Source organism: Spinacia oleracea, chromosome 2, assembly GCF_020520425.1.
Source record: "Spinacia oleracea cultivar Varoflay chromosome 2, BTI_SOV_V1, whole genome shotgun sequence".
Lineage (NCBI taxonomy): Eukaryota > Viridiplantae > Streptophyta > Magnoliopsida > Caryophyllales > Amaranthaceae > Spinacia > Spinacia oleracea.
Window position 1 is genome coordinate 54,747,078 of NC_079488.1, and position 72,089 is coordinate 54,819,166.

The 72,089-nt window shown below is 37.7% G+C and overlaps 3 protein-coding genes, 2 long non-coding RNA genes and 1 pseudogene across 6 annotated transcripts in view; 4 read left to right on the top strand and 2 right to left on the bottom strand.

The window, feature by feature from the left end:
* Window positions 1-17,104: 17,104 nt before the first annotated feature.
* LOC130466937 (uncharacterized) lies at window positions 17,105-19,261 on the top strand. Its single transcript, XR_008927100.1, has 2 exons — window positions 17,105-17,339; window positions 19,001-19,261. It is a non-coding gene; the product is annotated as an uncharacterized lncRNA (long non-coding RNA).
* Window positions 19,262-24,187: 4,926 nt separating this feature from the next.
* On the bottom strand, window positions 24,188-25,863 carry LOC110789008 (uncharacterized). Its single transcript, XR_002533488.2, has 3 exons — window positions 25,832-25,863; window positions 25,350-25,401; window positions 24,188-24,839 (listed from the first exon to the last, which is right to left on the bottom strand). It is a non-coding gene; the product is annotated as an uncharacterized lncRNA (long non-coding RNA).
* LOC130467426 (protochlorophyllide-dependent translocon component 52, chloroplastic-like) lies at window positions 25,863-51,670 on the bottom strand (annotated as a pseudogene).
* Window positions 51,671-52,202: 532 nt separating this feature from the next.
* LOC110789012 (protein FAR1-RELATED SEQUENCE 5-like) lies at window positions 52,203-54,961 on the top strand. Its single transcript, XM_056835931.1, has 4 exons — window positions 52,203-52,301; window positions 52,549-52,674; window positions 53,594-54,085; window positions 54,176-54,961. The coding sequence occupies exons 1-4, from the start codon at window positions 52,203-52,205 to the stop codon at window positions 54,959-54,961; spliced, it is 1,503 nt and encodes a 500-aa protein (XP_056691909.1).
* Window positions 54,962-55,190: 229 nt separating this feature from the next.
* Window positions 55,191-55,910, top strand: LOC110789013 (uncharacterized). Its single transcript, XM_021993658.1, has one exon. It carries the CDS (start codon window positions 55,191-55,193, stop codon window positions 55,908-55,910), a length of 720 nt encoding a protein of 239 aa, XP_021849350.1.
* Window positions 55,911-67,545: 11,635 nt separating this feature from the next.
* The window catches only part of LOC110779851 (uncharacterized), a 7,780-nt gene continuing 3,236 nt past the window's right edge, over window positions 67,546-72,089 (top strand). Inside the window, exons 1-2 of one of the 2 annotated variants that reach the window (XM_056836819.1) lie at window positions 67,546-68,233; window positions 71,955-72,089. The exon at window positions 71,955-72,089 is cut by the window's right edge and continues 553 nt beyond it. The gene's annotated coding sequence lies outside the window, so the exon portion shown is untranslated. Of the gene's footprint in view, window positions 68,234-70,831; window positions 71,766-71,954 lie in introns of those variants that run through there. The other variant, XM_056836820.1, reaches the window with a different exon arrangement.

Consider the following 72,089-nt stretch of genomic DNA (forward strand, 5'->3'; position numbering starts at 1 on the left):
AATCTTCGGCGCCCAGGCCTGGGCGCTGAAAATACCTGGGTACGTGTTTTTTCCTAATTCTTTGTGGATTAGAACTCTGTAATTCTATCTTTCCACGAACTCTTCCCTATAAATAGGCCCCTAAATTCGACGTGAAAGAACACACAACAACACACAATTATATTCAGAGTATTGACTCCAACCCTTAGCCTAAGCCTCTCGCTGCGAAACTGTTCACGCGTTCTGTCGCAATCGATCCATAAATCGAACAGAACGTATCCTGTCCCATAATTGAGATTCGTTAAATAAAAAGGAGAAATAGCAAAGTCAAAGTGGTTAATTTTCTGAGAACCGTGACGCACCTCTCAAGGGTGCGTCGTAATGTGTCCCTTTTCGATGATTTAACTGCTTTCCTCGCCCTTTTTATGAACTGTTAAACTAACCTAATCTGATTGTTCTATCACGCCTAACAAATATAATATTTTTGGGAAATCGGATTATCATGCTAGGTCCCTTAATGCTATTTAAATCAGATAATCACGATCGAATTAGTATTATATGTTGCATATTGCTAAAATCAACTCAGATTAGTTTAATAGTTAACGCATGTCCCTTCAATTATTTATGCTGAGCTAGTAAGGATATCCTGCCTCTGGAGTTATCGACGAGCGAAGTACTCCTCTCGGTAGTTACAGTCCCCCGGACCCTCAATCTCTACCTTGCGGGTGTATATTGAGAGATCCCCACACCAGGGATCACAAGGGAACCTACGGCCGTCGTGGTCAAACATAATTGCACTCCCTTTATGTCACGATAACCGGGTTTTATCAGTTTTTCTCATTGTCGTTAAAAACTGAATGGCGACTCCTATATTACTAGTCAATTGGGTGTATACTCACAGGAAATCCAATTACACTTGATTGAATAAAAAGAATCGTCACACCCACGAGGGACGAGGTCACGCATTAGCCTCTCGCTTTTTCGACCCCCTCACAGTAGGGTCATACAAATAGTACGTAAACGGATCAAGTATTTAATGGCATTAAATACTCCATCTATGGATATTCGGAATCGACGGATCTTGGTTTCAGTGGGAGCTGAGATCGTCAAAGGCAAGAAATGAATACTCCGGAAACGATGATATTGCCGGAAACGGAAATATGGATCGTATCGGAAATATAAATATTATCCAAGTCGTAGATGTTGCCGGAAACGGAAACATGGTACGTATCGGAAAATATTATTAGAAATGGAAATATTGCCGGAATCGGAAATATTGCCGGAAACGGAAATATTGTCAGAATCAGAAATATTATCGAATTCGGAAAATAATTCCGGAAACGGAAATATTAAATATTTGTTCGAAACGGAAATTAATTCCGGAATCAAAAATATTAAATATTGTTCGTATCGGAAATGAATTCCGGAATCGAGAATTTAATCGGAAGCGTATCGTACGAATTAGCATCGGACGAGACTTGCCAGACGAAGGCCCAGCACGAAGCAGGGCCATCGCCTAGCAAGCCGAAGCGCAACAAACACACGCCAGCCACGCCAGGCCCAGCGCAAGGCCAGGCCCAGCAAGGCATGGCGCGCGCGCGGGCTGATGCTCGTGGGCTGCGAGCAGCGCCAACTCGTGTGGGCCGCAAGGCCTGCGTGGGTTTGTGCGATGCTCGTGCTCGTGCAACGTTTGTGTTTCAATACAAATCCTAAAGCTAATGGAATTTGTTCTATGATTAAATCCTAATCCTAATAAAGATAGAATTTGTTTAATAGAGTTTTAATAAGATTCTAATTAAATAAATTAGTATCCTAATAGGATTCCAAGTCCTTTTCCATAACTCTATAAATAGGTGCCTAGGGTCACATATTTATATAGAGAATTGAAGTATTCAAAGGTAAGATTTTCAAGCAAAACTCAGCCACAAACACTTGCCCTATTAGCCGAAATTTATAGTACCTTAAGGGCGAATCTAGTTGGTCAATCTTAAGGCAGACCCGGACGTGCTGTGGACTATCTACGGAGGGACGACACTTGGAGTCCTAAAGACTTGTTCTTGTTCGGTTCGGGCGCAGCTAGGGAGGGCACGCTACAAAGTGTATGCATCTGAATTATGCTAAATGATTATGTGTTAATAATATGTTTCCTGACTTTATGGTTTTTCCGCATGATTTATGTTTATTCATATGTATCATAACCTAACAGGGGTATCAGAGCCTCTTATTATTTTCATAATCTAAATTGCATGAACATGGTTAAATTTTACAAATTTGCAAGGAATTAAAGGGGTGATTAGTTTTCGTAATTAATTGCAAATTGCGTTTATTTAATTATATGTACACAGTTTTTCGGCAGAATATTCGATACTCAACCAAATCGAGTGATTTTTGTGTCAATTTCGCATGTAAAAAGCATTCTAAAATTTTGACAAAAATACTAATTTTCGGCCGAACCCAGAATTCCCAAATTCGAAGCCTAACTATGACTTTTCGAAGGTCGAACGCAAAAGTTTGTAAATTTAAGATGTTAAATTAAGTATTTGCGATTCTTGTTGATAAATCTTGAGTTTTTGATTGACCTACAGTATATGTTTAACAATTATGAATGCCTAGACTTGTTAATTATACAACCTAATTTGTAATTATGATTAATTTGTTGAAATTCGAATAATTTAGAATTGATTTGTTTTTCATAATTAATTAATAATTTAATTAGGTATCCATGATTAAAATCCACCATAAAAATTGTTAATTTATGTTAAATTTTAAATTTTTATGACCTAGATTTGAATCCATTTTAATCGGAAATTAATTGATTAATAAATTTTCGATTTTTCGCCCTAAAATTATGAAATTAATATGATTTATTAATTTGTCATTAATTTTGAATTAAAAATTTTAAATTTTTATAAAGCACGCCCATAAATCTTGCATGCACAAAGCAATGGACGCTACGTGTTACCCTTAAGGGGTGTTGTATAGTGCGGGCACGCGACGACGAGCAAGGGAGCTCGTCGCCCGTGCGGTACAATGCAGCGAGCAAAGGCCATGGCGCACGAGCACAAGGCAGCACGCTGGCCTTGTGTCGAGTGCGGTGTGCAGTGTGGGCGAAGGGGCAAGGGCGAAGGCATTGGCGCAAAGCCAGGCGAGCAGTCGCGTGTGGGCAGCGAGCATGATGCGCCACAGCGCGCGCTGCAGCGCCCAGCGAAGCATCCAGACGCGTCGAAGTGAGCGGGCTGCGCGTAGCGTGGCCTGGGCTTGCTGCGTTGCGTGTGGCCTGCTCGTGTATGCCATACGATTAGTCGTGCGGGGCGATGCGGCCTCGTAGCTCGATGGGGCTTGGGCGCAAGCCCAAGTGCCTCGTCTTGAGACGATTGATACGTTTTGATATTAATTTAGGAATTTCAGTTCGGAAATAATTTTAATTAATTTTAAAATTAATAATTTAAATTGTTTTCTCGGATTTTAATTTTGAATATTATAATTATTATAAATTTTATTTATACTAATTATTTTACTAAAATTAAACCTTGAATTAATTTAAATTCATTTAATTCAACTGAAAAATAAAATAAATAAAATGGATTCAATTATAAATTTATATGAGCTTTAAATTTTAATTAAATTTGTATGTTTCCGGTTAGACTAGAAATACATTTTTGTGTTTAAAACTAGTAAAGCATATGAATTTATTGGTTTAAGTGGGAGAAATTTTAGTCATAAACTCTTGATTAGGTCTACAAATCCTTTAAGGTTAAACAACTTGATTAGAATTAATAAGGACTGAATAATTGGTAGATTATTGGTGCCCTTGATTAATTGCTGCAAATATTTATGTGATGCATACAATGTGTTTTTACTAACTAATTATGTGGGCCATTCATGATAATGAATGGGTGAATGGTATATATTATATATGTACTGTTTTGCAGGTTATGAAGTGACTAGTATGGCCCAAATAGGATAGAAAATATGGTCTGCGTACCATTAATTTGAATGTAATTGGTCTATTGCACCAAATTTGCTTTTCAATTCAAATATGGTATGCGTACCATCAAATAGTTGTAATTAGTTTAATTATCGCTGATCCTGTTTGAAGAAAATGGAGCCTCCCTGTGAGGGGGTCGAAAAAGCGCGAGGCTAATGCGTGACCTCGTCCCTCGTGGGTGTGACGATTCTTTTTATTCAATCAAGTGTAATTGGATTTCCTGTGAGTTTACACCCAATTAACTAGTAATATAGGAGTCGCCATTCAGTTTTTAACGACAATGAGAAAAACTGACAAAACCCGGTTATCGTGACATAAAGGGAGTGCAATTATGTTTGACCACGACGGCCGTAGGTTCCCTTGTGATCCCTGGTGTGGGGATCTCTCAATATACACCCGCAAGGTAGAGATTGAGGGTTCGGGGGACTGTAACTACCGAGAGGAGTACTTCGCTCGTCGATAACTCCAGAGGCAGGATATCCTTACTAGCTCAGCATAAATAATTGAAGGGACATGCGTTAACTATTAAACTAACCTGAGTTGATTTTAGCAATATGCAACATATAATACTAGATCTATCGCGATTATCTGATTTAAGTAGCATTAGGGAACCTAGCATGATAATCCAATTTCCCGAAAATATTATATTTGTTAGGCGTGATAGAACAATCAGATTTAGTTAGTTTAACAGTTCATAAAAAGGGCGAGGAAAGCAATTAAATCATCGAGAAGGGACACATTACGACGCACCCTTGAGAGGTGCGTCACGGTTCTCAGAAAACTAACCACTTTGACTTTGCTATTTCTCCTTTTTATTTAACGAATCTCAATTATGGGATAGGATACGTTCTGTTCGATTTATGGATCGATTGCGACAGAACGCGTGAACAATTTCGCAGCGTGAGGCTTAGGCTAAGGGTTGGAGTCAATACTCAGAATATAATTGTGTGTTGTGTGTGTTCCCTTCACGTCGAATTTGGGGCTGTATTTATAGGGAAGAGTTCGTGGAAAGATAGAATTGCAGAGTTCTAATCCACAAAAAATTAGGAAAAAACACGTACCCAGGTATTTTCAGCGCCCAGGTCTGGGCGCCGAAGATTTCGGCGCCCAGAGCCAGGCGTTGAAAATAGGGTCTGGGCTGTTTTCTTAGTCAGATTCGGATTCTTGAAATCCGTAGTGTTTGAGACTTAATCGAGTCTTTTATTGCGTATTAATCTTGTGACGGGATGCGTCTGGGCCCGTTACGAACTCTAGGCTCGTTAGGATTTTCATTAATACGTAACTCTTATTTCTGAATCATATTAGGAATAGGATTCTCGTAGTTTTCTATCTCATTTAGGATTTATGTTGGAATGCAACACCTAATTCTGACAGGTTTCTATCCTTTATGATTTGCCACTTTTAGAAGCTACCTTTTACGGCAGTTACTATTTTTAGCAGGTTTCCATAAATAGAAGGTTTTCTATAAATATTCGCTGTCTGGGAAGCATTTTCAGCGCCCATCTCTGGGCGCGAGAATTTCTAACGTCCAGAGCTGGGCGTTGAAAATGCGAAGGGGAGATGGGTCTTTAAATTCGCGGACCGTCTCCTTCCTTTCCCATTTCCACCATTTTCGCTCAAGCTCCTCATCTCTTTCAACTGATTTCTTGCTCGTTTCTTCACTTTTCTTTACGAATTCTACTCCAAATCACTTCCTAATCTCCCCAATGTAAGTAATCTTCAGTAATTTTGATCTTTTTTGTCAATTTCAATTTTTTTGTCAAGTATTTTTATGCATGAAATTGATTTGGGGGGTTTTTGATTTTGTGCCCCTTTCATTCAATTAGATAGTTGGAAATGTTCCTCATAACATGTTAATTAGTTTGTGCATGTTAATTTTCGCAAGTATGTTGATTCTTGTTGAATTTGGGCATTTTCATGCTAGCCCCCAAGTATACCTACGACTCTAGTGTTTTCTTACAATGTAGGTGTTCTTGGTATATTGCTTGCGTTCCTTATAATTCATGAATGACAAATTATGGAAGAATTTTTATTTTGTTGGAGTTAATTAAAACTTTTTCACTTAAGGAATTTTTGCTCGATATGAACTTAGTATCATGTCTTAGGGAACAAAAATTGTATGACTCCATTTTATGAGCGGAATGCACTCCCTTAGTGATTGGTGTGAGTGCCAGTTTTTTTAAAGGTATAATGCCTTATTGTATTATTGATCAGCATGCCTGACGAGTCGTCACCTCCTCCTGGTGGCCACGAGGAGCGTGGCATGACGCGTCAGTCTACTGGCGCGGGTCCCCTATGGGTGGGCCCTGAGCTCTACGACGGTCGTGATCTGCACTAAGACCTAGAGCACCACGTGACTTCTCGCCTTCACGCGAGGAGAGAGACTACGGTTCGCGGCTATGGCGCAGCGACGAGTGAGACCGTTTTTAGCTTCCTGAGCTCGGACGCCCAGGCTTTGGTGAGGGCGAGCTCACTGTTTCCGGTGGTCGAGACCTTCTGGGAGATACTGCGGCTTAACATCTCCCTGTCCTTTCTGCGGTTGTTCATGAGGTGGTGGTGGGATACTACCAACACCTTCCATTTTCCTTGGGGCGAGATGACGATCACTCCCGAGGATTACACGGCTTTGACGGGCTTGAACTTTACAGGGAACCCCGTTCGTCTAAGGTCGGATGGCCCATCGCCGACTGTTGATGAGGGTACCAGGCTCCTGGGCTCGTGGATGGGTAGGAGATTACCTTCGTACCAGCCCCGTGGGATACCTTTCGCTGACCTGATGTGGGCCTTAGAGCATGGGGTAGAGGAGTCTCCTTCGAGACAGGCTCGGCTGTTCTACCTCCATTTTATTACTTCCACTTTTCTATCACTGACACCTTTGACCCAAGGTGGATAGGCCTGGTGGAGGACGTGTCTACACTGGGTGACTATCGTTGGGGCGATTTGGGCTATGCGACGCTCGTCGGCCAGATGAGTTTGGCGGTGCGCGACTCGGATCCGAGTAGACGTCACTTTGTGATTACATTAGCGGGAGTGCCGCGTTTGATCGAGGTATGTGCCTAGACTTTCTTTTGTTTTCTCGCTTTCACCGGGCCTCTTTTTTTTGATGTTTTATTGTCCTTTCTTTTTGCAGTTGTGGGCCTTTGAGCACTTACCTTGGCTGGCTCCCCGAAAGGGGCAGAGGCCTTTGGAGTTCCCTTCCGGTCGCCGTTGGGTTGGAAGAAGAAGCTGACAGTACGTCCACCGCCCGATACCGTGTGGGATCTTATCCGGGACGGGAACCCTGAGCATGTACAGAATCTTATCCTCTGTCTCGTATTTCGTCACTCTCTTTATTTTCTATGTGCGAGATCTAACCGTGTTTGTACAAAAACAGGTGGTTTGGACCCCATGGCTCTCTTTTAGGGGTACTCATGCTTCGGTCAGGGATAGTTATGCCCTGAGCCAGATGCGGGTCTTGTTCGTTGGCCGCCGGGACCCTGTCTAGTACCTGGGAGAGCGGGTACGTATGCAGACGGTCGGGGCTTTTTCAGTGCCTAGGCCTCCGCCTGCGACCATGCTGTCTACTCGCTCGATAGGCGAGTCGTGGAGGGTCCACTCGAGGACTGGCGTGCCGGCGTCGGAGTTGGTGATAGAGGGAGCTAGCTATTACCAGTTTATCCAGGATTCTCTTCGTCTCCCGGAGCCTGGCGCTGTAAGTTGCCCTCTCTTTTCATATTGATTTTAGTGTTTTCATGCTCGTGCCCATGTGTTTATGTCTACTGTGTTTTGTGCAGGAGTGTCCTGACCCTTCGTTGGGGGGATGGGTGCTTCCCGATGCTCGGATCTCGTATACCGGAGAGAGTGGATCCGAGATTGTGGAGACTTTCCCGGAAGACCGGGTTTTCCATGCTCCGCTCCCTGAGGTAGTACAGGCGGTATGCACCTTTTATTTGTGCACTCTTCTTATATTTATTTTTTTCTCTCTCTTTTTTTGTTATTAATATTCCTGTTTCAGGTTCCGGCCCGTACGACCAACGCGATGGTGGGGGTGATCAACCGGTTGAAGTCCGCGTTGGTTCGAGCCCGATCTGCACTTTCTTGCAGGAGCCCCCACTCTACTCGGGTAATGTGCCCTCTTTTTTCTTTTGATCTGTACCTTTTGTTTTGGCTTTCTGTTACTCACTCTCTTTTTTGTCTTTTCTTGTAGACGGGTGCTGGACGCGCCGGGGCCGACGACGCGGGTCCCTCGGGCGGGGGACACGGCCGTGAGAGAGAGAGAGCACGGCACTCACCCCTACGGCATCGCCGTTCCGACGCGGGGGTGAGTTCTTCCGGGGAAAGGTCCGAGCCGGAGCGTAGGCGACGTTCCGTGTCGGTGGCCCGAGAGCCTAGCCCCAAGTTGCAGTCATAGCCTCATTTTTGGGGTGATTCTGGCTGGGGACCCTCATACCACGGGGAGTGGAGTGGATGGACCGGCGAGGCTTGGAGACATGGAGCCGATGACGAGTCTTAGGCTTACCTCCTGTTTTGTACATATTCATTCTTGTATTCGCATGTATATATATTTTTTGCGATTTTTGGTGAAAGAATGTTTTGAGCCTTCTGTGGGCTTTGTTTTAACATTTTATAGTAATATTAGCTTTCTAAACCAACGACGAATTTTGAAAAGGGAAAGACTTTCGTAAAAATAATGAGTTCATACAAGAGTGCACACATATTTTTAGACTAACCGACTACTTGGGGTATTACATATGCATGTTCACTATTTTTTGTTTTTTGCCGACTCGTGCCATACTCCTTTGTTGGGCTTGTTCCTGAAAATTCTTGTGGCTTTGTTTTTCATTCTATTTGGTCTTGCCCGTGCATGGGTTAGGGTATAGCGCCCTTTGCAATATCTTTTCTTCTTGATGCGTTGCATGACTTTATTATTTTTTAATTTTTAATGGACCGAATCCTTGATAAGGATTGCCTACGTATCTTGTCAGAATCAGGTCGCGCGTAGTTCTAGCTTTTGAATTTTTTTTTGAAAGGGTGTTCATTACACGGTGTTCATTACACGTCTGTTTCCCCCCCAAGTGTTCGTGGTTCTTTTGATGGTTCGAAAAAGGAGTACGAACACTTGCAGAATCGGGAGGATAGGTGGCAAGAGAGAATGACGCCCGTTCAAGGGCGAAAGAAATATCGGCGCCCAGGCCTGGGCGTGAAAAATAACAGCGCCCAGACCTGGGCGTTGAAGTTTTGTCCTTCGCTTTTCCTACTTTATCGAGTTTTATGCCGTTTGCTTAGAGTAATGTACTGAATGCTTGCTTATGAGTCTTAACGTGTTTTATTAGATGCCTTAACTCCGGACTGGATTTTAAATATAGTACTTTTTCAATTGGTCTAAGTTCGTGAGGTTAGCGAATTCCGCTCCATCTATGTCAGCTAGTTGGAGTGCTCCGCCAGGTAGGATGGTCTTTACAAAATATGGTCCTGTCCAGTTAGGCCGGAATTTTCCTCGAGGGTCCGTAGTAGGTGCGCGGACTTCTTTTAATACAAAATCGCCTTCTTTGATATTTCGAGGTTTGACTCTTTTGTTGAATTGCCTTGCGATGCGCTTTTGATACACTTGCACGTGATGTAAAGCTCTCAACCTCCGTTCGTCTAAAAGGACGAGCTCGTCGTACCTAGCTTGAACCCAATCAGCTTCGGGTAGCTTGCTTTCTAGGACGATCCGGAGGGAGGGAATTTCCAACTCGATCGGTTGAACTGCTTCCATTCCGTATACCAAGGAGTAGGGTGTTACTCCAATGGAGGTGCGGATTGAGGTTCGATAGCCCCATAATGCGAAGTGTAATTTGTTGGGCCAATCCTTATAATTTTCGGCCATCTTTTCGATTATGACTTTAATATTTTTGTTGGCCGCCTCTACCGCGTCGTTCATTTGCGGCCTGTAGGGAGAGGATTTATGGTGTTTGACATGATATTTTTCGAGCAGGACTTGGACTTCGGCCCTAAAGTGGGAACCTTGGTCACTTATGATTTCATGTGGAACCCCGTATCGACAGAATATGTTCTTTTCTAGGAATCGAGCGACATGTTTGGCCGTTAATTTTGCATAGGAGACTGCCTCTACCCATTTGGTGAAGTAATCAATTGCGACTAAAACGTACTCGTGTCCCCCTACGCCTGTTGGTGTTACCTTGCCGATTATATCTATACCTCAGGTGGAAAAGGGCCATGGAGAAGTGAAGGTGTATAGTTCTGAGGGAGGCAAATGGTTAAGGTTACTGAAGATTTGGCATTTTGGGCAAGTTTTTACAAAGCGATGGCAATCGGTTTCCATAGTGATCCAATAGTACCCTGAGCGGGATATTTTTCGGGATAGCATTTTTCCGTTCATATGGGGTCCGCACACGCCGTTATGGTATTCTTCCATTAGTCTTTGGGCTTGGTTTTGGTGGACACAAAGTAACTTGATTTTATTCGGCGTGTATTTGTACAGTTCTCCCAGAATTATGCTATATTGTGAAGCGAGGAGGCGTAGGGCCTTTTGTGCTCGCGGGGAGGTGTTTGGGGGGAATTCCCCACTTGTTTTGTAACAAAGGATGTCCGTGTACCATGGTTCTTCTTCGGTGTTTTCAGGTTCGGAGTCTATGGCACAGCAATAAGCCGGCTCTTTCCTTCGCTCGACCCAAAGGGTCATTCCGTCCCATTCATTCGGGATGTTGAGCATTGAAGCTAGCTTCGCTAGTGCATCCGCGAATTGGTTGTCGTCTCTTGGCAAGTACGTATACTCGATTTTTTTCAAATTGCTCGACTATTTGGTCTAAGTGAGCTTGATATTTTGAGAGACTAGTGCTTCAGACCTTCCATCTTTTGGATATATGGTTGATTATTAGGGAAGAATCCCCGAAGACTTGTAGATGTTTGACTCCGAGGCTAACTGCGGCCTCTAGCCCAACTATGCAGGCCTCGTATTCGGCGGCGTTGTTTGTGGCCTCGAAGTCAAGTTTGACGGAAATTAGTATATGGGCCCCTTCGGGACTGACTAGGAGAACTCCGACGCCGCATCCTTTCTGGTTGGACGCGCCATCGAAGTATAATGTCCAATAGTCGTCTCGTATCATCAGAAGTTCCTCGTCTGGGAGGAGGTAAGCTTCCGTGGTTTCCTCATTCGTGGCCTGCTCGGCCAGGAATTCGGCTACCGCTCTTCCTTTGATTGTTTTTTCTGGCATGAATTTTAGATCGAATTCTGAGAGCATGACTAGCCACCTGGACAGGCGACCATTTAGGGCGGGCTTTTCGAACATGTATTTTAAGTGGTCTAGTTGTGACACTATATGAACAGTGTGGGCCAATAGGTAATGTCTGAGTTTTTTGGATGCCCAGACGAGGGCGAGGCAGGTTTTCTCGAGTTCTGTGTATCTCATCTCGTACTGTATGAACTTCTTGCTCAAGTAGTAAATGGCTCGCTCGGATCCATGTACACACTGTGAGAGCATAGCTCCCGCTGCAGTATCCGTGACGGTTAGGTATAGGCGTAAAGGGATTCCAGGCAAAGGCGGGGAGAGGACGGGTGGTTTGCTTAGGTATTCTTTGATTTTATCGAAGGCAGTTTGGAATTGTTTATCCCATTCGACCTTTTCTTCTTTTCTTAATTTTTTGAATATTGGCTCACAAGTCATAGTAAGCTTGGAAATGAACCTACTAATGTATTGCAGCTTTCCTAGGAAGCCCCTTATCTGTTTTTCAGTTTTTGGTGGGGGCATTTCGGTAATGGCTTTGATCTTAGATGGGTCAATCTCGATTCCACGCGTACTAACAACATATCCTAGCAATTTTCCTGAGGTTACCCCGAACACACATTTTTGTGGATTTAGTCTCATGTTATATTTCAAGATTCGGGTGAAGAACTTTTTAAGTGCCGGGAAGTGACCGTGCCGGTCTTTAGATTTGACGATCATGTCGTCCACATAGACCTCGATTTCTTTGTGTATCATGTCATGGAGTAACGTGGTGGCTGTTCTTTGATAGGTGGCCCCCGCGTTTTTCAAACCAAAAGGCATTACAGTGTAACAATATGTACCCCAAGGGGTAATGAAAGTTGTTTTTTCCATGTCTTTTTCTGCCATGAGTATTTGATTATATCCGGCGTACCCGTCCATAAAGGAGAGGAGCGCGTGCTCTGCGGTGTTGTGTACTAGTATGTCAATGTGAGGTAGAGGGAAGTCATCTTTAGGACTGGCTTTGTTGAGGTCTCGAAAGTCTACGCACATTCACACTCGTCCATCTTTTTTAGCTACGGGGACAATATTGGCCACCCATTCTGGGTAGTTGGAGACTTTTATAAAGCCGGCGTCTAATTGTTTAGTGACTTCTTCTTTTATTTTCAAGGCTATCTCTGGTTTGAGCCGCCGTAGCTTTTGTTTTACTGGCGTCATTTTGGGATCTAGCGGAATTTTATGCTCAGCGATTTCTCGATCTATTCCTGGCATGTCTTTGTAGGACCAAGCAAAGACACCCTCGAATTCCCGCAAAGTGGAGATTAGATCGGCCTTTTCAGTGGGAGTTAAGGTGAGGCCTATTTTAATAATTTTAGGATTTTCTTTTGTTCCAATATTTACCGATTCTGTGTCCTCAATTATAGGAGTTTTGAGTTCTTGTTCACTTACAGCTTTTATTAGTTCGGTATATTCCTCTTCTGGCTCTTTTTCGTGCTCATTAGTGGCGAGACATTCTGCATTATTACTCGGATTTTTAAGCGGCACATACTCAAAAGTTTTGTTTATCTTATTAAAGTCATGAAGCATTACATCAAAAAGATCTCCCAGAGTAGAGATTTCCGGGTCTAAACTATTTTTGGGAGGGGTTACAATTTTTCTAGGTTCGGACTCGGAGTCAGACTCGGATTCAGACTCTAATTCTTCGTACATCGGACCCTCTCCCGCAGATATCTTGAACTTCATCCCACGAGCATTAGTCCATTTGAAAGTCTTGCGCCACCCTCGTTGGATTTGGTCATCTTTTGAGGGTGATGGAGCGATCAATTTAGTAGGATCGAACACTTCGTCTTGGAGAGCTAATGCCATAATTTCTGTTTCTTTCTTCGCTTTTTTCTTTTCTAACCCAAACAACAGCCCGAAAGCATGTGAGTTGGGGAGCGTTTTTGGCATAGCATGATTCTTTGGGGCGAGTGGCCTTTGAGAATGTAAAGGGTCGTGTCCCAGAGCATGCATCTCTTGGGTTTGTGCGACCTCTAGGTATAGATGTTTGGGATATGCTTCTTCCATCGTGTTCCTTGATGGCTATCACGGGCAAGTACTCAGGGGCCCTGCATTATTGTTGTGGAGTAGAAGACACATTAGTTTGTTTCGTGAGTCGGTTTTTTTAGACATTCTATGACTACCCTTAAGTCGGACTAGTATATTTGGACTGCTATGTGTGCACTTTGAACTCTTTATATTTTCGAAAATCTCTGCCCGTGTGACATTCATAATTATTTGCATGGTCAACTTTTAGTGTCGAGCATTGCCGTCGTAGGAGGCCTAACAACGACGCAAAGAGTTATTAATTTTTTCACGAGTCGCTTTTGAAATCGAGTGCTTTTCTTACGCCCTCGTAGCAATTCTTTTTACGAACATTTTTTTTGCGCTACGTATTTCCTTTCGCGCGGGCACCGAGGCTGCTGCGCCTGACCAGAAGGCCAAGCAGCAACTTCAGCGCCCAGCGAGGGGCGTGAGAAATTCTGGCGCCCAGCCAGGGGCGTTGAAAATGCGTCCCTGGCTGGTTCTCGTTTTCTGTCTTCTGTTTATGCGACTTCGATTTGCGTGCTTGCCTAATAACGTCCTTTACGCGTAGCAGCGTTTGTAGGATTCGTTACAGGCCGTCCCGAGCGTCGCTTATTTTTGTGCGACCATTCGGGTTTGCGGAACACGTGTTTCGGTATAACTCTTTGGCAAATTAGTCTATGAATGTTTGGGAAATTTTTAAGGTCGTCGGTTTTCTAGGATAGTTTGTCGCACACAATCACATATTTCGCTACACGTAACTACATTACAAACATGGATTTGAAAATTAAATATGTCACGTAGTTTATGATAGGCTTCTATGGGTAGTTTATTTGCGCCTGGCTTGATACCGCTTCTATCGTAGATCCAACACATGCCCCGGTCGAGGTAGTGTCTTCAACAGACGAATTTCGCCCAAGAGGCCAACCCGCAAGTGCAAGTCAAGGGGGCATGCAGGCGAGAGGGACCTAATGAGCGAGCGATTGGATTCGGGATAGGTGTACTACCTACACAAGTACCGAGTGGGCAACATGCGCGGCGTATGCACCCCCTATTGGCGGAAAAAGGTATCCTTAGTCCCAACTCCCGAGGGAGCCATGATTCGTCATGCGGTTCTGCCCGTTCACATTAATATGCTGATTTTCAGGTCGTCCCAACTTGATGGGGAAATAAACGCGGGGTAGGATCGTTTCACCCTTCGGCTATTTTGATTACCTACAAGCACGAGTATTTCCTTCACTATCCCCAGTGGAGTCGCCACTGTGAGGGGGTCGAAAAAGCGCGAGGCTAATGCGTGACCTCGTCCCTCGTGGGTGTGACGATTCTTTTTATTCAATCAAGTGTAATTGGATTTCCTGTGAGTTTTCACCCAATTGACTAGTAATATAGGAGTCGCCATTCAGTTTTTAACGACAATGAGAAAAACTGACAAAACCCGGTTATCGTGACATAAAGGGAGTGCAATTATGTTTGACCACGACGGCCGTAGGTTCCCTTGTGATCCCTGGTGTGGGGATCTCTCAACATACACCCGCAAGGTAGAGATTGAGGGTTCGGGGGACTGTAACTACCGAGAGGAGTACTTCGCTCGTCGATAACTCCAGAGGCAGGATATCCTTACTAGCTCAGCATAAATAATTGAAGGGACATGCGTTAACTATTAAACTAATCTGAGTTGATTTTAGCAATGTGCAACATATAATACTAGATCGATCGCGATTATCTGATTTAAGTAGCATTAGGGAACCTAGCATGATAATCCAATTTCCCAAAAATATTATATTTGTTAGGCGTGATAGAACAATCAGATTTAGTTAGTTTAACAGTTCATAAAAAGGGCGAGGAAAGCAATTAAATCATCGAGAAGGGACACATTACGACGCACCCTTGAGAGGTGCGTCACGGTTCTCAGAAAACTAACCACTTTGACTTTGCTATTTCTCCTTTTTATTTAACGAATCTCAATTATGGGACAGGATACGTTCTGTTCGATTTATGGATCGATTGCGACAGAACGCGTGAACAATTTCGCAGCGTGAGGCTTAGGCTAAGGGTTGGAGTCAATACTCATAATATAATTGTGTGTTGTGTGTGTTCCCTTCACGTCGAATTTGGGGTTGTATTTATAGGGAAGAGTTCGTGGAAAGATAGAATTGCAGAGTTCTAATCCATAAAGAATTAGGAAAAAACACGTACCCAGGTATTTTCAGCGCCCAGGCCTGGGCGCCGAAGATTTCGACGCCCAGAGCCAGGCGTTGAAAATAGGGTCTGGGCTGTTTTCTTAGTCAGATTCGGATTCCTGAAATCCGTAGTGTTTGAGACTTAATCGAGTCTTTTAGTGCGTATTAATCTTGTGACGGGATGCGTCTGGGCCCGTTACGAACTCTAGGCTCGTTAGGATTTTAATTAATACGTAACTCTTATTTCCGAATCATATTAGGAATAGGATTCTCGTAGTTTTCTATCTCATTTAGGATTTATTGGAATGCAACACCTAATTCTGACAGGTTTCTATCCTTTATGATTTGCCACTTTTAGATGCTACCTTTTACGGCAGTTACTATTTTTAGCAGGTTTCCATAAATAGAAGGTTTTCTATAAATATCAGGTTTCGGGTGAAATAAAAAGAGGAATTGAGATTCGTTTATTTTATAGGAGATGCGTTGTCAAGTGGAGATTTATGCTTTCATCATCGAACCTTTCCCTTTCGGGAATGGGGACAAAAGTAGGTGTCTACACTCCCACGGTGAAATTCAAGACGAAGTTTCCAACCATTTTCAAGACGGACTTTGAAGTTGAAGCTTCAAGATGAAGTCGGGCCATACTAGATCACATTAATCTTATGCATGCTTTAAGTTATTTATTGCTTTTAAATATGTCTTAAATATGCATGAGATTGTGGCTTGATTATGTTGCATGATTAAGGATTTTAGTTCACTTAAAATCTAACCAACATAGTAAGAGCCTTAAGTTCCAAACTTAAAAATTGAGTTAAAAGGTGCCATGCCAAAATAACACTTACTTGGATAACCTTTACATCAATCTAGTAATAGTTTTACGCTCAGCGAGGTGTTACTTATTGATCCTAAAGGGGTAAGGTACACAAATAATTGTGAGTACATGTTAGTTTTGGTGAAACTCAACGATATAAGTAAGGAGTCCTTTTATGTCGTGGCAAAATTGATAGGTTTACCTAATAAGTTCTTAGACGTACCTATCAACCAAGAGTAGTTTCTAGACTATTAGCAAAAGGCTTTTGCTTACCTAGAATATTTTAGAATTGAGTCAAAATACATAATGTGCTTAATTCTTCAATGGTTTTAGGGTCTTGGAATCATTTTATTCACACCTGCCGGAACAATAAATTCGAATAAAATGCTAATAACTTGTTTGAATTGCATGATTGCTTTAATTTTCAAGTTATTATTTATGATAAATGTTTAGACTTTGCATGCTTCAATGTATGTTTTAATTAGTGTTTATAATTAAATATCTTGCACTGCAGTAAAACCTTTTAGAAATGTAACAGCAAATTTCCTCGATTGGTAGTGAATCCAAGAACGATTCACAGAAATGAGAGAAAGTGAGCAATTTAAAATGTACGTTTCTTATATCGACTTTTATGGTTGTTTTCGAATATCAAATTCGAATGGCAAACCAATTGGTGCTTGTGAATTCAAAATACACTGTAGTTTTGAGATCATAAAGCATTGAGTTTAAAACGCTCAGCTTTACCAATGGTTAAGAACCTAAAATCTTTTTCCATTTAATTCTCGAATGAGTCTAGACCCTAGACATTCGAATAGATCGATGCTTAGAAAACTTTAGGAAATGGGCGGTTACGAAGTTCTATGAAGGAAAACCAAGTGTTTAACTTAATATTCTTATACTGAAATTAAATTAAAAATCATTTTATTTGTTTTACAGAAATAAAGAAAAACCTCCAAACCCTTTTTCTCATTAGTCTCTGTCTACGCTTATTAACTGGGCCGCTGTTCCTTCTATTCGTCGTCGCTCTACTCATGTTCGCTACCACCGACGTCATCATCGTAGGTTATTGTCTCCTTCTCGCCTTCCTCTCTTCCCCGCTCCCTGTTACGCTCACGGCAGTAACAACAAACAAGGTAAGCACTGATTCGTGGGTTATGGATGTTGTTCGTTCGATTGAGTTTGACATTGTTTGTGCGATTTAATGTGTTGTTGTTGATGTTGCTGCCGTTGAATTGATATTGTTGTTGGTCGTTAGTGCTGCTGGTATTAAATAGTTTGATTGGCTGACTTCTCTTGCTAAAGATTTCTATGCCCAAACTGATGTCGGTTGTTCTAGTTTTAAAAACAACATATGGAGGCTAATTATATTTATAATGGGTTGACTTGAAATGTTGTTGGTGATGGTTAGTTTGATGTTAATGTAAGTTACGACTATTTATCAGGGTAAAACAACATGTATAGTGTATACAAAATTAGCTTTTGGATACCTTCTTATGCTAAGTTACACTACAAGTTAAATAATTCGTATTTTGTGAAGGAAAAATTAAATGACTTATAGATTATTAAAACAGTCTTGGATGTAGCTAAACTACAGTTTTAAATAAGTTTTTACGATGAGATTACAATGTGAACAATAGTAGCTTATTGTTTGTATATATGGAGCATTAAGAGACTAAAATTCAAATTATTAGGAAGTTGTATAAACCTGATTTTTAGTACTTTAAATGTTAATTTATGTAATCAAGAAACTAATTGTATTATTATACAATGTTTAGATATCAAGTTGGTAGAAGAGAGATTGTAGCTCGTTGCCGTTAAGATGTTTGTTTTTGTACTTCAAAAAGTACGTACTAGTCCTAGAATGTACTAGTAGTATTAGTGGCATGAGTAGGCCTTGAGATTATTTATATTTCAATGAATGTGTTGTGATGCGTACACTTGGGATTATGTCGTTGTTGTTTGTTTACTATAAGAAGCAAGCATGATCTTTAATATGATTGTATTTACAAGTTTTACTATTGTCAATTAGACTAAGTTTAGACATAGTATGTGAGAGGTCTCTCAAAACCTCCGAGCCAAGGACTAAAGGCTTAATAATGGGTGTCTTATTTGTTTGATTACTCGTCCTAAAGGAACTAAAAGAGAAGTCGTGTTGCTCATGTTTTATAGTTATATTTTGTTCAAGGTCTAAAATAATTGAATAACAAGGAAATTACTAAAGCACTTAAAGTGAAATTAAAGGAATGGCTTGTAAGCTCTCAGAGATAGTTTCTCGAGTAGTAGTATGGGTAAAGGGACAATCTTTGTATTAGTATCCTGCACTCTTTATTATGCGCTAGGGCGCTTTTACCTACAGAAATCGAGTTAACTAAGTAGTTAAACTTCCTAGAGAAGGTACGTCAAGGACTCTTCTCGGGGTATGCATACTGATTCAAGGTTAAGTTGTACTAGAGGACGCTCTAGTAAGTTTAAAGTTACATATTCGAAGGCACGTCTAGGACTCTTCGACACTCTTATAGGATCGTTAGGTGCGGTCAAGGACGGCCTACGATCAATCTTTCATATTCCAACGCCAATCCAAATCCACATAAATCAAGGTTGAGACGGTAAGTTAGAGTCGTGCCCTGAGGTGCATTGTTTAATAGTATCGTGTCTTGGGTGTTTAATATTAAATTATTATTACTTTAGTACGTATCCAGCATTAGCTGACTTGATCTTTGTTTTTGTTGGCCATGTCTCTTTATATGTTGGCCCTGCGGTGAACCATAATTTCATTTGGGATTATGGGGAGCAGTCAATCTACAGGTTTGTGAGTAAGCATGCATGGGGATAGATTTTGAAGTGCCTTTTTCGAACATTACATTGGTTTCGGATTTTTTTATGTATTACAACTACTTAATTGATCTATTCCTTGTGTTGGAGTTTGAATTTAATAAGGGGCCAATCCAGGTCTCCGCATTGTATTTTGGACTATCTGTTTTAAGACTTCCGCTGTTTGTTTTCGAAGTTAGACTATAAAGGTTAACCGGTTTTCAATTAATTATTTCATCTGCCTTATACGTTCCATCGTGGCAGTAACACCCCTATGTTTCCCTATTCTCAAATATAGGTGTTTTAAATAGGGATGATTATGGGGGTGTTACAACCAAGGCCAATCTACGTTCTTAGAACATCGAAACAATAAATTTAATAATCCACAATCGTCCTACCAGGATTTACAACTATTAAAACCTTGAAATTCATACTTTAGATAATCAAAAATTAATATTTCAATGTATTTAGATAATCTGAAAATTAAATATATTATTTAAACATAATATATAAATATGAAATTCTAATTAAATTATAAAAATCATAAATTCAATTTAATTAAAATATAACTTAAATTAATAACATTTAAATTAGAAAATTTAATTTAATTGCTTAGATTGAGTTCAAGAAATAACCAAGAAAGAGGAGGGTTTTGGGCGGCCGGCGGATAGAGTCACGGCGGCAGGTGGTCGCAAGGGCAGCGACGGCTGAGCAAGGTGGTTGCGCGGCTCGGGCTGACGACAAACAACCACGAGTTAGGAGGGGGAAAACGAAGGGAAGAACGAAGACCGTAGAGAAAGAAAAAGAGGAGAGGAAGGGGAGGAGTTACCGGCTGCGTGGCTGACCGTCGTTGCGTGGTTGGCGGTGAGGCGGCGACGAACGGTGATGGTGTTGGCTGCGTGCGAAACCGAAACAAAAGGGAGGATTAACGGTTAGGGCAAGACGAAAAGAGAAGAGGGACGAAAGAGAAAGAGGACGAAGGAGAAGGGGCCAAAACTTACCGGCGACGAGGAGGTGGTTAACCGGCGGCAGCAAGGACAGCAGTGAGGAGAGAAGAACGACAGTGAGAAGAGAGAAGGGTTTTGGGGTTTTCTTGATTTTTCACGTGAAGTAGGAAGGAAGGGGTTTGGTGTTTTTTGTTGTACGTGGAGTAGAAGTATGGATTATGGGTTTATAATATTGGGCTTTACCCAATTGGACTAGACTTAGGAATTTAGTTTCAGGATTCGAATCCAAAATTGAATAAGATCGTTTTCTAAATTCAATCAGTTTTCGTAATTCGATTTCTTTTCAACTTAAAATTCTAAAATTATTTTGATTTCATAAATCATTAAAAATATTCAAAATGTAATAAAATAAATATACGTTAATTATATATTTATTTCTAAAATTCATAAATTCTTATTTAAATATATTAAATATACGTTAAAATATATAAATAACGTTTATAAATTTACGGGGGATTACAGGTTGTTAATAAGTAACAATTGTTAATATCTTAAACTATCAAATAAGTAAAAATTAGTTTTAAAAAATTACAACATTGTGCAAGTATTTATAATAATCCAAAAAAATATTATTGGGTAATCCGTACATGACTATGTTCATCATATAGTATTAATAATCACCAAAAAAACAGAAAAAGTAGAACGATGTGTGAATATAATATATAGTACAAAAATCAAAGAGTTTTATCTACAATTTGAGGAATTAAGTAGTAGAGTAGTATAGTAGTAGATACATTAAATTACGCAATATATGTTTAAGGAAGTTACATTTTTTTTTTTATATAAAAAAAGTAAACTATTATTATCAATGGCATGGATAATATCGAATGTAGTTGCTACATATACTACGTATAAAATCGTACAACCAATGGCGGTTATAATTATCGAATTTAATTGTTAAAATATTATAGAGTACTATAGTAAACAAAATTATCTCTTAATCACATATACTTGATTGATTTTCAAATTTATTTGTATTATAATTATCCAATATCAGTTGACTACTTTTAAATTTTTATAAGAATCCTACTATGTATTCCGTAAAATGGATTAATTTTTTTATAAAAAGATAATCTTATATTGGTCATATTTGTTACCAAATTATAGAAAATATAATTTAAAATAATTCCCATGTGTAGAATGTTTTTTTTTTTTTTGAGGAAAATAGAATAAAATATTTTTATGATGTGCAAGTTAACAATAACTATAGAATCAAATACTTTTTTTTTTAGTCTTTTTGTATATCTATAAGAGAGGCAAATTAAAGAGATCATTTGTCAGCTTCACATTGATTTCCTCTCCTTTAGTATAGTATATAGATTAATAGATAAAATGGTAGTATTATGTAAATATTTAGACAAAGTCAACAAAATGCTATGGAATACATAACTATGTTCAACATACAATATGAATAATAATCCAAAAAAAAAAAGTAGAGCGATGTGTGAATATAAAAGCTAATGTAAAAAATTAAAGAGTTGCATCTAAAAAATTGAGGAATTACGTAGTAGATAGATTAGATTACGCAAGTTTTCTCTTGTTTAAGGAAGTTACATAATTTTTTTAAAGTAGTAAAATATTACTATCATATCAACGGCGGTGATAATTATCGAATTTAGTTGCTAAATATAATACGTCTAAAATATAAAATAGTACAATCATTGGCGGCTATAATTATCGAATTTAGTTGTTAAAGTATTATAGAGTACTACAATAACTTTTTTTTATACACTCTTATTTATACTGTATTGATTTTCTAATTATATGTATTCTAATATATTATGTAAGTACAAATCGGTTGATTACTGCAATTTATTTTTTTATAAATATCCTACTACGTACTCCGTATAATAGCCTATTTTGGTTTATAAAAAGATATATAATCATATTTGTTAACAAAATATGGAAAAGATTTTACAAAATATTCCCCATGTATTGGGTGGCATCTTATTTTAGGAAAATAGAATCAAATACTTTTTAAGGTGAAAGTTAACAAATGATTTTTTTGTTTAATTTATTTTATATCTAAAAGAGAGGCGAATCAATGAGTGACATTTGTCATCACCACATTGATTTCCTCTCTTTTAGTATATTATATAGATAGATAGATAGATAGATAATAGATAGATTAATGGTGGTCGATAAATTTTTTATTTCTCATTCGATATCTTATTTATTAAAACAATTAAAAACAGAAAAAACTTGCATAGATAAAATTATTTTTATTCTCATTCAACACTTGTGTCAAGCATATAAAGTTATCTCATCCACCCTTCACTTGGATAGGAACACCATTTAACACTCACACAATTGTTTTATCAACCTCATTACTCGATCATTTAACACCTACCCACACCGCTTACTTTATCCAGTTATAGATGATTTTTAGGTGGGGTGGGCCTGCACAACAGTATCTGTAACACCCCGACAATTCTCCTTTTTCTAGAATAACCCTTTTTATAAATATAACTATAGAGAATTATCAAAGTATTATCGCCCGTGTGAAAAGGTAACGGCTTATTCAAAATTTTGCAGCGGAAAACATAAAACTAACTTTAAGTTTATAAATAATCGACTACATAATTAACTCCAAAACCAATCAACGAAAATAAAGTCGATGTAGCTAGTTCAACAAGTTTAAATTCCAATTTAACAAACCAAAGTCAACTTAGCAAATCGAAACTAAATACAAGCTCTCTAGTCCCGAACCCAATGATGCATCATCTTCAAACATGTAGATGGACAACGCTTATTGATCCTTAGAGACTGCTCACCAAAATGGGTCATCACAGGATCAATAAGGCATAGCCATGATCAACACACACAAACAAAGCACGTAATCAGCAAAGCTGAGTACTACATACTAAATCAATGAATAAATATTCCTAACATGATACTAATAAAACATAAGTAAGGTAACCAAAACATATTAACTCGAAGACCACACTTGACTATACTAGACTAGACTAGACTTTTATAACATTAATATTATTTTAATTGAAATAGTCAATGGACCGGGTTGTCTACTAGAAGTCTTCACTAAGAAAGACGAGGTACCGGCGCGACTCCTTAACCCCAATGACCTGCGATATCGAGGAAATTTTGAATAAAATAGAACCGGTGATCAATTCTGTCCCAGAAAAAGCCATAGGCGATCCATGACCCAACTCCTTATTGTCCGTCACTTCAGGCGTGGACAGTCTAAAGCTATTGTTATTCAGTTTCACTTTACATGATTTACCAATTAATACTTTGTTATGACTCGTCAGTCACATAATTCACATAATCAACAAGTATTCAAAATTGTTTTTATCTTGGAATTTAGTAAGCGATCACAAAGTTATCAATCAAGAACTCATTCCAATTATTTCAATCTTTCCTTTAACAATGGTTAACCACCTTTGTATAGGTGTAAATTATCAACTTGCTAAACAAGGTCCTCGACCCTCATAAAGTAGTGAAATGCTAAAATGGAACAACGATCAATCGATCTAAACCAATATATATATATATAAAATAATATAAAGTTCCCAACCGACATGCTTGCATCAATCATCCATGCTAACATGTTATGGTTCTCATAATAAAATTCTATGCTCAACGCATTCATCCAACGACATTGAACATGAAATTCCAACATAAACAAGTTCATCAATATATTCCACAAGGTTTCCACAATAACACACATCCACAAACACACAGGTATGTACGTACCTTGTGTAAACAAAGTTTAGAGAGAGAAAATAAGGTCGTGAAAGAGGAAGAAGTGGTAGGGTATATGTTCAAAATATTACGGAAATACCATTATTCTCGTATTATTTTGGCGGTTAGATCTAATCTAATCCTACGGTCTAAAGAATGTTCTTACCGAGAGAAGTGTTCTCACGGAGAAAAGTGTTCTTACGAGAGTCTCTATCTCTTTTTTTATATACTAGTTGTTGGACCGCGCGCGTTTGAAATCAATTGTCATAACTAAATTAGCAAATAAGCAAAACGATTAGGGGAGAAAACCCCGGGGAAAGGTGATTCATAAGTCGCAGCTCTAGTAGATAACGACATCGATGCTCTGCGCGTGCGGTTTACAGAAACAGATAGTTTCACAGGAGTCCTCGAAGAAGGCTGCAGATATCACAAAAAACCAAATAAAGGTCTTTAAGCCGGAAAGTAAGTGCTAGTCGGCTAATCCATGCTGAATAAGCACAATAACCAGTATGGTAATAGTACAATCAGCAATCATATGTCAGTCAGTGAAAATGCAGAAGTAAAAATACAAATTATTGCATTGTTAATCAACTGCATGAAGCTTAAGTAATGCGTATGAAATTTCATCAATCAGATTCAGTTTAATACTCTACTACTCCCTACCAAACATACAGAAAATGATTACATACTCGCATCAAAACTTACCGATTGTTGATTTTTAGACAATTCTGGTCGTCTTTTGGATGTAGCAAATGTTTTTGCTCGTGATAATCTGGGATTCCTTACATCATTGGAAGCTTTTGAAGTAACTTCTTTGGTAGCAGCCACTCTCCTAAAGGAATCTTGAGCCTTTAACTTAGCCAACCTCCGTTCCAGATCAGACAAGGTAGGTTTTATTCTGTCATCAGTATAAAAGGAATCAAGTTCAGCTTCTGATATACTGGGATCTTTTGTCCTTTCATCTTCTGCTTCTGGTAATGTAGCTTTGTCTATGCAATTATAATCAGTATCATCCCAGTTATCATCTATGGCATCACACCTAGGATTCCTAGTTTGGAGATGAATCTTTTCAACATAGGGTTGAAGTAGGGGGTGCCTTAGCAACTCAGCTGCCTGTCAGAAGAAACAATTATCTGCGGAAAATAGACAATAAAACCAAGAAGACAAGTAATAACATGGACAAACATGTTTTCAACTAAGAAGATTGTACTTGAAGCACACAACATTTGGCAGCTATCACCACTTAAAAGTAATTCCGATAAGTATGGACTACGGAGTATGAATGATCCAAAAAGGATCCTCAAATGTTTCTGTTAAGCTACTTAAAGGACATTGGGGTCTGATTCAAGTGTATACAATACCATATGATAAACTATCAAACTAATACACTACAAGTGTGAGTTCATTTAAATTAGTTTCAAGTAGGTTCACATATTTGCGCTCAAGTTTCCTAAGTATTTCTGTTTGTCAGCAACTGAGGAAAACAGTTTTAAGTAAACGAACAGGATACATGTACTAATGTTCTGAATAATTCTAAATCTATAGAAACATGCATTACTATTCTTGCAGCCATGTGACATCAGCAGAAACATTCGCTAAAAAGTCCCCGGGGTATATACTTACACTGGGCCTAAGTTCTGGGTTCTTCCGCAACAAGCTTTTGATAAGACCTCGACTGCAAACAGAAAAAAGCAAGATGATGATTAGGTTAGGCCTGTCATTTCCTTTATCTATACACGTAAGGAAGGAGAAGCAAAAAACTCTTGCTTGCAATAAAAGAAGGCCAATACAACTAAGCATTATAATGTAGGAAAAGGAAATGAACAGTTTGAGCTCACACAGGACTGTGACAGGACTGTGAGTCCCCATAGATCACAAGAAGTTTACAGTAAAAGCTGGAGTTATGATCATATGACAACATACCAAGAAACTTTTATTTTTTTGTTCACAGATGTTACTAATCCTATCCTACTTCTGCCCCTTGAGGTAGAATGAAGTCATATTTGGATTTGTCGAGAGGGTGGGAATGTAAATTCACAAATTAGCTACAGTTTGAAATGTATAAAGCCCAAAGCATTTGAAAACAATCCAAATAAAGAACTTACAATGCTCCAGAAAATTTGGCTGGAAGAGGTGCTACAGTTGACTCTCTTTTGTTCTCTTCGGTACTTCCTACAAAAAGAAAATAACAAAAGATGTACTTAGTCATGTCTAACTCGCAGAAGAAATATGTGAGAGTTTCATGCAATTGTAGCATTGACATAGGCCCAGATGCACAAACCTGTGTTGCAACAGCTAGAGATCTGAGCCCACAGTCAGCATGACTCTCAATAACAGGATGAACCTTCTTTTTGACAAAGATCGATAATCTGTAAATATATAGGATAATGATGTTAGCACAATGGCAAGTTGGCTCTTCCATTTACATGGCTAGTTTTAATTACTCATAGTATGTAAACAAACAACATACCAGGGGCACCTTTAATCAAAGTAAGCAAACTGCATGTATTTATTCTCCTTGAAATTTTTCCATAAAGGAGGTTTTTCTAGTAAGTCTTACTTCATTTGATTTAGAGTAACTTCATCAGTAGAATTGCACTTGAACGTTACTCCCTTCTTTGTTTCCAGAGCGATTGAAATTCATGCAGACTTCCTGGCTCCGACCATTTGGATAGCTAAAAGAAACTGCAAGATGTATATAAAAAATTTGAGATTAATCGATTATTCAGTTATGCATGCATTGCAGTTGAGTATTATTGAGTTACCATCACAATAAAAGAAGACTTGCATACAAGAAGATAAAGGAATAAGAAAGTGTATGTCATATTTACGCATGCTTATGAACTGCATTGTAATGACAAAATCACTCTAGTTGGTACCGCAAAACATATACCAATATTAAATTTTGATACCACAAAACATCCAAGAATTCCAACCATTTTGATACCGCAAAACATATCAATGCCTCCATGAATAGATCACTTCTTTGAAAAGTGGTTAGCGCTCCCTGCCGAGTTACTGCAGCAACCCCAATTAGAATAACAGATACGATTTGAAGTACATGTTCAACGATGTTGAGCCCCTTATATGCAACACTACAGCTGTTGCAGTTCACTACGTGCCTCCAGTACCTGAAACATTTTTAGCAGCTATGACTATCAATGTGAACCTTGGCACCTAAGTCTATCATAGTAACTGGTTGCAAGATGTATTTATACGAAATGGCATTCGCCTTAAATTTGAGACGAAGGCTGGGGGAGGGGGTGAGAAGAGACAAACAAACAACAATCCACGGATAAAGTTTTGCATACTTCAAACAATAGGCTTTCACTCAAAGAGACTCACCTATCTATTAGTTGTCCACAAGGAGGTGTTGGAGGCAGCGATCCATCGAATTTCATTCTCCAATCAACTTGACCTCCGGAGTATTTCTTCAGCCACATTCCAAAGGCAAAGATCATCTGATTTGGTGGGAACAAAGCAAGCTTTTCTGCCAATTAGTCACTCCAGTTTCCATTATCTTGTGCTCCTGCATAAAAAGAATCAAACAACTGAAAAGAATTCCTAAGATATAAAACTACATAATGTAGACACCTACTTTTGTCCCCATTCCCGAAAGGGAAGGTTCGATGATGAGAACATAAATCTCCACTTGGCAACGCATCTCCTAAAATAACGAATCTCAATCACCCTCTTCATTTCACCCGAAACCTGCTATTTATAGAAACCTGCTAAAAATAGTAATTGCCGTAATGGATAGTTGTTAAAAGTGGCAAGTCATAAAAGATAGAAACCTGTCAGAATTAGGTGTTGCACTCCAACATAAATCCTAAATGAGATAGAAATTGCGAGAGAATCCTACGATTCGAAAATAAGAGTTACGTATTAATTAAAATCCTAACGAGCCTAGAGTTCGTAACGGGCCCAGACGCATTCCGTCATCAAATTAATACGCACTAAAGACTCGATTAAGTCTCATACACTCCGGATTCTAGGAATCCGAATCTGACTAAGAAAACAGCCCAGATCCTATTTTCAACGCCTGGCTCTGGGCGCCGAAATCTTCGGCGCCCAGGCCTGGGCGCTGAAATTTCCTGGGACGTATTCTTTCCTAATTCCTCGTGGATTAGAGCTCTACAATTCTATCTTTCCACGAACTCTTTTCTATAAATATAGCCCAAGTTCGACGTGAAAAAACAACACACAATTATTATTCTGAGTATTGACTCTAAACCCCTAAGCCTAAGCCTCACGCTGCAAAACTGATCACGCGTTCTGTCGCAATCGATCCAAAAATCGAACAGAACGTATCCTGTCCCGTAATTTGTGATTAGTTAAATAAAAGGAGAAATAACAAAGTCAAAGTGGTTAGTTTTCTGAGAACCGTGACGCACCTCTCAAGGGTGCGTCGTAATGTGTCCCTCTTCCATGGTTTAATTGCTTTCCTCGCCCTTTTATGAACTGTTAAACTAATTAAATCTGATTGTTCTATCACGCCCAATAAAGATAATATGTTGGGAAATTGGATTATCATGCTAGGTCCCTTAAAACAATCTAAATCAGATAATCGCGTTCGATCTAGTACTATATGTTGCATATTGTTAAAATCAACTCAGATTAGTTTAATAGTTAACGCATGTCCCTTCAATTATTTATGCTGAGCTAGTAAGGATATCCTGCCTCTGGAGTTATCGAAGAGCGAGTACTCCTCTCGGTAGTTACAGTCCCCCGAACCCTCAATCTCTACCTTGCGGGTGTATGTTGAGAGATCCCAACACCAGGGATCACAAGGGAACCTACGGCCGTCGTGGTCAAACATAATTGCACTCCCTTTATGTCACGGTAACCGGGTTTTGTCAGTTTTTCTCATTGTCGTTAAAAACTGAATGGCGACTCCTATATTACTAGTCAATTGGGTGTAAACTCACAGGAAATCCAATTACACTTGATTTGACAAAAAGAAACGTCACACCCACGAGGGACAAGGTCACGCATTAGCCTCGTGCTTTTTCGACCCCCTCACAGTGGCGACTCCACTGGGGATAGTGAAGGAAATACTCGTGCTCGTAGGTAATCAAAATAGCCAAAGGGTGAAACGATCCTACCCCACGTTTATTTCCCCATCAAGTTGGGACGACCTGAAAATCAGCATATTAATGTGAACGGACAGAACCGCATAACGAATCTTGGCTCCCTCAGGGAGTTAGGACTAAGGATACCCATCGCCAACCGGGGGGTGCATACGCTTCGAATGTTGTCCACTCGGCACTTTCGCTAGTAGTACACCCGTCCCAAACCCAATCGCTCGCCCATTAGGTCCCTCTCATTGGTGCATGCCCCCTTGGCTTACATCGTGATTGGCCTCTTGGGCGAAATTCGTCTGTTGAAGGCACTACCTCGACCGGGGCATGTGTTGCATCTGCGATAGAAGTGGTACCAAGCCAGGCGCAAATACTACCCATAGAAGCCTATCATAAACTACATGGCATATTATTATTTTGCCTCATGATGTAATGTTAGTTATGTGTAGCGAATTGTGTGATTGTGTGTGACAAATCAATCCTAGAAAACCAACGACCTTAAAAAATTGCCCAAACATTCATAAACCAATTGGCCAAAGAGTTATACCAAAATACGTGTTCCGCAAACCCGAACGATCGCCACGAAAATAAGCGACGCTCGGGATGGCCTGTAACGAATCCCACAAACGCTGCACAACGCGTAAAGGACGTTATAAGGTAAGCACGCAAAATTAAAGTCGCGGAAACAAAAGTAGACGAAAACTGAAAACGAGAACCAGCCAGGGACGCATTTTCAATGCCCCTGGCTGGGCGCCGAAATTTCTCACGCCCACTCCTGGGCGCTGAAGTTGCTGCCTGGCCTTTTGGTCAGGCACAGCAGCCTCGGTGCCCGCGCATAAAAAAATATACGTAGCAAAAAAAAAACTTTTCGAATTTTTTTTGCTGCGAGGGTGTATGAAAAGGCACTCGATTCTAAAAGCGAAAAATAAATAAATAACTCTTTGTGTCGTCATTAGGCCTCCTATGACGACAATGTTCGGCACCAAAACCGAGCATGCTAATTAAATAACCTTGAATGTCACATGGGGAAAGTATTCAAAAAATAATGTTCAAATAGAGTCTTCAAGGAAAAATAATGTTTGAATAAAAAATAAATAAATCCGAGTCTAGACTAGGCTATGCCAAAGTACAATCTAAATCCTAAGTCTTAGTTGTCTTATCCATAGAATCGGTCCTAATGCTTGGTCTCGTTCTGCAAATAAAAAAGTTAAAACATATTGAGTCTCCCTTCCTAACATTTAAATCAATAAGCACCCATATGTAATTGTCATCCATTGCTAAGAATCTACGGCCTCAATACTCTCTCTCACCAATAAAAAGAATATATATTATAGTATTTGCAAAATGTCAACAGTCACATTCTGAAAATCATTCCTCCATAGTCGCACAACCCCCAAAGTGAACCTAAGGTGTCAATACCATTGGCAAGAAAAAAAAGTTAATGGCCTCAAGGCTTATGATCACATTGGGTCACGACTATCATAGTCCTCTCGAGCCACTCGCTCCTTGAAATACTACTAAGTACAGACTAAAAGATTTTCCATGAATGCAACATGACCAACCATAAAAATACCCAAATCGGCATACCATAAGGCTACCATTGGGGTAAAGCAATACACATTAAGAGGGAAGCCTCACTAATGATTCTAGTCTTGCAAAAATAAAAATTCGATCTCCCCAACTAACTACCTTGCCAACATTAAACAAATGGCGCATGAAAAATGAACACCCAAGGGTTAAAATCTAAAGTGTCAACCAACGAAAGTTATGGTCCAATTAGCCTAAGTCTGAGAGTTGCTTGGTCAAGTATTATAGGCTTACGCCATGTCATTATTTTGAGTCTAGGCCACCTCCTTATATTCCTACACGGGTTATAATCAGAAAAATTAATGAAAGTTCGAGTCTAAATCACAACTTCCAATTTAATCCCGGAAACTGGAATCTAAAAAGAAACAAAAAATTATTTTCGATGTAATTCTTTCGTTAAATTTCAATAAAGTGAAAACAAGATTTCGAATCTACGCTATTTGCACATTTTAAGAAACGACTAAATACGCTTGCAAAGTAAGACAATTTAAAGGTCCACTATAGGCCTACCAAACGAGGCTCACTCAGTCTCGCCTCGTGACTCAAAGACCACAACCATCTACCTTTTAGCCCAAATAAAAAATTTGAAAGATTTATGTTGAGGAGAAATCCCAAGCAAAAAGAAAAAATAGAAAGAGAAAAGAGTGAGCGAAAAGAGCAAGCCATGAAATACTTAAAAAGAAAGAGAAAAGGGAGAGCGAAAAGACCAAGCCATGAAATACTTAAAAAGAAAGAGAAAAGGGAGAGCGAAAAGAGCGAGCCATGAAATACTTAGCCCGTACCTCCCAAAGTGCGAAATTTACCCAAGTAAACGAAGGAAAAGAATTGAGTCAATCAATCCAATCATAAAATTCTACGATGTCTACCCTTTCCAATTCTTATGTTCTTAGACGCCTTCGCTCTGGGGCCCCTGTTCAGCTCATTTAACCCATCCATGTCCTCATCGCCATAACCCAAGAAACCATTACCTCGACTCTTGTTCTTGAACTTGTTATCAACTGCAAACCATGTACGGCCATTAACACGTGCGTCATACCCATTATTTCCAAAGCCCAAACCTGCTCTTACACCACCATTAGCATAATGACCATATAACTTGTTTGGATACGTCCTGTTGATATACCCTTGAGCCGTCCCCATGCTACTCATTGGCCTTGGTTGATGTAAACTCATGACACTAGCTTGAGGCTGCAAATTGTGAGTCCTAGCAGATATAATCCTCATGCTTGACCAATACCCATACAAATTATCCTATCTCATTCAACCCATCTTTCAAACCGTCTTGAGTCACGAACAAAAAAAAGACAAATGAAAAATACAAAAAAAAATAATAAAAAAGCAAACTTTGCAAAGCGCCTTTAAGAGTTCGTCTAAAAAAGAAAAAGAAGCATTTAGCGCACCAAAAAAGATCCGCCCAGAAATAATTTTCAGCGCCCACAGCTGGGCGCCGAAATCTTTAACGCCCCAGCCTGGGCGCTGAATCTCTCTGCCTGCCAAATTTTGTCCAGAAGTGCTCGTCATTTTATCCGCACATACACGGAAAAATAACGAACACTTGGAGGGGTACAACACGTATTCAGATATACGTACCAAAAAACACATGAAAAGATTTTTGTGCGAATACATGTACTTAAAAAAATAATAAAAAATAAAATTTTGGCTTACGGAAAAGCAGCAAATTAAAATAATAATGAACTTCACTTATCTCATCCTATTTCAAACATTACGATTCCACCTCAGAACGTACTTGTTTAAAATCAGCATTCTAAGAAACCATTTTCTAGGCTAAGAACTACGCAAGACCTGATTCCAAATTAAATCTATTTAAGACGGATACGTAGGCAATCCATGATTCGGTCCAACCCATTCGCAAAAATGTTAGAGCCTATAGAGTAACAAGAATAAGAAATAGAGTCCCTTATTGAAATATAATTACTTGCAACCCAAGTCGAAAGAAAAATTTAAGTCAAAGGAAGAATCCAAGTCATCAAGATGCCAAAGTTAACGAGCACACATCGAAAAATAATAAGGGCACGTACCCTTGCCAGAAGGAGCACTCACACTCCTAGGCACTTAGCCAAGACTCAAAAGATCGCTTTGCCTCGATTGAATGGGGGCTAGCGCAAGCGTCCATGACCTCTAAAGTACTCGACTTGACCCTCCCTAAAGCAAACTGACTCACTTAAAGACCTTCTTTCACCACTAGACATAGTCGTTCGCTTAAAGACCTTCTTTCACCATTAGACACAGTCATGATCGCCAACAAGTAGTAAAGGCGGTAAGCTTGCAATAAAGAGGATTATTCTACGGCATCACCCCATCGTTCCTTCGAACTCAGGCACCCGTTCATGGTAATTCGAATGCTTGCTAATCCCCTTTGGAAAAAAATCAGACATTGTCAATAGGACTTGGCACTTAACCAAGGCTCACCCTACTCAGACATATGACACGGGCATCTAAAATCGAAATCTGAAAGCATCATTAATGGGAAGACATAATAGCAACTAAAGGCTAAAAAAATTGAAATAAAAGAGCTAGGGAAAGAACTAAGTATACCTTGACCTTTTGTGCAGACATACACCAAGTAAATCTAAGTCAATTTGAAAACGGTTTATATTCCCGCAATTCTGGAAAAGTGGCCCTAAAAGCCTAAAGGATATGCCAAACGGGCACAAGTATATCTTGACGCCTGCACCCTGGCTTCCAGCAAATCCTTAGACAACATTCCAAAAATCGTAACAGTATTTTGATTCACTCATGTAATCCTGTACGAACCCTTCTATAAGTCAACCTACTTAGGACACCTCGGATTATACACAGTAGGACTCGGATTTCAAATAATTTTCAAAGGACTTCTTCGAACATAATAAAGTGTCATTGGTTTAATCTAAGTACGCGTTTATCTCGATGTTGCAAGTGAGTCAAAAATATTTCTAAATATGATTATGGGTAAAGAAAGGCACCTAGCTTTTGGTCAAGGCACACTTCAACATGTGACTACCTTGACCATGGCAATGTCGCACAATACGACATTTACAAGAGAAGTAGCAAATCACTACTCGAACGTACCTCGCACTAAACGAGTCTGGTTCAAACTATTCATGATCCATGTCACCATGAATGCATAAAAACGTATGACAAGCATTATAGCATCAAGCCAATCCCGTAGCTACAATTGGGGGCTTGAGAAAAACACTCTAAAAATGCTCGAAATGACGATTTCATCGCAAATTCTCGACGCTAATGCTATACATATGTCATAGGGGCACAATCCTAAGCTTTAATCGCGTAAAACGAACCTTAGAATGACTACAACCCCTCCCAAATTCTAAGCACTACTTAGAGTATATAAAGTCGCCCCACTAACAAGGGTAACTGAAAATCGCGAGTCACCAAAACTCCGATCAAACTACTGCACATAACGCTCGCCCTACAAGCACCCGTTACACAGTCTAAGTCGTTCCAAAGCAAAAGCGAAAGAAAAATCAAGGATATATAAGAAAATAAAAAGAAAGAAACATCTATGAATCCTTGCATCGAACGAAGTAATAAACCGTGCACGCCCACACAGAAGGTGCTACGCTTGTTCGAGCACCTGAACGAGGCGTGATGAAGTACTCCAATGCAAAAAATAATAAATCCCAACACCTGGAGAAATGTTCTAATACATGCGGTTTGGCCACACAAGCCTACGTCGCACCATAAGTTCAACCATCCCACGGTACAAGTCTAAAACAAGAGAGTAAGGCATATTGCACTAACGCGGACACGACCAAAGAGCATGTGTAAAAGAGGCAAAGACTACTTATCGCCCAAATTCAAAATGCAAGCCACATGACTCCTACATTAAGGATTAAAGGTAGCAAAATATTACCTACCACGGAAGGGATAGCTCGCACCTACACGAGCGGAACACCAAGGCATCTTCCTCGAAAAAACCTACAAAATCGTACGCCAAAAGGAAGCATCCCAACATGCATACTTGGGGGCTCCAAGCTACGAAACGACCATAGCAAAATAAAAATCTCGAAGCAAATGAACGATCGAAAGGGCACGATGCTTGAGCCCACTTCATGAACGGGCCTGAACCCTATCAAGCCTCTAAGCAAATTATTCAAAATCAGTCATTGCTCAAAAAATGATTCAAGCAAAATGATTAATGGACCGCACACAACGGCCATTCTATGAACGCCCGTTCGCACATACATCGAACATTCACGAACGTGTTCAAAAGAAAAATATATACGAGCGATCAAAATATACACCTCAAGGTATGTTCCTCGGGTCATATAGACTCGCCCAGCTATTGCAATAACTGTACACCTTAAAGAGCGACAGTTCCTTTAAATAATCGCCCCAAAGCGACAAACACCGTAGTCCACTAATCGGCTACGGCTTTTCGAGAAATCATCACGATCACTCAACTCATTATAATCTCTAATAAAATTCTACGTTACAAAAAATAAAGAAAAAACAAAAAAGAAGAGAATACGTAGAATTTCCAAGTGAAGTAAACGAACGAACGAACAAGAGGCCAACTGTGTCATCAAGAAACCTCGCCAGAAATCATTTTCAGCGCCCAGAGCTGGGCGCCGAAATCATTAACGCCCAGGCATGGGCGCCGTAAATGATCCCATATCCAAAAAAAGGCCCCTGACTTCTATAGGGCCCTGCCGTATCCGTTCGACTCGAGAATTGCTGATTTCTGAAAGTCGCACCTCACGGCTTTGTTAAGAGTAGCACACCACTACAAGGGTCACTCGCACTTACGAACACAATCCCAAACACGATCACGGACATTACAGAATGCGTATCCCCAAGGAACCTCTTTGACAAGAAATGACCGTCAAGCACGAGTGCTTGGGGGCTCGAAAGAAAATATATATTATGCAAAGGTAAAACAATATTGCCAGACTACGTTGTACGAAGTCCCGTGTCTGGATGTCTCAAAAGATAAAACCGGTTTACGACCTCAAGACAAAGGTCGCCGTTGATACTTATACATGGTCCCCTAATCAAGGAATCAGGTAGTGGCAAAATTGAGCCGTAAAGACTAGCTCAAAACCATGAAAGATGATGACCACAAGACAATAATCCGTCTAAGCACGTTGTCAACCCACATTCAGGTTGCAACTAAATCCGAGCATCCCTCGAAAGAAAATAAGTTCTTCAAAAAACAAAAATAGGCTCGCCCACCTTCAGCGGGCGGGGTCTGCGTCACTAACCGCGCAGGTCCCTAGTTTTTGAAAAATAGAGTCTTCAAAAAAACAAAATGAAACAGGCTCGCCATCTTCAGCCGGTGGGGTCTACGGCGCAAACCACGAAGGTCCTTATTTTCAAAAAAAAATAAACACAAAACAAATTTCAAAATAAATTCGTCCACTTCTATCGGACGGGGTGTCCACCCTTAGCGGACAGGTTCGCCATCTTTAGCCGACGGGGTCTACGTCACAAACCGCGTAGGTCCTTATTTTCAAATTTCAAAAACAGATTCGTCCACTTCTATCGGACGGGATGTCCACCCTTAGCGCACAGGCTCGCCATCTTTAGCCGGCGGGGTCTGCGTCACTAACCGCGCAGGTCCTTAGTCGCTGCAGCGATAACTTTTTCTGGTTTTCCGTTTTTTCAAAAAAGAACGATGTGAGTAGCTTTCCCTTTTTCCAAAGATTGGTTTTCCGTTTTTTCCAAAAAAGAACGATGTGAGTAGCTTTCCCTTTTTCCAAAATTTAAAAGAATGGTTTTTCGTTTTTTCCAAAAAAGAACGATGTGCTGGATTTTCCTTCGTTTTACGTCCCATAAAAACAAGGGGGTTTTCTCATTTAGCTAACCCTGAAAATGAGAATCTTTAAAAACATTTTTTACCTCGTGATTGGGCTTGGCCAGGCCCAATTACACTTTATAGCTTTGATTTCGAAAACATCTGTAGCTACTCCCAATGACAAAGTGAGGGAGTTCCTACGCCTCTTTAGATACTTCCAATGACAAAGTGAGGGAGTATTCTATACTATCCGTTGACAAATCCCAATGACACGTGAGGGATATGTCGACACTTCAAGTGATGACCCTTAAGTCAAATGTTATCACTCGGGGGCTCGTGAGACCCTCGCAAAAGCAGGTCACCATGACTTGTGTGGCGCACTCCGTCTAATACTTTGACCATCGTCTTACTCCAAGACTCAGTCAAAGTGAGGGCTAACTGTAGACACCTACTTTTGTCCCTATTCCCGAAAGGGAAGGTTCGATGATGAGAACATAAATCTCCACTTGGCAACGCATCTCCTATAAAATAACGATTCTCAATCACCCTCTTCATTTCACCCGAAACCTGCTATTTATAGAAACCTGCTATTTATGGAAGCCTGCTAAAAATAGTAACTGTCGTAATGGGTAGTTGTTAAAAGTGGCAAGTCGTAAAAGATAGAAACCTGCCAGAATTAGGTGTTGCACTCCAACATAAATCCTAAATGAGATAGAAAATGCGAGAGAATCCTATTCCTAATACGATTCGAAAATAAGAGTTACGTATTAATTAAAATCCTAACGAGCCTAGAGTTCGTAACGGGCCCAGACGCATTCCGTCATAAAATTAATACGCACTAAAGACTCGATTAAGTCTCATACACTCCGGATTCTAGGAATCCGAATCTGACTAAGAAAACAGCCCAGATCCTATTTTCAACGCCTGGCTCTGGGCGTCGAAATCTTCGGCGCCCAGGCCTGGGCGCTGAAATTACCTGGGACGTATTCTTTCCTAATTCCTCGTGGATTAGAGCTCTACAATTCTATCTTTCCACGAACTCTTTTCTATAAATATAGCCCAATTTCGACGTGAAAAAAAAACACACAATTATTATTCTGAGTATTGACTCTAAACCCCTAAGCCTAAGCCTCACGCTGCAAAACTGATCACGCGTTCTGTCGCAATCGATCCAAAAATCGAACAGAATGTATCTTGTCCCGTAATTTGAGATTCGTTAAATAAAAGGAGAAATAGCAAAGTCAAAGTGGTTAGTTTTCTGAGAACCGTGACGCACCTCTCAAGGGTGCGTCGTAATGTGTCCCTCTTCCATGGTTTAATTGCTTTCCTCGCCCTTTTATGAACTGTTAAACTAATTAAATCTGATTGTTCTATCACGCCCAATAAAGATAATATGTTGGGAAATTGGATTATCATGCTAGGTCCCTTAAAACAATCTAAATCAGATAATCGCGTTCGATCTAGTACTATATGTTGCATATTGTTAAAATCAACTCAGATTAGTTTAATAGTTAACGCATGTCCCTTCAATTATTTATGCTGAGCTAGTAATGATATCCTGCCTCTGGAGTTATCGAAGAGCGAGTACTCCTCTCGGTAGTTACAGTCCCCCGAACCCTCAATCTCTACCTTGCGGGTGTATGTTGAGAGATCCCCACACCAGGGATCACAAGGGAACCTACGGCCGTCGTGGTCAAACATAATTGCACTCCCTTTATGTCACGATAACCGGGTTTTGTCAGTTTTTCTCGTTGTCGTTAAAAACTGAATGGCGACTCCTATATTACTAGTCAATTGGGTGTAAACTCACAGGAAATCCAATTACACTTGATTTGACAAAAAGAAACGTCACACCCACGAGGGACAAGGTCACGCATTAGCCTCGTGCTTTTTCAACCCCCTCACACATACAACAGTACTCAAATTCAGGCCGGTAACAGATAAAACTGACTCCACTTTGTCAGTGTCATATGATCTATTACTGTAATGTCTCCTGCGAAATGGGAGCAATGCAATGCATAATGTTGATTTAGGGATTTCCTTGAATTTGCAAGTTGCAATCTCCATTTTACAAATAAATAAGAAATTTGAATGTGTCTCAGGACTAAGAAGCCCAACTTCTTTATCACGGGACTAAAATATCATTTAGATTAGAGTTGCAAAGGTTAAAATTACCTCCAAGTGTAAAAGGTACAAGTCGGAATCCGGGATCACATTTTGATCTATATGAAATATCCATCTAGACACAATCCGATCTAGCCAGATCGTAAAATTCCGAGGAAAGCTCCATATTAGTCGACTTTTTCCAAGACTGACAAGAATGCAGGAAAAAATCAAGAGAAATTCTTTTGATATTGAAATCAATCGGTAAAATCATATTAGCAAATAAGAAAAGCGGTGAGGTTAAAAAACGGGAAAAGAAAGAATACCCGAAAGGCGCTCCTCCTAAATCTGCTAAAAGGGTACTGCAAAATAAGAAACAAACATGTTAGTTTTACCTTGAGCACTCCACCTAAGATAGAGCACATTGACACAAAAACAAATCAGATATCCAGAATACTACTATCAGAGTATCAGATTAATGAAGCTCCTTCGGCATTGTCAGACAAACAACCCAGCAGAAGTTTCACAAAATTGTAGTAACTAAACAAGTGTAAAACTATCTGTGGTACATGAACGGTAAATAAATGCTACTTTTCACTCCCTTAAAGCTCCCCAAATGAGAAAATCATCCCAAAGTGTAGACACCTACTTTTGTCCCCATTCCCGAAAGGGAAGGTTCGATGATGAGAACATAAATCTCCACTTGGCAACACATCTCCTATAAAATAACGAATCTCGATCACCCTTTTCATTTCACCCGAACCTGCTATTTATAGAAACCTGCTAAAAATAGTAACTGCCATAATAGGTAGTTGTTAAAAGTGGCAAGTCATAAAATATAGAAACCTGTCAGAATTAGGTGTTGCACTCCAACATAAATCCTAAAAGAGATAGAATTTGCGAGAGGAATCGTATTCCTAGTATAGTTCGAGAGTAAGAGTTACGTATTGATTAAAATCCTAACGAACCTGGAGTTTGTAACGGGCCCAGACGCATTCCGTCATAAAGTTAATACGCACTAAAAGACTCGGATAAGTCTCAAACACTCCGGATTCTAAGAGTCCAAATCTGACAAAGAACTCGGCCCAAACATCATTTTCAACGCCCAGCCCTGGGCGCTGAAATTGCATGTATCTCATTTTCAACGCCCAGAGCTGGGCGCCGAAATCTTTAACGCCCAGCCCTGGGCGCTGAAATTACCTGGGTACGTGTTCTCTCCAAATTCTTCTTGGATTAGAGCTCTACAATTCTATCTTTCCACGAACTCTTTTCTATAAATATAGCCCCAAATTCGACGTGAAAAACACACAATTCATATTCTGAGTATTGACTCCAACCCCTAAGCCTAAGCCTCACGCTGCGAAATTGATCCTGCGTTCTGTCGCAATCGATCCAAAAATCGAACAGAACGTATCCTGTCCCTTGTAGCTGAAGAATTAAGCCCGTAACTTGAGATTCGTTAAATAAAAGGAGAAATAGCAAAGTCAAAGTGGTTAGTTTTCTGAGAACCGTGACGCACCTCTCAAGGGTGCGTCGTAATGTGTCCCTTTGCATGATTTAATCGCTTTCCTCGCCCTTTTATAAAACTGTTAAACTATTAAATCTGATTGTTCTATCACGCCTAATAAAGATAATATCTTGGGAAATTGAACTATCATGCTAGATCCCTTAAATCAATCTAAACCAGATAATCACGATCGATCTAGTATTATGTGTTGCATATTGTTAAAATTAATTCAGATTAGTTTAATAGTTAACGCATGTCCCTTCAATTATTTATGTTGAGCTAGTAAGGATATCCTGCCTCTGGAGTTATCGAAGAGCGAGTACTCCTCTCGGTAGTTGCAGTCCCCCGAACCCTCAATCTCTACCTTGCGGGTGTACGTTGAGAGATCCCCACACCAGGGATCACAAGGGAACCTATGGCCGTCGTGGTCAAACATAATTGCACTCCCTTTATGTCACGATAACCGGGTTTTGTCAGTTTTTCTCATTGTCGTTAAAAACTGAATGGCGACTCCTATATTACTAGTCAATTGGTTGTAAACTCACAGGAAATCCAATTACACTTGATTTGACAAAAAGAAACGTCACGCCCACGAGGGACGAGGTCACGCATTAGCCTCGTGCTTTTTCGACCCCCTCACAGTGGCAACTCTGCTGGGGATAGTGAAGGAAATACTCGTGCTTGTAGGTAATCAAAATAGCCGAAGGGTGAAACGATCCTACCCCACGTTTATTTCCCCATCAAGTTGGGACGACCTGAAAATCAGCATATTAATGTGAACGGGCAGAACCGCATAACGAATCTTGGCTCCCTTGGGATGTTTCATCTCGGGAGTTGGGACTAAGGATACCCATCGCCAACCGGGGGGTGCATACGCTTCGAATGTTGTCCACTCGTCACTTTCGCTAGTAGTACACCCGTCCCAAACCCAATCGCTCGCCCACTAGGTCCCTCTCATTGGTGCATGCCCCCTTGGCTTACATCGTGAATGGACTCTTGGGCGAAATTCGTCTGCTGAAGGCACTACCTCGACCGGGGCATGTGTTGGATCTGCGATAGAAGCGGTACCAAGCCGGCGCAAATACTACCCATAGAAGCCTATCATAAACTAAATGACATATTATTATTTGTCCTCATGGTGTAATGTTAGTTATGTGTAGCGAATTTTGTGATTGTGTGTGACATATAATGCTAGAAAACGAACAACCTTAAAAATTGCCCAAACATTCATAAACCAATTGGACAAAGGGTTATACCAAGATACGTGTTCCGCAACCCCGAACGATCGCCACAAAAATAAGCGACGCTCAGGAGGGCCCGTAACGAATCCCACAACGCTGCACAACGCGTAAAGGATGTTATTAGGCAAGCACGCAAAATTATGTCGCATATACAAAAAAAAATACGCGAACAGAATAAGAGTACCAGTCAGGGACGCATTTTCAGCCCCCCTGGCTGGGCGCCAAATATTCTCACGCCCAACGCTGGGCGCTGAAGTTGCTGCCTAGCCTTTTGGTCAGGCACACCAGCCTCGGCGCCCGCGCATAAAAAAAACGTAGCAGTAAAAGAAAATTCGTGAAAATTGCTGCAAGGGCGTACGAAAAGGCACTCAATTCTAAGAACAACTTATAAAATAAACAATTCTTTGTGTCGTCATCAGGCCTCTTATGACGACAATGTTTCGGCACCAAAACCGAGCACGCTAATTAAATGACCTTGAATGTCACATGGGCAAAGTATTCAAAAAAATAATGTTCAAATAAAGTTTTCAAGGAAAAATAATGTTCGAATAAAAAATAAATAATTCCGAGTCTAGACTAGGCTATGCCAAAGTACAATCTAAATCCTAAGCCTTAGTTGTCTTATACATAGAACCGGTCCTAATGCTTGGTGTCGTTCTGCAAGTTAAAAGGTTAAACCATATTGAGTCTCCCTTCCTAACATTTAAATCAATAAGCACCCATATGTAATTGTCATCCCTTGCTAAGAATCTACAGCCTCAATACTCTCTCTCACCAACAAAAAAAATATATTATGTAATTCAAGTATTTGCAAAATGGAAACAGTCACATTCTGAAAATCATTCCTCCATAGTCGCACAACCCCCAAAGTGAACCTAAGGTATCAATACCATTGGCAAAAAATTAATGGCCTCAAGGCTTATGATCACATTGGGTCACGACTATCATAGTCCTCTCGAGTCACTCGCTCCTTGAAATACTACTAAGTACGGACTAAAAGATTTTCCATGAATGCAACATGACCAACCATAAAAATACCCAAATCGGCATACCATGAGGCTACCATTGGGGTAAAGCAATACACACTAAGAGGGAAGCCGCACTAATGATGCCAGTCTTGCAAAAATAAAAATTCGATCCCCCCAACTAACTACCTTGCCAACATTAAGCAAAATGGCGCATGACAAATAAACACCCAAGGGTTAAAATCTAAAGTGTCAACCAACGAAAGTTATGGTCCAATTAGCCTAAGTCTGAAAGTTGCTTGGTCAAGTGTTATAGGCTTACGCCACGTCATTATTTTGAGTCTAGGCCACCTCCTTGTATTCATACACGGGTTATAATCAAAAAAATTAATGAAAGTTCGAGTCTAAATCACAACTTCCAGTTTAATCCCGGAAACTGGAATCTGAAAAGAAGCAAAAAAATTATTTTCGATGTAATTCTTTCGTTAAATTTCAATACGGTAAAAATAACATTTTGAATCTACGCTATTTGCACATTTTAAGAAACGACTAATACGCTTGCAAAGTAAGACAATTTAAAGGTCCACCCTAGGCCTACTAAAATTAAAGGTCCACCCTAGGCCTACTAAAATTAAAGGTCCACTATAGGCCTACCAAACGTGGCTCACTCAGTCTCGCCTCGTGACTCAAAGACCACAACCATCCACCTTTTAGCCCAAATAAAAAGGGGGAGAAATCCCAAGCTAAAAAAAAAAAAGAAAAAAGAGAAAGAGAAAAGGGAGAGCGAAAAGAGCAAGCCATGAAATACTTAACCCGTACCTTCCAAAGTACGAATTTACCCAAGTAAACGAAGAAAAAGAATTAAGTCAACCAATCCAAATCATGCCACAAAAACTACATAAAGTTCTGCGATGTCTACCCTTTCCAATCCTTATGTTCTTAGACGCCTTCGCTCTGGGGCCCCTATTCAGCTCATTTAACCCATCCATGTTCTCATTGCCATAACCCAAGAAACCATTACCTCGACTCTTGTTCTTGAACTTGTTATCAACTGCAAACCACGTACGGCCATTGACACATGCGTCATACCCATTATTTCCAAAGCCCAAACTTGCTCTTACACCACCATTAGTATAATGACCATATAACTTGTTTGGATACATCTTGTTGATATACCCTTGAGCCGTCCCCATGCTACTCATTGGCCTTGGTTGATGTAAACTCATGACACTAGCTTGAGGCTGCAAATTGTGAGTCCTAGCAGATATAATCCTCATGCTTGACCAATACCCATACAAATTATCCTATCTCACTCAACCCATCTTTCAAACCGTCTTGAGTCACGAATAAAAAAAAGAAGACAAATGAAAAGTACAAAAAAAAATAATAAATAATAAAAAAGCAAACTTTGCAAAGCGCCTTTAAAAGTTCGTCAAAAAAAGAAAAAGAAGCATTTAGCGCACCAAAAAAGATCCCCCCAAAAATAATTTTCAGCGCCCACAGCTGGGCGCCGAAATCTTTAACGCCCCAGCCTGGGCGCTGAATCTCTCTGCTTGCCAAATTTTGTCCAGAAGTGCTCGTCATTTTATCCGCACATGCACGGAAAAATAACGAACACTTGGAGGGGTACAACACGTATTCAGATATACGTACCAAAAAACACATGAAAAGATTTTTGTGCAAATACATGTACTTTTAAAATAAAACAAAATTTTGGCTTACGGCAAAGCGGCAGATTAAAATAATAATAAACTTCACTTATTTCACCCTATTTCAAACATTACTATTCCACTCGAACGTACTTGTTTAAAATCGGCATTCTAAGAAACCATTTTCTGGCTAAGAACTACGCAAGACCTGATTCCAAATTAAATTTATTTAAGACGGATACGTAGGCAATCCATGATTCGGTCCAACCAATTTGCAAAAATGTTAAAGCCTATAGAATAACAAGAATAAGAAATAGAGTCCCTTATTGAAATTTAATTACTTGCAACCCAAGTCGAAAGAAAAATTTAAGTCAAAGGAAGAATCCAAGTCATCAAGATGCCAAAACGAGCACACATCAAAAAATAATAAGGGCACGTACCCTTGCCAGAAGGAGCACTCACACTCCTAGGAACTTAGCCAAGACTCAAAAGATCGCTTTGCCTCAATTGAATGGGGGCTAGCGCAAGCGTCCATGACCTCTAAAGTACTCGACTTGACCCTCCCTAAAAGCGAACTAACTCACATAAAGACCTTCTTTCACCACTAGACATAGTCGTTCGCTTAAAGACCTTCTTTCACCACTAGACACAGTCATAATCGCCAACAAGTAGTAAAGGCAGTAAGCTTGCAATAAAGAGGATTGTTCTACAGCATCGCCCCATCGTTCCTTCGAACTCAAGGAACCCGTTCATGGTAATTCAAATGCTTGCTAATCCCCTTTGAAAAAAAAATCAGACATTGTCAATAGGACTTTGCACTTAACCAAGGCTCACCCTACTTAGACATATGACACGGGCATCTAAAAATCGAAATCTGAAAGCATCATTAATGGGAAGACATAACAGCAACTGGGGCTAAAAATTAAAATGAAAGAGCTAGGGAAAGAACTAAGTATACCTTGACCTTTTGTGCAGACATACACCAAGTAAATCTAAGTCAATTTGAAAAACGGTTTATATTCCCGCAATTCTAGAAAAGATGGCCCCTAAAAGCCTAAAACATGTGCCACACGGGCACAAGTAATACCTTGACGCTTGCACCTTGGCTTCCAGCAAATCCTTAGACAGCATTCCAAAAATCGTAACAGTATTTTGATTCACTCATGTAATCCTGTACGAACCCTTGTATAAGTCAACTTACTTAGGACACCTCGGATTGTACACAGTAGGACTCGGATTTCAAATAATTTTCAAAGACTTCTTCGAACATAATAAAGTGTCATTGGTTTAATCTAAGTATGCGTTTATCTCGATGTTGCAAGTGAGTCAAAGAGATTTCTAAATATGATTATGGGTAAAGAAAGGCACCTAGCTTTTGGCCAAAGCACACTTCAACATGTGACTACCTTGACCATGGCAATGTCGCACAATACGACATTTACTAGAGAAGTAGCAAATCACTACTCGAACGTACCTCGCACTAAACGAGTCTGGTTCAAACTATTCATGATCCATGTCACCATGAATGCATAAAAACGTATGCCAAGCATTAAAGCACCAAGCCAATCCCGTAGCTACAATTGGGGGCTTGTGAAAAACACTCTAAAAATGCTCAAAATGACGATTTTATCGCAAATTCTCGACGATAATGCTATACACACGTCATAGGGGCACAATCCTAAGCTTTAATCATGTAAAACGAACCTTAGAATGGCTACAACTCCCCCCAAATTCTAAGCACTACTTAGAATATATAAAGTCACCCCACTAACAAGGGTAACTGAAAATCGCGAGTCACCAAAACTCCGATCAAACTACTGCACATAACGCTCTCCCTACAAGCACCCGTTACACAGTCTACGTCGTTCCAAAGCAAAAGCAAAAGAAAAATCAAGGATAAAAAAAAACTGTCAAATTCTGCCCATAAATCATTTTCAACGCCCAGAGCTGGGCGTCGATATCTTTAACGCCCCAGCCTGGGCGCTGATTCTCTCGGCTTGCTAAATTTGCCCAGGTATAAAAACAAGAAAGAAACATCCATGAATCCTCGCATCGAACGAAGTAATAAGCCGTGCACACCCACGCTGAAGGTGCTACACTTGTTCGAGCACCTGAACGAAGCGTGATGAAGTACTCCAATGCAAAAAATAATAATAATAATATCCCAACACCTGGAGAAATATTCTAATGCATGTTGTTAGGCCACACAAGCCCACGTCACACCATAAGTCCAACCATCCCACGGTACAAGTCTAAAAAAAAGGAGTAAGGCATATTGCACTAATGCAGGCACGACCGAGAGCATGTGTAAAAGAGGCAAAGATTACTTATTGCTCAAATTCAAAATGCGGGCCACACGACTTCTACATTAAGGATTAAAGGTAGCAAAATATTACCTACCACGGAAGGGATAACTCGCACCTACATGAGCGGAACCCCAAGGCATCTTTCTCGAAAGAACCTACAAAAATCGTACGCCAAAAGGAAGCATCCCAACATGCATACTTGGGGGCTCCAAGCTACGAAACGACCATAGCAAAATAAAAAAATCTCGAAGCAAATGTTTGAACAATCGAAAGGGCACGATACTTGAGCCCACTTCATGAATGGGCCTGAACCCTATCAAGCTTCTAAGCAAACTATTCAAAATCAGTCGTTGCTCAAAAAAAATGATTCAAGCAAACTGATTAATGGACCGCACACAATGGCCATTCTATGAACGCTCGTTCGCACATACATATCATCATTCTAAGTATCGAACATTCACGAACGCGTTCAAAAGAAAAAATATATACGAGCGATCAAAAATATACGCCTCAAGGTATGTTCCTCGGGCCATATAGACTCGCCTAAGTATTGCAATAACTCCACGCCTTAAGAGCGACAGTTCCTTTAATTAAGCGCCCCCAAAGCGACAAACACCGTAGTCCACCAATCAGCTATGGCTTCTCGAAAAATCATCACGATCACTCAGCTCATTGTGATCTCTAATAAAATTCTACGTTCCAAAAATAAAGAAAAACAAAAGAGAAGAGAATACGTAGAATCTCTAAGTGAAATAAGCGAGCAGAAAAGAGGCAGATTTTCCCAATAATCAACTCCGACGCCAAATCCCACGCCTGACTTTGGGCGTTGAAGATTAATACCACAATAGTTCTAAGCTAAGAAATGGCGAACGAATAAGGAAATAATAAACACCGTTGGTCCACTATTAGGCTACGCATTTCTCGAGAAATAATTTTTCACCAATCAACGGTGATCTCGAATGAACTGTTCGTTCCAAAAAAAGAATCTCTAGACGAAAAGAAAAAAAGAAAACGAACGAACAAGAGGCCAATTGTGTCATCAAGAAACCTCGCCAGAAATCATTTTCAGCGCCCAGCGCTGGGCGCCGAAATCTTTAACGCCCAGGCATGGGCGCCGAAAATGAGCCCAGACCCAGAAAAGGCTCTGACTTCTATAGGGCTCTGCCGTATCAATTCGACTCGAAAATTGCCGATTTTTTTACTAAAAGTCGCACCTCACGGCTTTGTTAAGAGTAGCACACCACTACAAAGATCGCTCGCACTTACGAGCACGATCCCAAACATGATCAAGGACATCACAAAATGCGTATCCCCAAGGAATCTCTTTGACAAGAAATGACCATCAAGCACGAATGCTTGGGGGCTCGAAAGAAAATATATATAAAGAAGGTATGCAAAGTTAAAACAATATTCCCAGACTACGCTGTACGAAGTCCCGTGTTTGGATAACCTCAAAAGATAAAACCGGATTACGACCTCAAGACAAAGGTCGCCGTTGATACTTATACATAGTCCCCTAATCAAGGACCCAAGTAGTGGCAAAATTGAGCCGTAAAGACTAGCTCAAAACCATGAACGATGATGACCACGAGACAATGGTCCGTCTAAGCACGTTGTCAACCCACATTCAGGTTGTAACTAAATCCGAGCATCCCTCGAAAGAAAATAAATTCTTCAAAAAACAAAAACAGGCTCGCCCACCTTCAGCGGGCGGGGTCTGCGACACTAACCGCGCAGGTCCTCAGTTTTCGAAAAATAAAATCTTCAAATTCAAAATAGGCTCGCCATCTTAGCCGGCTGGGTCTACGTCACAAACCGCGTAGGTCCTTATTTTCAAAAAAAAGCAAACAAACTTCAAAACAGATTCGTCCACTTCTTTCGGACGGGGCGTCCACCCTTAGCGAAAGGGACCTACTTCTTTCGGACGGGGCGTCCACCCTTAGCGAAAGTGGGGGCTAAATGTAGACACCTACTTTTGTCCCCATTCCCGAAAGGGAAGGTTCGATGATGAGAACATAAATCTCCACTTGGCAACGCATCTCCTATAAAATAACGAATCTCGATCACCCTTTTCATTTCACCCGAGCCTGCTATTTATAGAAACCTGCTAAAAATAGTTACTGCCATAATAGGTAGTTGTTAAAAGTGGCAAGTCATAAAAGATAGAAACCTGTCAGAATTAGGTGTTGCACTCCAACATAAATCCTAAAAGAGATAGAATTTGCAAGAGGAATTCTATTCCTAGTATAATTCGAGAGTAAGAGTTACGTATTGATTAAAATCCTAACGAACCTGGAGTTTGTAACGAGCCCAGACGTATTCCGTCATAAAGTTAATACGCACTAAAAGACTCGGATAAGTCTCAAACACTCCGGATTCCAAATCTGACAAAGAACTCGGCCCAATCATTTTCAACGCCCAGCCCTGGGCGCTGAAATTGCCTGGATCCCATTTTCAACGCCCAGAGCTGGGCGTCGAAATCATTAACGCCCAGCCCTTGGCGTTGAAATTACCTGGGTACGTGTTCTCTCCTAATTCTTCTTGGATTAGAGCTCTACAATTCTATCTTTCCACGAACTCTTTTCTATAAATATAGCCCCAAATTCGACGTGAAAAACACACAATTCATATTCTGAGTATTGACTCCAACCCCTAAGCCTAAGCCTCACGCTGCGAAATTGATCCCGCGTTCTGTCGCAATCGATCCAAAAATCGAACAGAACGTATCCTGTCCCTTGTAGCTGAAGAATTAAGCCCGTAACTTGAGATTCGTTAAATAAAAGGAGAAATAGCAAAGTCAAAGTGGTTAGTTTTCTGAGAACCATGACGCACCTCTCAAGGGTGCGTCGTAATGTGTCCCTTTGCATGATTTAATCGCTTTCCTCGCCCTTTTATAAAACTGTTAAACTATTAAATCTGATTGTTCTATCACGCCTAATATAGATAATATCTTGGGAAATTGAAATATCATGCTAGGTCCCTTAAATCAATCTAAACAAGATAATCACGATCGATCTAGTATTATGTGTTGCATATTGTTAAAATCAATTCAGATTAGTTTAATAGCTAACGCATGTCCCTTCAATTATTTATGCTGAGCTAGTAAGGATATCCTGCCTCTGGAGTTATTGAAGAGCGAGTACTCCTCTCGGTAGTTACAGTCCCCCGAACCCTCAATCTCTACCTTGCAGGTGTACGTTGAGAGATCCCCACACCAGGGATCACAAGGGAACCTATGGCCGTCGTGGTCAAACATAATTGCACTCCCTTTATGTCACGATAACCGGGTTTTGTCAGTTTTTCTCATTGTCGTTAAAAACTGAATGGCGACTCCTATATTACTAGTCAATTGGGTGTAAACTCACAGGAAATCCAATTACACTTGATTTGACAAAAAGAAACGTCACGCCCACGAGGGACGAGGTCACGCATTAGCCTCGTGCTTTTTCGACCCCCTCACACAAAGAAACCCTGTTAGAGCTTTATTAAGGAGATTAAAGCTCTCGCAAGATCTACTAAATATCATAAATTAAAATACTCAATCAATCTTCATATTGCGTTACTGATATTGCGTTACTATAAGGAGTTAAACATGTCATTCTGTTTTTTTTCTTATCCACTACTGTACTTCTACCCTATGTAATCTTCATATTGAATCTCACAAACTGTAATGCAAAGAAGCTTTAGTTGCCAACTTCTAATTTTCAAATAACAGAATAAATTCCACATATTTATACATATGTTAAGATTAGGTGTACGGTTTAATTGTCACTTGCTTGAATGGATTGCTAATAAACACATATTTCTAGATAAGACGTGTCACCTCAAGAAAGCTAGGAAGTTCAGATCCCAAATGCAGGGCATTATACCATTTTTCCCACCTAAAAAACACGAATTTCATCTTCAAACCAGTCCCTGCATGATCACAATTAAACAAAGAACTAAGCACAATCCAAGAGACACGATAGAAGACGAAGACGCATAAGTGAAGTTTGAGAAGTGTGAACACGAAAATGCATATATAAGATATATGCGAAGTCGAAACGCCTTCTCGGAATCCAAGGCCCCAACCAAGCATCTCTTTTGTCTATTAGGGACATATCCATAACCAAAAGAAAGCAGTACAACAAAAGGAGTTGTAAAGCAAAGACATAAATTTCCAAGTTTCAACACACATTGCAAGTGGAGTACTATCTTTCCAGTCTATTAAGTTTTAGTGACAGATCTAATAACAATTAGCCAAGCTACATATTTCAAGATACAAATACATATGGATCATTGTTATAACATCCTTACAAATCTGATTTTACCTGCTCAAGCCTCTTGTCATTCGCAATTAATGTGAGACTGATATATGCATGCGAAAACACAATACAAGAACTTAAAGTAGCACAAAAATATGCCAATGAAATGCAGATCCAGTTGAAATACAAACTATTAATCACCGCAAATGTAAATATCGAGATTTCTACTCAAACTGAAAAACATAGATTGCACTGAATATTAATGTAATTCAGAGACAGTCATATATATGCAATAAAATGTAGTATAGAACGGTATATAAGGGAAGAAAATGATACCAATCAGACCACAAGCGGTACAGATGAACTTATTACTGCAAAAATTCATTATTTTAACAAAGGATTTGAAGAAGACCTTCTATACTCATCATAAGCGGCTTATTTTTGCTTCTTCCATTTATATGATGTTTCCAAGATCTTCAAATTAGTTGTTGTTCATGACTCTTCCATGTAGTCAAAACCCTCCTCGAATCTATATAATTTATATAGTTCTAAAAAGATTAATTACAAACACCCAAAACATCATTTGAATGGTGTTCACCTAGAAATGTGATATGAAGTTATTCACTTAAACAACCAGCCCAAAGATCTAATTGCAAAACTATCACACAAAAAAAAATGGACATACGTAAATGATTTCAAGATCTAATTTCAGACATAACATGAATGTATAGAGAAAAACAAGTGACAGTAAGAAATTGTTTCACATACCCATCTGCACCATATATCTTCTATTAGAGGTTGCCGCCTCTTGAGTAACTTCAACATCTTATTAGCGCTGAACCAACATCGCTAAGCTCACCAAAATTTGCCTCCATCTTCAGCCACTCGTCCAAGAGCATAACTCTCTCGTCTCTCAGCTCGGGAGCAGAAACCCTATAATGAGAAGGAAAAAAATAATAATAATAATTGAGTTGTTGTACAACAGAAGGCTAGAATTCTGGAATGGTGCCGTTAAGCATTCATAATGCAGAATACATCACAGTGATGTGGGACACATTACAAAGTTGAAGTTCTTTTGCTATTATCAATTTTGTACCATAACATACAACTACCAGGAACGCTTTAGTGGACTCCAATATGACATATACGATGCAAATTGTTTAGAGTACCAGTACCATGTACTCCAATTGAAAAAAAATCTTACAGTTGGCCAAATTTTCTGTTGGTAACAGACGCAAGGTATTCGTAAACTACAGCTCAGACAGCTAGCTATGCTTCCTCAGGCTCTGGAGGGATGGTGTCTTTGAAGTTGTTGTCACTAAGTAATCTGTAACAAAAAATAGAATGTGGTTATTTATTACTGAAGTGCGAAAACTGATCGGTAGAATATTTCATAACGGCACTCACAATCGTTTCAGTGACTCCATGTTTGCAATCTCTGTCGGAACCAATCCAGTCAAATAATTGCCACTCAAATCCAATACCTCGAGCTTGGTAAGACATCCGAACTCTACTGGAATGGCACCTGAGATGTGGTTTTCTCGGAGTATTTTGTTCAATTAAACAAAAGATAATCACAAAACAGTAAAATTGAAAAAAGGACAACTCATAAAGCCCTTTAACACACAGCCACAAAAACACAGCCACAAAAAAAGAGATATATATAAAAGAAATTGATAAAAAAAAAAAAAGGCAGCATGGTTTGATTTTGAGTAAGGGGAAGGTTGTACTATCCCAGGAAAATAGGAATGTGCACAAGCTGAACCCAAAAAACAGGGTTGTCTTAGAAATCTTATTAAGGAGATAAAACACCAAAGTTAACACTCCAGGCTATGAATTAACATGTAATCAAGAGGATTAATGGAAGAACCCAAAACTTACAGAAAGAGGATTAATGCACCACAACCAACAATTTACAGATGCAATCGATTAAGGGGATAAAACACCACAGTTAAAACTCCAGCCTATGAATGAACATGTAATCAAGAGAATTAATGGAAGTAACAAAAATTCACAGAAAGAGGAAAGAGGATAAATGCACCAGAATCAACAATTTACAGATGCAGTCGAAAAAGAGCTAAATGGCAAAAGAAAACTTCAAAAATTACTGCAACTCAATCAACAATTTCCAGATGTAATCGAAAAAACCCTAAATGGCAGAAAAACTAAAAAATTAATGGATGATAAATATACAACATACCTGTTAACAACCTATCAAGCTGTTAACCAAGCCACCATCCTAACCAGTATCCAAAGGCGGAAAACTTTCAAGCATGGGGGAAGGAATGAACTATTTACCAATTGAATGATCATTTAGGAATTAGGGTTTGCCTAACTAACCAATTCAATTCGTCGGGTAATCAATTCAATACTTTCCACAGGCCGAAAGAGTTCTGATCGTCGTAGAAGAATACCGCCGCCGCACAAGAGAAGACGAACTGCGAAGAAGCAGAGAGCTGGATCAAAGGGAGCAAGGCGAAGAAGGAGAAACAGGCGGAGAAGGTGAGGCAAAAGGGAAAACAAAGGAGAGAGGAATGGAATGAATAAGGAGAAAGAAACAAATGGGAACCGCCATAAATTAATCAGGAAATAGAGAAGGGAAATTTTTTTTGGAAATATGTAAGAACCAAGGTTTGAACCTTGGTTGATTGAGCAAGTAGGATAGAGCCATCAAAGGGAAGTAATTTGGGAATTTTTCCTTATGAATAGTGAATATCACCTATATGTGACTCAAAACACTATGCTTAAGCATAGTGTTTCAAGTTCATACATTTTAAAGGTTTGGGATATATATATATATATATATATATATATATATATATATATATATATATATATATATATATATATATATATATATATATAGAATCAGGATCTGGTGAGAACCACCCCTTAAGATGAGAACTGAGAACCAATCTCAGCCGTCGATCGAACGAATCTAAGGGCTGTAAATCTACCCAAAAACCGAAATAAGTAAGGGTAATATCGTAATTTAGCCGCGTTGAATGACCTCCCCATTCTCCTCACTTTTCAGATTTTCTTTCTCTCTCTTCCTCCCTCCTCTCCTGCGAATTCTCTCAACCTCTCTCGTTGCCAATCTCCTTCTCCTTCTTTCTCATACTTTCTTCTTCCAAATTCATATTCTTGGATTTGTTTTTGGTTTTTTCCATTGCCCAAGTAATCCGCTCTTCAATTTTTATTTTCGAACATTGAAATTAGGGTTTTAGTTCTTATTCGTATTTTTATGTTGTGTTTACTTTTCTTCTTTTTTGTTTACTTTTCGTCGATGTTGTGTTTACTTTTCATTATTTTTTGTTTACTTTTACTCGATGTTGTGTTTACTTTTACTCGATGTTGTGTTTACTTTTGTTGATAATTTCTTTCCTTTTGGTAATTTTGTCTTACTCTGTGTTCTGTTTATTTCAGAATATGAACGAGGGTGATGGAGCATTACCTACTTCTTTGTTAAATTCAGTTACAGAGATTAATCATTCAACTAGTAGTGTTGTTACTGATTCAACTAGTAATGATGATACTTCAAGCCTCATCAACTCACCTAGGGTGTGTTACTCCCCTAAAGGATCCAAGGAGTATATTGCAGGCTGTTTGCATCATCTTAAACCTAGTTTGGGTATGATTTTTGATTCTTTAAAAGATGCTGAACTTTTTTATAAAGTTTATGCTGCTCACTGTAGTTTTCAAGTGCGCAATGGGACTGATAAGAATGGAAAACAAACTGTTGGAAAAGAAATTGTTGAAGTGATACTTCTCAAATATTTTCTTTGTACTAAGCAAGGTTATTTTCAACCCAAGCCTAGAAATCAGGATGCTGAGTGTAGTCAAACGCGGAAAAGAAGTGTGACCCGTTCTGGTTGCTCTGCTTGTATTCGGTTACGGTATAGTTCTGGTGGTAAATATGTGATTTATTATTTTCATGAGGGCCATTCTCATCCTTTTTTAACCCCGAGCTCTATACCCTTTACTAAAGAGTCCAGACATTTGACTTAGGTGCAAAAGCAATATATTTTTAATAATGCCAAAGTGAATATAGGGCCTGTTAAGTCCTATAGGATGAGTAAAGAACATTGTGGAAGTTATAACAATGTTCGTGGTACAAAAACTGATTTTATAAACTTTTATCGTGATTTGAAAGTTTATATAGGCGATAAAGATGCGTTTATGTTCAAGGAAAATTTTGAGAGGAAAGTACAGGCTTCTAATGGGGGTTTTTACTTTGATTATTGTGTTGACAAGCATAAACATCTTACTCGTGCTTTTTGGGCTGATTCAATCTGTAGGAAAAATTATGCATTATTTGGGGATGTTGTTACTTTTGATAGTACATATGATACAAACAAATATTGTTTAGTTTTTTCTCCTTTCACTAGGGTTGATCACTACAAAAAGTGTGTCACTTTTGGTTCAGCTTTGTTGTCCAAAGAAGATACTGACTCTTTTGTTTGGTTGTTTGAGACATTTTTGAAGTGCATGGGTAATTGTGAACCTTATTGTTTGCTCACGGATCAAGATCCTGCCATGTCAATTGCTATAAAGAAAGTGTTTAAAACGACTAAACGGCGTTTATGTATGTGGCATATAATGCGTAAGGTGCCTGATAAAGTTGGCCCAGTTCTTTGCAAAGAAACTGATTTTTTGAAGAAGTTAAATGCAGTGGTATGGGATTCTGATTTGGATCCAACTGAGTTTGTATCCGGCTGGGAAGCTGTGATGAAAGAATTTAGTTTAGAAAATCATTATTGGCTTAGTTATATGTTTAAGATCAAACATAAATGAATCCCAGCTTACTTTAGAGATCTTTTTATGGGTGCCTTGTTGCGAGTTACTTCTCGTTCTGAAGGGGAAAACAATTTCTTTTGTCATTTTACAAATCCACATGTCACTTTAGTTGAGTTTTCTCTACGTTATGATAGCGCGCTTGATGCCCAAAGACATGAACAAGATGAGTTGGTTAAGAAATCCAAAAATCTTCCTTCACTTGTTACTCCTTTACAATTAGAAAACCATGCATCGTTGTTTTATACGTACACACGCACTTTTTTATGAATTTCAACAAGAGTGTAAGGCAGCATGTTTTGCATGTGGTATAGAGAGTTGCAATTCATGTTATGGTGATGGTGAAGAGTTTTCTGTTGTTTATGATAATGAGAGGCGCAAGAATTATGATGTTATTTTTTACACGAGTTCTAATGATAGTACATGCAGTTGTAGAAAGTTTGAGAGTGAAGGGATATTGTGTAGACATATCTTGTTTATAATGAAGGGAAAGTTCTTATGTGAAATTCCATCTAAATATTTGTTGCGTCGTTGGTCAAAATATGCCCTTAAGCAACCAATGTCTAATTTCGAAGGTTGGTCATTTGTGGAAGATTCTTCAAGGAGTGGTAGAAAAAAACAACTTCTCTCTGATTGTTGGTCTGAAATGTTTTCTTGTGTGAGTTTGGCCGAGGACACAGAAGATAATTTGTTTGAATTAGTTGAGAAATTAAGTGTGTTTGAGGAGGAATTGAAGAAAAAGAAGTGTGGTGAAGGCGAGGCAACTAGGAAAGACCAAACTGCTTCTGATGCTGATATACTTGAGCTACTTGTTGGCTCAAAGTTTGGGGAGGTTGATGTTCTCCCTCCTAATGTTTGTCTTACCAAGGGATCTGGAAGAAGTTCCAAGAGGCTAAAGAGTGCGAAAGAGAAAGCAGTTGAAGTGCGAAAGAGAAAGCAGTTGAAGTGAATACCACTGCAAAGAAGGGACGTACATGCAAAGCTTGTGGTCAGTCAGGGGTAAACCACGACAGCCGTAACTGTCCAAACAAATGACAGTGGGTACTACTTAATTTTTTTCTTTATTTTAATTTCATTTACTTTTACTTTTAATTCATTTACTTTTACTGATTCTTTATTTACTTTCTACTAATCAGGATCTTAGGATGAACCAAGTCCAACCAAATGACAGTGGGTACTGCTGAATTTCTGTTTTATTTTTTTTAATTTTATATACTTTTATTTTTAATTCATCTACTTTTACTTTAAATTTTTCTATTTTTACTTTCATTTCATTTTACTATTACTGATTCTTTGTTCACTTTATACTAATCTATATCTAAATTTGCACCAATTATTTATGCACTTGCAGGTGTCTGCTAGTTTTGCGTTTTGTGGATCTTACGGCGCAATGGAATGAGCTATAAATGAAGGAGGGGCAAGAAATAAGGAGCATTTTACTTATTTCCTATAAAAAGGAGGTCTTAATATTTTATTATGTAGTCTTAAGAGAACTTTGAACAGATTTTGAATTTATGCTTTTCAAGTAGGATTATTTGAATTTTAGTTTTATTAACTTTGGATTACAAAGTAACCATGTATTTAGTATAATTATTTTTTTTGGTTAAATGTTTTTTTCATGTTTAGTACAATCCTACCTCCTTTGTTTCTTAATTTTAATTCTAATGTCAATTTGTTTACTTTAAATGATTCTTTGTTTAGTTTTTTTGTAATTGGCATTACTTTATTATTGATCAAATTGTAACCAAATTTGAGGTAGAATTGTTCAGATTAACAAGTTTGATTGATCTTTTTATAAAGGAAATTCCAGTAGTTGCTCTCAGTTTTTGACACTTAGTTTTGGTAGCCAATAAATAACTGAAACTCTCGAACTAGCCTTGTTGTTTTATTTAATACTCCAACTTGACATCAATAAGTTTTTTCCATATATTTTGGGTGAAATATCCAACCATAGTTCTCTTTTTAAATCTCTTCGTCACAAATGTCTTACAACCTTCACTATGACAAAAACCCCAAAAGAAAAGATTGGCCAAGGCTAAAGTAGTTGTCTTTGATGGTGTTGGCAACGCAAGAGTTTGAAATAAAGGTGATTGACATAGAAATCAAAGGCGTATCACGTATGAGTACAAGATTGTTAAAGAAACACTAAAAGTAAACTGGATTAATTTCAAAGTAAACTCATTATTTTCTTTAGTAAACAAAATATATTTAGGTAGCAGATAGTTGTATCACGTATGAGTACAAGATTGTTAAAGAAACACTAAAAGTAAACTGGATTAATTTCAAAGTAAACTCATTGTGTTCTTTAGTAAACAAAATATATTTAGGTAGCAGATAGCTCTAGTCACAGCTCTAGTCAGGCTACTTTTTAATAATAGTACTTACAATAACCTAAGTTAACCAAGTCAACTGCCTATATGATATTTACTATTTTTTCCAATATATTGTTATATTATAATCACAAAAAAATCTTCATTTGACGCTTTATCTCCTTTCACCGCTTCCATTTATCTCCTTCACCACCTATAGCATTAAAAATTAATAGTTTGTATTAGTTTACTTCAGGATGAAAATAGTAAGTGTTATTAATATAAAATAATGCAAAAAAATTTTAAGACATGCTTTAGGAGACGAAGGAGAATTTTGATAGACGATGTATAAAACAAATAATTAAGCACATTAGGAACAACCATTCACAAATAATTAAATATATATGTTTTTCAACTTCACCTTTCAAGCTTGTATGCATTTCAACTTCAGTCATCTTCTTCCTCTTCTGCTGCTAATACATTCCTTTTAGCTTGTACCTTTTAACAAATTTTATTCAAAAGTAAACTTTAGATACGTTTTGATCTAAACAGAACATAACATGTAATCTTTGTTAAACACATAATTGTAACAATAAGCAAGCATAAATCTCACCTTCTTTGATTCCCAGTCTTCAACTCTTTTGATTAGTTTGTCTTTCACCATAGTCTTATCATGCAAAACAATCTTCATTGCACAATGCATTTGAAAATGTGTGTATCTTTCAACCTCCTGAAATATACAAGGAATTAAGAAAAACGAAATGAAGTCTACAACAAAAAATTTCAACAACACAATAATAATATATTAAAAGTAAGACCAAATATAAGTGCTACTTACATTTATAATTCGGCCAAGTTCAATTTTATCAACTCCATCATAAAATTGCATATTCATTATCAAATACACACCAGATGCATTTTCTTCTTTTTTCTGGAACGGTAAATCAAGAATCCTCAAGTTGTAGGTCAACACTTTGTCAGCTTTTGGATGCTTGATACTCTTCAACAACTTTTTCATTTGAGCAACCTGGACAATTTTAACAATTTTGTTTACTTTTGTATAGTTTCCATTTACTTTTGTATATTTTTCGTTTACTTTCAGTCTTTAACTACATAATTCATTCACAAGTTCTTAAAACCAGAAACCAATCCACAAATCAAAATGTCAACTCTGAAATAGTTGACCAAAAATAACAAAAGAAAAAGAAACAGAGGCAGCAACTCACAATAAAATATGAGATCGTTTTAAATTCACTTATGCAGTACTACTTCAGTTGATAATCTCAGAACCTATCAGGTTGAAACAGGGTATAGTTGGTGCTTTGTCAAGGTATTAGGGCCATATTGTCTATGATGTTCAGGAAAAGCAGAGAGCCTGAAATAACAATAGATTTTCAGCCTTAAGATTCTCATTCTCATCTAACAACAAATTTTCAGGCTTAAGATTATTGTCTGAGACCCCACAACTACGACAATAATCAATTGCACTAATAAGTTATTGGAAAAAAAAAAAGAGGTTGTACAGACTTATATCATTTAGAATATTTACTTTTAGGTTAGTTTAATTAATCTACTTTTACTAATTAATTATTTACTTTTCAGGCCAACTAATTTACTTTTTAAAAAAAATTGATAAAGCCTAATATTGTTAACTTTTACCTATTTCTTTCACTGAAATCACGTAATAATTTCTTATTTATTTTCCTTTTAAAGAGAGTATATATTCAATTCACTTTCTACAATTTTCATTTAAATTACTTCAAGTCTATAATCTAACAACCCCTAACTGAGTAACAATCGGCAACAACACCAACTCAAACATAACACCCTAAGACAGACTGCAAGTTTAGAATCAGGATAGCAGCCTCACGATTTTACTTCTGAGCATAATTCATTAACTAGTACCAAGTTTCGTTCCAGTTTTTAAAACTACTTCATTCTTACTCAATCAATCAGTTTTTAGAGGCAACCAAACTGTTTGAAGAACTAAGAGCTTGGAAAAGGATCATAAAAGAAAATGAAACAATTTTGATAGTCGATAAATAACTAAGAAAAGTAAATGAAACTAATTTAGTGGAGTTCACTCTACGTTAAATCCTTACCATGGCTTTTATGAACTCTGAAATTTCAGCCCATTCTTCATTTGTTTCATACAGGATGCTATCCAAATGATCAATTGTCTCATTCTTGAAGTTTATCACAACACAAAAGAAGTGATCCTTAAGCAATAAAGGAACAAAAACCTGTGCGCAAGTGAAAAATGCAAATTAAAGTAATTTCGAAAAATAGTAAACAAACTAAAAACATTTATACTATCAATAAAACATTAAAGAATATAGATTTCTTACACAATCACATTTTTTAATGTCATTGAACTCCAGCTCTGCTTCGACCCAATCCTCCCACATCTTCAACAACGGTGCCACAGTTTTCTTTCCTTTCAAATATATGCAATCCTCAAGTGCTTCCTGCAATGTATAAATTTGAATATAAAATATCTTTAGATTTACATTTCAGACGAAAAACTAAAGTCTACATATTTTATATTATAAGAGTGTTTATGTAATTTACCATATGATCCAGAGTAAAATAGAATCTCTTTGCATCATTTGCGTCCTTCTCAATAGTATCATCATGGTAATTCATATAAAATGCCCAAGCTGTGACGAGGTTAGATGTTGGATTTTTCAAATTCAACAAAGAATGTAAATCTCCTCTTGTTACTTCAATGGACTCTCCAAACCATGCAAATGTTTCACTGTAAATTAAAATTTTGCTTCTGTAAGTTTTAACAAAACAAAAGTAGGCAAAAGAACACTTAAAGTAAATGTAACTACTTAAAAAGTAAACCAAATATTTTTTAAAAATAAATGACTCATCACAAGGGACTGTAAAGTCAAAATTCTTCCATATGCTTGGTATTGACTTGGGTAAGGGCAACTTGTTAGTCTTGTTGACCTAGTTATTAAGGCCTAACTAAAATCAAGTGGTTAGAAAGTCCAATTCAACTACGATAGCCTTGTGCAAGTATATTTGGGAAAATCTGCATTATTTCAGTCAGCCTAGTTTAACAGTATAAACAATCGATTTTAACTTAATGTAAATCAAAAAATTTAGTAGCATAATTATTTTTTTGTGTTTACACATTGATCATAATGAGGTTGACAACCGGGATTCCGATCCCCGGTAGGTCTGTGATCCTACTCCGCATGGTAAATGGAATGTTTTCTGAAGAAACATTAAAACATTTCCTTTACTTTAAACACAACAACATTTACATTAAAATCAAATCAATCTACAAAAATCTACTTTAAGTTTTTAACACCTCATAATTCAATCACACTTATTCTAACATGCACAACCCTTAGAAACTAACCACAACAATTCACAGAAGATGAACCACATTTACACCCAACCACGCGTCCATTCATACACCAGGCTACGCATAGCGCAAACAAGCATCAAATATTACCATTTACGATAATACGAAAGACTATAGAACACTAGCATTATATTCTTGACTGCAACTTTGTCATGCCATCACCTTTTGATATGTCCAACAAAGCTCACAAAAAATTCACCATGAAAACTGAAATAATTAAAAACCTAAAAATGTACTTGAACTAAACTAGAGTCATTACCAAGAAACACAAGAAAACATTAGCAGCAGTTTGTTATCTATTTACTTTCATAGATATTTTGTTTACTTTAATTGAGATTTTGTTTACTTTTTATATTAGTGTTACATATACAGCCAACATGATAAGAATAAGAAGAATATAAGAGAAGAAGAACAACAAGAAGATATGAAGGCAAGAGGAAAAGAAAGAAGTAGATGAAAAAATTAAATTTTACCTCATATTCTTTTCGTCTTCGATTGCCATATAATCTAACATTTGTTGAAATTGTGTTGACCATTCATCAACAATCCATGTGCTAGCCGCATTCATGAATGTTGATGGGAAGGGAAAGGATTGCCTCTGATCACCTTTTTCTGGATCTTCCCTTGTTCTTTTGTTTCCCCCTTCACTTTTCATTTTTCCAATGATTTTGAATTCTTCTACCTTGGCTATCAACTCATTTCGTATGAGATTGTAATCAGATGTCGCAAGATTGGCGCATATTAGAGCTCGATAGAGCTTCCTGGTATTTGCCAGTCCTAGATCGCAGCTGTAATTCTCTCCTTTGAAAGATAACAAGTGCATCATCAAAAAGATACCACAATCCATTGTGATTCTTTTTTCCGCTTTCCAATCAAAGTATACCTCTTCATAAGTGTACTCCTTAACATCTTTTGCTTTTGGGTGTTTCATGTTTTGAAACACAACTGCCATTTCTTCTGTCTACAAAAGCCAAAAGTAAACAGTTTATACTTAAAAGTAAATAAATAATTTAATTTTGTAAACATCATTTAATAAAAGAGAATATAAAAAAAACATTACCACCATTGACACCATTTCACGATAATAAACAGAGGTAGCACTTTTGTATTTCCTGTTATCCAACTATTGTATTTTCGAGCTTATACAATTGATCACAACAGCACTATAATGTTTCTTCAGCAGAATAGGGACAAATACCTACAAAAGAGATATTACAAAAAAATCATATACTATGAAGGATGGATAATACAAAAAAGAAACAATATGATCAATTATATACATACCAAATCAGTTTCCTTGAATGCAATTTCATCATTATACAACAATAGCCAATGAAACCAAGCTTTCCTCAATTCCTCCAAATTCTTTTGGATGTTTCCATTTTCGATATCCAATGCTAATTCAATATTTCTCTGCAAAAATTAGTAATTAAATAAGTTCTTTTTTATGCATTATAATATTTGTTTAAAAGAAATAGAGAATAGGTGATTACACTGTGGTCTATGCCGAAAAAGAAGCACGATGGATTTTCTTTGTGCTTGACGCAATTTAAAATCAAACACCAACATCCAATAACAGATAAATTGATCATTGTAGATGGGACAGATGGACTCAAAGACAGCATGTCCTCTCTTGTAAGCAAGTGGTCATCATCGTAAAACACAAGAGGTTCACTACACAAAAAGTTAAGTTAATATCTTTAAATGTAAACAAAATATATTCAAAAGTAAACAAAATGAAGGAACTTACTGATGCATTTGTCGATTTTGCATGAAACAGTAATCAGCCACTTCTTGTTGTAATTGCTTCATTTGCTTCATCTTGCTTTTGTTGCTCTTCATGCACTTTGATCTGAATTCAACTTCAACCCCAGCTTCACCACAGTCCAATGAGCATGTTGTATACAGAAAAAGATCATTCGAACAGTCACCTTCATTATCATCTTGCGCATCATCATTATCGGACTTTTTTTCAATCTCTCTCCTATTATTTGGTTCCTCATTTGGTTACTTATTTCTTTCCTCATTTGTTTCCTCGTTTGTTTCCTCATTTGTTTCCTCATTTGGCTCATTTGTTTTCTCATTTGGCTCATTTGTTTCCTCATTTGGCTCATTTATTTTTTCATTTGGCTCATTTGTTTCCTCGTAGTTGTTCATATTAGTCATCTCAGTCTCATTATCATTTGTATCATCATTATAATCCTCATATCTTTCAAACTCCTCCCAAGAATCCATAAACACCTTAGATATCGTCAAGACACACGTGCATCCTCACCACCTCATCAAATGCTTCTTGGACTTTTGGATTAGATAAGATCTTTTCAGTTTGAGACAAGACCGGTGATTCACTTAATTTTATTGCCAAGATTTTCTGTTATGTTGAATCTAATCGTTCTTTGTGAACAATTGTAAAGAACCTAGTATCTCTCTGTAAGAGCATCATCTCTTGTTGCATTTCCTATATTTTGTGCAAAAAAAATTATTTCAAAAATAAGAATTTATATGAATATTATTACATATACAGTTGTATTTTATTTGAATTTATATGAATATCATTACAAATGAGTATTTAATTTACTTTAAGAGGTATTTAGTTAACTTTTAGAAAGAATGTATGTACAAGTGGAAAAATCATCCACCAAAAAACCATCAACTAAAAAAACAAACCTACCAACAAACAAGAAGAAAATTTCCAGAAATTTTAAGAGTTTCATTGTCCGAATAATTTAAACAAAAAATCGCAATAAAACAAAAAAAAATAATCACAGAATAATGCAAGCATAAACAAAATAAACACAGAATAGTGCAAGCATAAACAAATAAACACTTAACAAAGTCAAATTCAAAGCCTTATTCTTTTACATTTTTTTACTTTTATCATGTTTTCATTTACTTTTTAAAACAAATTATTTACTTTTTTATGTTTTCATTTACTTTTTAAAATAAATTATTTACTTTTATCATGTTTTTATTTACTTTTTAAAACAAATTATTTACTTTTATCATGTTTTCATTTACTTTTTAAAATAAATTATTTATTTTTATCATGTTTTTATTTACTTTTTAAAACAAAGTATTTACTTTTATCATGTTTTCATTTACTTTTTAAAACAAATTGTCAGCCCAATAAGCCCACTGTAAAAACAGTTAGTTCAAAACACACGAGAATTTCCATATTTGCACAAATTGTTACTGCTAGAAAGAATAAATTGAGTTTGTAGTACAGAGTATAAACAGTGAACTCTGACTTTCTTTACTTTTATCATGTATTATTTTACTTTTTTACAAAAAATATTTACTATTATCATGTTTTTATTTACTTTTTAGTATTAGAATAATATTAAAAAAAAAAACTCAAGTATATGAACTACTTACATCTTCTGCTTTTTCTTGAATCTCCTCGTTTGTCATCAATCCTTCTGGGAGGTTGTAAGTGATTACTCTCTCCATATGATGAGACTTATCTTCCATGTATTGAGTAACTCTCTTTTCATCTCTTTGAATTTCATGTTGTATTGAAATTCTTGCTCTTGATATCATCGACACTGGATAAGTCTCTTTGTCAAGTTCACCTTGACCAAATTTCACAGCAGCCTCTTCATTCACTCTGTTCCTTATCCTTTCATTGCTCCAATGTTGAATCAAAGGAAGATCATATGGCTGGCAAATCCCTTTGAACTTTAGGCGATTAAAATATGCAATTTGCAACGCAATCATGCAACCACTCACTCCCTTACGTTGTGCACTATTGTTTCTGTTCTTCTTTAGTCGATGAACAGCATTGCAAAGATTGTCAAGTACGAACTTGCACCAATTTAATCTTGGAATTTGTGCTGCATTATCAATCCACTTGATTATTTTTGTATCAATTTTCCGATTGGTAACCGGTGCCAAGAATGTAGAAGAAACATACATCACAAAAAACTTTCTGAAATCATCTCCACCTTGCTTCATCGATTTCATTTTGAACTCCAAATCATTCACATATATGTCAGAGTTGCCTTCCACATTGAGTTTCTTTTTCCAATCATCGATAATAGTCATCTCTTCTTTGTCAACTCCTCGATGAATAACCATTTCTCCACCATTGACTTTTGGCAATAAGAAAATATCTTGAATATCTTCTTCAGTGAGTGTAAATTCCTTCATCAAATCAATTTTAAGCATCCGACTCCCTTCTTGGAAATGATTTAGAAGCCAAGGAAGAATTTTTGTTTGAATCACAGTCACTTGCATCTTTAGAAGCCCTCCAAATCCAATGTTCTCAACATCCACTTTTTGCTCTGGAGTTAAATCGTGTATGAGATCAACAATTGCATTCGGCCTGCAATGTGTGTTTCCGATAACCAGCTCACCGTCATAGTCAACATCATCATCTTCGATGTCTATGACTACATGCTTCCCTGACTTAAAGTGTTTAATAGCATTCCCTTCTATCTTCTCTTTCTTTGTTTTTTGTCTTTTCATTGGAGACAGTTTCGTTTCTGATTCTTCAGAGGTTGTTTGAATATAATCTTCATCTTCATCTTTTCTTTTCTTTTTACCTGTACCAAATAAAGCCATAATATAATTAACAAAAGTAGATAATTAACTCTGAAAAGTTAATGCAACTATTTTAAAAGTAAATGGAACTTATTTAAGGTAATTCATATCAATAAAATCTTAAGTTTCTTAAAAAGTAGATAAATAGCTAAAAAAGGAAATGGAAATAATTTGTTGATATCAAACATCTTTCACAGTCAAGTGTATCAATCATAGCTCACACAATGGTCAATTATCAGCGTTAGCAAGGTTGTACCAGCAACTAAGACAGGAAGGGATTTACCAGCACCGTCAAACTATGAAATTCAAAGTAGTTAATTAAAGCAATAGATCATTCATATATTCGTTCTCGTCATATTGATGTGGCTTTCCAGATTTCCAGTCAGTTAAGGATTGCAGTTAAGGAAATAGGGGCATTTTTCAAACGTATTATGACTACACATTTGAAGTTATTTCTGGTAGTATTAATATAGTACTACTAGAAAGAGTGAGAGACATTACTTGCCAAGCCGTCAGCATTACAAATTATCAAATTACGCAGCTAGATTAAGTAGACAAAGTTTCATTCTTGAAGTCTTTGGTAATAGCCTAGAAGACACTGATACAGATGTTGAAAGATTGTTTTTATTTTCATGGTTTGTTATATCGACAATGTAGTTTGTATCTACCACAGGGACAGAGGTGATAGACAATTAACTTGTGTTGTTTGTGTTATTTGCTAGAGTGTTCCTCAAGTGTTAATTTTCTAGCATAAAGCCATTACCATCCTGGTATTAAAATTCCCTCCTAACTTAACACATCCTGTGAAATTAAACGAGAACTTTATGATTCTATCTTTTAACACACAAAACACATTAACTCCCCAACAAGTAACACAAGTCAACAATGGTAACAGACTACCCTGGCCTGATCGGTAAAACAATCCTTTCGAAACTCAACACCAACCATGCAAAACAAACAACAAGTCATGGAAGGTCTGCAGTTATCATAGACCAATATTAGACTGCACCACCACCTAATCAACTAATTAAGGTCAACATCCAACAAGTAATGAAACCAACATCATAAAATCAACCTTGGTTTAGGAATAGAAAGACAATTAGCACTTAATTATTACTAAGTTTACTTTTGGAGAGATTTAATCAACTTCTAAGTAGATATATTTTACTTTTGCAAATTTATTACCAAACTATAGTAAAAAAGATGAACCTGATAAAGCAACATAAAAACATGCTCTTATAATGATTTAACTTGCCTAGTTACTCGTCCCTTGTAAGAATTTTTAGATTTAAAAGTAAACATATGTTTAGATTTCTTTTTAGTTTTTTTGTTTACTTTTGAGCCTATATCATTTACTTTTTTAAATTTTGTCACTAAAAGAGCTTGTAACATTAATATGAAGAGCTCAACAAATTCGACAAACTATACAGTGCTAAAAATGTAGATAATCTTATTTTTGAAAAGTAAACAAACTATTATTTTAATGGTAAACTTTCTATTATCAAAAGTAAACAAAAATTAGGCTACATTACCTTGTTTTGGATTTTTCTCATTTTTTGTCATTTTTTCCTGTTAAAATAAATAAACACCAAAAATCAAACACCAAAAATTATATCGAAAAATTTCACATCAAAAATTTACAAAAAAATAAAATAAAAACAAACAAACAACAAAAGTTCTGAAACTAGTAGGAGAGAGAAAATACCTTAGTAGTTCACTTGCCGGAAAATTAAAGCTCCGGCACTGGAAAATTCAAATTTCAAGCTACGAATACTTCAAATCAGTAGGATCGAGCAAAATTCGTAGAAAGTTGAGTAGAATTTTGCAGAAATTTGAGGAAAATCGACATTAAAAAAAATCTATGTAATAATTATGTAAACATACCTCAAAATTTCAACAATCTTCGCGATTACGTTATTCTTCCCGTTTTTTCAGGTGATTTTGAAAAAAAAAATCGTTTGAATTCAAGTGAGGAGAGAGAAATTGACGTGAGTGAGGGAGGAAGTGCGTTGGTTGAAGAGAGAGAATTTGACGTGAGTGAGGGAGGAAGTGTGTTGGTTGAAGAGAGAGAAGTTGTCAGTTTGCAAGAGAGAGAAATTGCAGTTCGTCATTAATGCTCGAAATAATCTCAGGCATCTGTTTCATCATAATCCAACGGCTGGGATTGGTTCTCATCTTAAGCTAGGTTCTCACCAGAACCTGGTCCTATATATATATATATATATATATATATATATATATATATAGAAAGGCTCCCGTAAGAACACTTCTTACGGTGAGAACACTTCTTACAGTAAGAACACTTTTTAAACCGTTGGATTGTTTCTAATCTGACCGCCCAAAATGAATCGATTTTAACAAATCTGGACCTTTAAATATTTTAAAGATTGGGATTAAAAACAAAAATAATTTTTTTTTAGATTTTGTTTTTCGGATTTTTTTTCCACTCTCTCTCTTCAGTTCCTCTCTCTAACTTTCAAACACCATCAACATCTGATCTCCGCTCGTTGCCGCCGTTGCTCGCCGGTCGCCCATCGCCGGTCGCCGCTCGTATCTCGCGGTTGTGGCGGCTGTTGTTTTCTCTCTCTCTCTTCAATTCCTCTCTCTCCCCCCTTTTCGAACACACATCCGGCCACCGCTCGTAGCCACCACCACCATCCAGCTCGACGCCGCTCCGCCACTCTCTGATCTCCTCTCGCCGCTCTCTGATCTCTCGTTCGCCGCCGCTCTCTGATCTACGCAATTCTAATTGCCGGTAGCGGCGTGTTTCTGGTGGCAGCGTGTTTCTGGTGGCCGCGAAATCGAACCAGAAATCCAGCAATTAGGCTGGTTTCTGCCACCGCAACGGATTCCGCCACGCTTGAACACCGGAGAATTTGTTCGAACAATCGATTTAGGTTTGATTTCTGGTTCTATTTCGAATTTTTTCGAATTTGTTCAATGGAGAAGTGCTGATTGAGGAATTGTTCGAACTTGTTCAATGGAGAAGTGCTGTTCGAATTCGAATTTCTCCGCGATTTCAATCGGCAATTTCAATTGGTAATTTCAATCCAGCAATTCTCATTTCTCAATTTCTCAATTCAGAAATTATAATCGGTTTCAATTGATTTCTCAATTCAAAAATTAAAATCGATTTCAATCATCTTGTAAATTAAAATCGATTTCAATTCACAAGTTATGATTGATGTCTCTCAGTTTCTGCTTATACTGTATCATCTTGAAATGTTTGGGCTTTTGAGATCAGAGATGAAAACAGAGAAGTATATATATAATCTGTGCGTACTGGTTTTCATGAATGATGGCATAAACTGTATAGACCTTGCAGATATATGTGCCTGGCGAGTTTTGTGAGACAGATCTGTATTCATAATATCTTGATGCGCTCTGGTGCTCATAGTAGTTGAATATTGAGTTCCTTTTCTATTATCTTATAGTGTAGCTGCCTGGACAACTAATGAAGCAAAAACTGAAAATGTACTTGTATCTTAAACTGTTAGAAAACACTAACCTCCTCCAAACTACCCGTGCACTTGTTGTACGTGAGCTTGAACGACCACATACATGTATCTCATGATATAATAACCTAAATCGTTACATGTATCTCACGACATAATAACCTTGAATAAATTTAGAACATGTTTGAATAAATTTAGAACATGCTTGAATGGATTTAGAACATGCTTGAATAAATTTAGAACATGGTTGAATAAATTTATAACATGTTTAACAATTTTAGAACATGCTTGATTAATTTAGAACATGAGCTTGAAATTTTAGAACATGTATATATGTATATGTTTTGACTAGGTTCTCATGTTCTAAATTTAGAACGTTGTTGAATAAATTTAGAGCATGGTTGAATAATTTTAGAACATGAACTTAAAACTTTAGAACATGGTTGAATAAAACTAAAACATGCTTGAATAAATTTAGAAAATGGTTGAACAAATTTAGAACATAGTTGAATAAATTTAGAACATGATCTTGAAAGTTTAGAACATGGTTGAATAAATTTATATCATGGTTGAACAAATTTAGAACATGGTTGAATAATTTTAGAACACGCTTGAATCAATTTAGAACATGAGCTTGGAAATTTAGAACATGTATATATGTATATGTGTTGACTAGGTTCTCATGTTCTAAATTTAGATCATGCTTGAATAATTTTAGAACATGCTTGAATAAATTTAGAACATGCTTGAATAAATTTAGAACATGGTTGAACAAATTTAGATAATTGTTGAATAAGTTTAGAACATCAGCTTGAAAATTTAGAACATGTATATATGTATATTTGTTGACTAGGTTCTTATGTTCTAAATTTAAAACATGGTTGAATAAATTTAGATCTTGTTTGAATAAATTTAGAACATGGTTGAACAAATTTAGAACATCGTTGAATAAATTTAGAACATGTTTGAATAAATTTAGAACATGAGATTTAAAATTTAGAACATTGTAGAATTAGTGAAATTAAAACATGCTTGAATAAATTTAGAACATGGTTGGACAAATTTAGAACATGAGTTGAAAATATAAAACATGGTTGAATAAATTTAGAACATGGTTGATCAAATTTAGAACATCGTTGAATAAAAATTTAGAACATGGTTCAATAAATTTAGAACATGAGCTTGAAAATTTAGAACATGGTTGAATAAATTTAGAACACGAGCTTGAAAATTTAGAACATGGTTGAATAAATTTAGAACATGGTTGAACAAATTTTGAACATGGTTGAACAAATTTAGATCATAGTTGAACAAATTTAGAACATGGAGAGTACAAAAGTGTTCTTACCGTAAGAAATGTTCTTACATAAGGAGGTGTTCTTACCGGATCCCTCCCCTATATATATATATATATATATATATATATATATATATATATATATATATAGAGGGGAGGGATCCGGTGAGAACACCTCCTTATGTAAGAACACTTCTTATGGTGAGAACACTTTTGCACTCTCTATGTTCTATATTTATTCAACAATGTTCTAAATTTGCTAACTCATATTCTAAATTTATTCAACGATGTTCTAAATTTATTTAACCATATTCTAAATTGGTTCAACCATGTTCTAAATTTATTCAAGCATGTTTTAATTTTATTCAACCATGTTCTAAATTTTTAACTTCATGTTCTAGATTAATTCAAGCATGTTCTAAAATTATTCAACCATGTTCTAAATTTTTAACCTCATGTTCTATATTAATTCAAGCATGTTCTAAAATTATCCAACCATGTTCTAAATTTGTAAGCTCATGTTCTAAATTTATTCAAGCATGTTCTAAATTTATTCAACGATGTTCTAAATTTATTAAATGATGTTCTAAATTTATTAAATGATGTTCTAAATTTATTCAACGATGTTCTAAATTTATTCAACGATGTTCTAAATTTATTCAACGATGTTCTAAATTTATTCAACGATGTTCTAAATTTGTTCAACCATGTTCTAAATTTATTCAAAGATGTTCTAAATTTATTCAACAATGTTCTAAATTTAGAACATGAGAATGTAGTCAACACATATACATATATACATGTTCTAAACTTTTAAGCTCATGTTCTAAATTAATTCAAACATGTTCTAAAACTATTAAACATGTTATAAAATTATTCAAGCATCTTCAAAATTAATTCAAGCATGTTCTAAATTTATTCAATCATGTTCTAAATTTTCAAGCTCATGTTCTAAATTTATTCAAGCATGTTCTAAATTTATTAAATGATGTTCTAAATTTTTTCAAGCATGTTCTAAATTTATTCAAGCATGTTCTAAATTTATTCAACCATGTTCTACATTTATTTAAACATGTTCTAAATTCATCCAAACATGTTCTAAATTTATTCAAGCATGTTTTAACTTTTTCAACGGTGTTCTAACTTTATTCAAGCATGTTCTAAATGTATTCAAGTAAGTTCTAAAATTTATTATAGCATGTTTTAATGCTGCCACTTTTCTTTATTGCCAATGTACACTTGATATATGTTGGCAATTAAGAAGAGATACATACAGAAAAGTAAAATAAAGATAAACTAATTGCGCAACCATGTACTACGATAAGCCACAGTGTTCACAGCATAATTTTGCAAATTTAGAGGCTACAATACACTTTGAGAGTGAAATATTTACCAAACAACTTCCAAGTTTACACAATCTAAATAGATAAACTCCGATATTCTACCGCACCAGCACCAAAGAAATAACATAATATACCAGTATACAATTGCAGGTTTCCAAAATATTAAGGTCGTACTGATTGGAATGTAATTAAAAACATCTGGTAAAGTTGCTAGAAACATTCGAAGTTTGATTTGCAGGTTCACATATATGTTTTGATTTCGAAGAATCGATTGAAAAATCGATTGAAAATTGCTGATTAAAATTGATTTTGAATCGAGAAATCGAGAAATGAGAATTACTGGATTGAAATTACCGATTGAAATTGCTGATTGAAATTAGTGGATTTCTGGTTCAATTTGACCGGCGAATTTGTTCGAGCGGCGACGAGAAGAGAAGGAACCACCGCGAGCAACGGCGGCGATCGATTTAGGCGAGGTTGAATTGAGAAATCAATTTTGGCGAGATTAAAATCGATTTCAATTCGATTTCGAAGAATTTCAGCGAGATTGAATTAAGAAATCGATTGAATTGAATTTCAGCGAGATTGAATTGCTGAATTGAAATTACTTTTACATGATTCGCGAACCACAACTAACAGCACCACCATTTTTGGTTCGATTTCAGGTTCGGCGACCAACGATGGAATTGCTGGGAGCAGCGGCGATCTGCGGCGGCGAGCAGCGTCGAGCGGCGGCGGTGAGCAACGGCGAGAAGCGGCGGCGATCGGCGGCGGCGAGCAGCGAACTGAGCAGTGAGAGA

Excerpts from the sequence above, each read along its gene's own strand:
- LOC110789013 (XM_021993658.1), top strand. The coding sequence starts at position 55,191 with ATGCATCGTTGTTTTATACGTACACACGCACTTTTTTATGAATTTCAA.
- LOC110789012 (XM_056835931.1), top strand. The coding sequence starts at position 52,203 with ATGCACCAGAATCAACAATTTACAGATGCAGTCGAAAAAGAGCTAAAT. Across the intron at positions 52,302-52,548 it reads TCAATCAACAATTTCCAGAT|GCCGAAAGAGTTCTGATCGT; the intron begins GTAATCGAAAAA and ends TACTTTCCACAG. Across the intron at positions 54,086-54,175 it reads ATAGTTCTGGTGGTAAATAT|GTGCAAAAGCAATATATTTT; the intron begins GTGATTTATTAT and ends CATTTGACTTAG.